Genomic DNA, 53,131 nt, shown 5'->3' with positions numbered 1-53,131 from the left:
AGTACACAAACGTATATATTTGCTGCATACTACTTCACATATTTTAATTCTGTTTTGATTGAATTGGTATATATGTGTAGGAACAATGCGACGCACATCTTAATGAAGAAATATCCTGAAGCATGCGTAATAGAGCATTCTAAAGATGCTGCAACTTTCCACTAGATTCACAGACCTTCGTTACCCTTTTTTTGACAATATCTCGTATTTGTGGCGACTACCTAACCGCAAGAAAATAATTCGGCGCTTATATCTTCAATAAGGCACATTGTGTAGCGATTGTTTATATGTAGGTTTTGTTGGATGTGGGCAACACGCGCAAGTTGAAAAAGTTTACCACCCCTTTATAAGATAAATGAACTGTGAGCACAAGCTTCTTTAGCCAAGGCCGTATAAGCTCTCATCAAACTTATGCATGCATATGAAAATGAGTCTTTCTTGTAGGAAATAGCCCCCGTCTCTATCGAAAACTTCATAGAGATGTGGGGATCGTATCTACCTGTACCTGAAATTTATGTACATGCTTCTGCAACGCATACAACCAGTTTAGATGATACGTTAGGCAAAGCGAAAGCCAACTGATTCCATCACTTGGAATCGATGCATAGAGTGTGTACCCTTGTCTCCCTCTCTCTCTCTCTCTCTCTCTCTCTCTCTCTCTATATATATATATATATATATATATATATATATGTTAATAACAAGATACGCGGCATGAAAGATGCTATGGATAAAAGTCAACTATTTTAGAATACGACATAGCATAAAGAATATTTTCACATGTAATTACTATTTAGTAATCTAGACTCTATAGAGTGTTCACGAACCAACACAGTGACGCAACGGATTTAGCCTCGCTGTTTAAAGGCCATAGATTATCTCTGCCCACCTTAAATAATTGCCTATGATATTGAGTGAATGTTTTGAACACAATATATTTCAGTATCCTGATATTGATCAAACATGCATTGTTTATTTTGCTCTGACTATTATTTAACCATTACGAGTTTTTCTTTGCGTACGTCACTTCACATTGTACGCAGATATTTACCTCAGTCACTCAGTCAGACAGAACTTTCCCCCAGTTTGACTCTCTCGCTGCCAGCATCACTTCAGGTTTCTTCCATTGCTGTTTTGGCATAGCATAAACAGTAAAATGTTTGGGCTACTGAAGGGCGATTAATAGGTAGATGGCTAGTTTTCGATATGAAGATTGACGAACTCTCCTCCTCTATGCCTTATGCCTGCAGCAGGTCGTATAGACACGTAAAAGCAGACAATCAGTAGTGGCCCTCGCCTGTTCTAAGCACGTTGCCTAAACCGATCATGTGCGTTAGAGATGCGTCACCGAAGCGTCGATAGATAACTTTAAAAGATGTTTCGCTGTGAACGATCATATTTATAGGACAGGGAAGGGGTGTACTCGCGTGACGGGCTGCGCAGTAGACCGCTGTGACTAAACAAATGGTAAAGAAAAGTTTAGAACAGAGTATAATAAGTGGAAATATTTATACATCGTGTTCTAAATGTTACGCAACCAAGAATTTATGTTTATTCTTAGTTCGGTAAATGCATATCTCGCTAGGAATATTTACTCGTCAATACAAATGAAGGGAGACAATGTCGAGATATATACTTCAAAGAACATTTAAGATCTGTTTGCAATCGTATCATTTTTTTTTAACAAAAGTTCAACAATCCTATAACATACGTTTTCTGGAGTACGTAGCTTATTTTTTTTTCGAACCAAAATCGTTTTCTTAATGTATATTTATACCGATAACGATAGCCAATTTCCAGATGTAACTTTTTTTTAAAGGCAGCCTGACTGAGCAACTGTGTAGAGCCGAGAGCTTGTCACAGACATTCATCAAATTAAACAAACTTTCACGAGGTCCTCTAGGAGTATACAAAGCGGAGCTAGGCAATGTCAAGCGCAGATAGAGCTAACAACATTTCAACAAAAAAAAACGTGTTCCGTTTTTAGGTTTAAATGTACACATACATACGCTATTTGACGAGTCATGTATTTAAAAAATGGGACTATTACTCAAAAGCTGGTTTTTGAACTATTTCTCTTTTGTTTTCCAGGAAACAACCCAACAGCGTATGTTCACAACGATTAAAATTAAATATAGAAAAACTGTTCCTTAATGATAGTGGTGGCTTTAAATAAAGAGAAAAAGATCGGAAAAATCAATGGCAGTAAGCTTTATCAGTTTCATGTTGAAATCTCAGATCGACATCCAACATTTGCTTGAACTTATGATATTCATCGTCTTTTCCTCCTGTGGAAAACATAGCGCTAAGTTTGGACATTTGGTAAAAGTACGTTTGTGATAAACTGGTTAACATCACAACTTTAGAACTCCTGTCTAGCTCTAATTTAGAGACGCTTTACCTTCCAAGTGCTGGACTCGTGTTACTACTCGAACAGACAGAGAGAACGCACGCGCGTTTAGTAATCCCGCACCATCCAAAGGTGTCAGGAAAAGTAGTCTTCAGTTCAAACAGGTACTTCTAGTGCAAATATCCGGATACCGTAGTATGACTTGATGAACCTAAAGGCAAACCCGACTCCTACCTGACCCAAGTAATTATAAAACGGTAACCTTCAGGTCTATCTACATCGGACTAAAAAGCACTTTTAGACCCGCGTGCCCACTGTAACGTTAGAATAGAGGACCATGCGTACCATTCCATTTTGTTGCTTTGTTCCATCATTAAACAACTGTGATCGGTGCACCAGCGATGGCCCTCTGAAAAGAACCGCATAGATAAAACGTTAAGGGCATTTCCTCAAAGAAATCCTGATACACTTCAGCAGGTTCGTCTTGAGTACCACTGAAGAATAAGAGCTCGGTTCAGTGATTGCATCAGAGATACTTATTCCATTAAATGGACATCAATAGAGTACAATGTCGCAGCGAAGAAGACAATGACGCAGTGCGAATTGGATCAATTTTCTGCCAGTTCCAGGAGGGTGATAACTGGTGACATGGTATAGTATGACGTTTTGCTGTCGGGTTCAGAGGATAAGCGGAGAGGTAACTGTTTCCCGTTGGGGGTGAGGCCAATTCAAAAAAGTGCATCCGACCCAGGCATGCCCGACTGCATTCTGCGCTAGTCGTTTACCACCCCTTCGCTCAGCCGGCAAGACTAATAATTGAAGATCCAGCAGCAGCGATAGGTAGGTGGTCGAAGACATTAACAATAGATCGTTGATGCTTGTTGACGTTGCAGTTTTTCGTAACCGATAGATTTTACTCGCACAAAGTCTGTGAGGTAGGCTTAACATAAAACAAAGAATCGTTAAGTTTTGGCGGTAGTATGTCATCAAAATTGTTAGTAATAGTTAGCCCAACTCCGTAACGATTAGTTGGGCGATATATGCAATTGTGCTGGTGCAGAAGACCCGGAGGTAAGTATCTGATCGAGTCTGGGCATGATCTAACATATATGCCCAAATATATCCTAAATCTGCTGCTTCCCAAAAGCGACAAGCGACACACAACGCAGATATTTAATAATGGAAAGTCAAATACATTGTGATCATATCGATGGCGTTACATTGCATGAAGCTTGTGCGTTTTTGTTTGAATCGTGACTGCGCGCCGCAAAGATTCATCGATTTATTCTAAATAGATTTTTAATACATCAAAGATACTGTTAAAAATTTAATCCTGCTTCGCGCATTTTTTGGTATTTCATTATTAACCACAAAATTTAATATAGAATTTAAGGTAACTTGGATAGTAATTTTTTCCATGTTTTAAAAAAACGAGTGATCAATTGAACTTTTGGAACGTAGATCCGAACTAAAAAATGCCCAGTTGATTGAGAGAACACTGCCCATATTAAGCTCCAGATATATGAAACGATGCAGTCTTAAACACTGATGTTTCCTGTGGTTTGTTGGCCAAAAAATTAAGCAGGCCACCTTGACTATCCGCTGATCGTCTATTGTAAACCGTGTACAGCCTTACCGATTATGAGCTAGGCCAACACAACGCTCTATGAAACGTATTCGATCAATATAGAGTATATATTGAAGTACAATGGCATACTTATACGAGATCTGAAGCATCGAACATATGATGATGGAGTTAATAATAAAATTTAGTAAACATCTCAAAATCACCTTTCGGTTAAAAACTAATCCAAAAAACTATCTCAAGCCATAGATTAGAATTAACCTAGAAATTTCATACATTGTCGAATTTGATCGAGGATAGGTCCGCAACCGAATATAAGTGTTTGCATGGTATTTTCTCTCATATGAAAACCGTCTACCTGTACTTTCTGTTGATACCGAATACGCTAGCATAGGGCAAAAAAGAGGCATCTTTAAACTGTGAAAAATACGTACTGAGCCTACGTATCTGATCCGCCCTTCCTACCGTGGGCTGCGATCACTGCGACAATTCGATTTAACGCGCTCTGAATACGACATCTCCGTCATGTCATGAAGCACTTGGAGCACTGTGTTGCGGAATTGTAAAATGTTCGTGATCTCTCTAACTCTCCGCCTGATATAATGCCACACGTTTTCGATCGGATCCCAGTCGAGTGAATTTCTAGGGCTTGAATGGCAGGACCAATGGCAGCAAAAATGTCAGAGACACGCTTTAGCATACGACACAGTGGCTTGTCATGCACTAACACATAGATCCCATCTGAGAGCCATTTTCGAACCTGGGCAATACTGTATTCTCGCTTTTTCGTAATCCCGTCGCCGAAACGTAGTGTTCCTGCATTAGCGGATGAAAATCACGCCCTACACGACTATTTCATTCGAAGGTTTAAGTTGCTGGATTACGCAAGATTCGTAGGATCTTCTACAGCAACGCCTGTGGACGTGCTGAGCGTGACTAACCAAAACCCTCGAAGACGATTTAGCTGAGAAGTAGACGCGCTCCTACTTTTCAACTGTTTAATCGACGAGGCCGTTTAAACTGTGCGTATTCGTGAGCGAAGACTTCTGTGGCTGTTCTTCGACACAACCTAAGGGTTCCTTGAGGACAAGGTGACTCTGTGCCTTGCCACGTCCTTACGCGATTGAGAAATTGTTATAAATAGGTCTATTTGTAGGGTACTGCGTTGCGCACTTTTTTCGACCTTTGTTTCCGATTTTTGTTGACTATAAAGGCAGCTTGTCGTTCGCCTTCTGGGCTACGTTATCAACTACGAACTTCGATATTCCGACGTAGTTAGAAATTTTTTTTTGAGATTACTTTTCTTGGTTGAGTTTAGGTATTAGGCTTCGCTGCCTGTCCCATGAGGTCTTTTCATAATCCTATATGGACAAAAAATGACGAAGAAATTCACTGTAAAGTAATCGATTAAATAATAGTGACGATAATAAGTACTGTGTTACGTCTCGAATTATACATGTTTCTGCATGAACAGAAGACGATCAAATCGGATACCTGAATTGTGCGCAACGGCTTAAATATTCGTATCTGTCGTAACAAACAGTCGTGTCCCCACATGGCTCAGTAGATGCATTTCCCTTCACAGCAGCTTAAAAGTGCTTCTCTATTGACAATGTCGTGCCACGTACACGTACCTTCAGGAAACGAACGAAGGCAACTTTCTTATAAAAGGACCAAATGTAAATATTTATTTCGCGCTGAAAGATATTTTCAATTAGATTTAAAACTACGTAAAACTTCTGGGTAGCCTTATCTGATGACAGTATATATATATATATATATATATACATATATATAATGGGTCGTTCAGTGTGAAACGTGCCGAGCATAACTATCGTATTTAAAGATGACGCTCTTTTATAGCGGCGTGATATCTCGCATATCTTTTTTTTTTTTTGAATTTGAAATGCTATTATACTATTCGAGATCTGAAGCCCTTCACTCAAGTATTGTTACTCGAGCTTTTAGCGGACAAGCTATTGTAAGGCACGAAAAATCAGAAATGTGAGGTATATCCTAAGAGTATAACAACGTAAACAGCTTGCCGTATAAACCTTATATTTGGTGATGCTTCTACTACTACTGCTACTACAAGCCCTGTAAGCCATTGGTTCAAGAAATTTCGGGAAGGAAATTTTGGGCATGAAAATGGATCTTTTGCAAAACTTTCTGAAAAGGTAAATAAGAAAGAAATGAGAGCTGTTGTGGGAACCAACCCATCTCAAAGCGCACGGGTATCGGCACCCAAATTCGGTGTACGTAAAAGTACCATACTTCCTCGCTTTGGTCAAATGAATGAGGTCAAGAAATGTGGTTTTCATGATGACTTAAACAAGGAAAAAACGGAGATACGTCCGGTTCTATTCGCATGCTTGCTCAATACGTTCTCGCGCCGTATTGTAGTTTGCCATAAAAAAAAAATTACTCCTTTACGAACACCGCGGACAGGTGCATCAACGGTTGAATGCAACAGCAACCAGCGGGCTTTTACCCTGAAACAGACGTACAGCTGCAACGATCCGTGGTTTCTATTCAGCAGTCTAAGACTGTAGGTGCTATACATTGCAGTTTCATGAATCTTGCTTCGTCGATTATGGATGAGGTGTAACGCCAACAATTGCAGCAGAACATAGGAAAGACTCTGCTTTTAACCGGAAAATAAATGACCAGAAGTGGACCATTTTTATTGCACTCGATCTCGCAATGCAAAAACCATGCTGGTCAAAAAAGCAGGAGTTTTAGTGGGTGATGCCCAGGCACTTACAACAGCGGGACAACGTATTATTCAAATGGCGACAGGTCATCGATAATAATCGTGCACGCCTTCGACTGAAAGTAAAAGAACTAAGTCTGTGCGAGAAAGTTGAAAAAGTTATGGTTTGCTATGTCGTACATCATATTGAACGGTCTAATATATAATGACTGTCACTAAATATTGCATTACTTTGCGCTTTTCTATTTTTTATTCCTTCTTGATAATTTTCATTTTTCGCCGTTAACGATAATTATGCATTAAACCGAAATTATTGATCATATCACTTTGTAATTTAGAGTATGTAAATAAGAGTACAAGCCCTATCCTGCCTGAACTGTTTCCATTTTTGCCCGTCCGTATTTTTCTTTCTGTCTATGCATATCACAACGGGCGGCTCACGCTATCTTTCAAACGACCACAGGGCACAATATCACTATGTACGCATTACACCAACCAGGAGTTTGCTGGAGATCCTCTATACAGCCCTCTCTATTATATATACATATTCGCAGTACGATATCTGCTCAACCCTCGTGTCCTTGGCATTGAAGCTAGACAAGCCAGCCTTACTACCATCGATGTCGTCATCTTTAACAACTTGTTAATGACAGATATTGAGCGACATACGGAGACGCAACTCAACGCATTTAAAAGCCAGTCTTTTTTCCTAACATCATTGGCTAATGCGTTTATCATCATATAGTGTTCTTTGAGCGCCAATGAAAGCGGATGAGGGACAACAGCCGAAGATCAATTGAGACACTAGGGACGACAAATGGGCCGTCGTCAGACCGTTAATTCGAAATACGACCTAGCTTAGCGTCCCCTGCACTTTGGCCTGGAGCAAAATGTATCCTCATCAAATGATCTACCGTAGCGCCTGCCACCAAGAAGGCTTTGTACTCGATTTCGATCTACCTTAAATCAACTTCCATCCAGCGAAAGTAGGTCCTATAAAGAGAGATCAGCGACGATGTCCTAGTTTACTTCAGAGAGCTATATCCAATCTCTGCAGATTATTGTAGATGAATAAACATGTAAGACGATTAGTATGTCGAAAATTATATCACTCGCGTATTCCCTTTAAATTTAATAATACGATGCTTGCTATAGTACCTCAAATCATATGGCTGTACAAAGATTTCAGAAAACCTTTGTCTCGCGTACTAGTGTTCTGTGCTGGCATCCTGTCCATATGTGTTTCAAGTGTCGAAGAACTAAGTTAAACCTAACGCGGTAAGTAACATTACTTACAACATGGAGCCATCCTGCGCACTGCATCCTTTCGACGTTCTTTAACAAGACCAAGATCGTTCAAAAATAATCTTAAGCCCTGTTCCAGTTTCACAAATTTCAGCTCATAAATCCAGTTGGTATAAATAATCATCACAGATGAATTCAGTCTCGAACCCAGTACGCACAATCTTAACTCAAATATTCGGCTCTAATCTTTTTGAAGACATACACGCCCATTCTTTTGTGAAACGGGCCTAGCCAGGCGTTTATTAGGAAAGTTGTAAAGATAAGGGCGATTCTGTTGCTGTTTATCATTAGCCGTCATTATTACTTTTACTTGATGTTTCATCGGCTTATTTTGTTCCTGTTTGACTTCGTCCGATCCTCATCACTATCTGTTTAATGCTTCTACACTTCTCGTCATTCGCTGATCCCTTCTTTTCTGACATTCTCATCACCTTCATTAGCAGTAGCAGCACTATTATGATCTCATCTAGCATTAAGATTACTATTGTTATCAGACAAACGAAGTCTCACAAGGCCGCTGCTGTTATTGCCAGAATTTGCCTTTCCACCATTATACATCCGCATGATTCTTCTTAGATCATTGCTCCGGTGCTTTTGCGACATAATCAAATGGCGGTAGACAGGCGGAGAGAGCCAAAAGAAAAACCACAGATTATTTCAAAGAGAACTCTGCGAGTCAAATGTAAAGCATTGAAGAGGTGAGAACAGAACCCGTACGTGTGTGAACGACGTCCGTCTCGGCGCAGGTAATTGTGTGAACAACTCAGAAGGAGAAGGAGGGGAAGGGGGAACAGACCGGGTGGACGAAGGGAAACTCAGACGCTGGAAGGCAAGACATTTTTAAGACCAGGAGTTTAACGGGGGCAGAGAATTTAACTGTGTTGTAAATAACTGGAAATAAAATGAGTTAGGATAGCCATGTCGGTAAAACCGTGGCACCTAAGACGCTAGAATTCCATAGTCCACTTATATGCAGTCATAACAAATCCCAATAAAAGCCAGTATTAGGGAATAAACGGTAATAATAAGAGACACTGATTATGCAGGCACTGTTGCCCTCTCCGGTGCGCAATCAAGCATTTATTTGTCGAATCAGTATTTAACAAAAGTGTTGCATTCCTGTTTTTAATGTTTCAATATGTTTATACTCAGCGACTGTTCACCTCTGAACATCAATTAAAACTCTAATAGCTAATCCAGATCTAAATATGCAGATATCTAAAGATGGAACTGCTATATTTCAATTGCTTTCAAACTGTTAAGTGATCGCGCGTTACGCACATCGTTAAGAGACGACAACAATAGTCCTCGACAGAGAATGCAGGGAAAAGAAGGGGGTGGGTACAAGGAAAAGGTTCCCATGCATTACATCCGGACGTTGACGTCGCAGAAGCGAGCGCGCAGGTGTTTTCGGAACCCTTGTGTTGTGTTTGTGGGAGGTAAGACAAGATCGACCTAACAAACAATAAATAAATATGTAGTCTACTATAAAAAAAAAAGGGATCGTTTTCGGACTTACATATTGTCGTCTTGTATATCTATGTGATAGAGACTATTTTATGCTTATGCTAGCGTGTCAGTTAATGAGTCCTGTAGCAATAGATGAGAGACCGGAGGCAAAAGTTTTCTTAAAAATTTTTATTAAAAAGATGACTACATTTTCTCTAGAGTTACTGCTTGAAGATGCTTATGAAGAACCACATCGTTTTATACGGTTCAGTTGAAATGAGGAGTAGATGTTTTCGAGTATAATATCAGTCACTTTAGCAATGCTCAAGTAATGACGAAGGGTGAATTTTCCCAATTATCTTTAATGGACGTTGGCGTGCTCTTCATACACAGAGATGGCCAACAACTTTACGAGAAAATGCACGCTATTTTTAACAGAAGTGGTTAGGTTGTACTTGTCATAAATGTCTATCTAAAATAAGGACAAGCAACTTTCCCTGGCCGTTTATAGAGGTCGTTGTTTTACAAACTACGTGCGTCTAGATGCGTTTAGAAATTGAGACAGGCTTTTGTCGACATAAACCTTACGTCTGGACGCTGTCGTACAGCTCATAAGCTACTGCGAGTTCATGGCTTAGCCGTCTAGGAGTCACAATAATCGATCAAGATACACGCATCGATCACACGAAATGGCGCTTCTACGTATTGACTCGTTTTGTAACGTCAATTCTCGAAACTACGACAAATAGGACTTATATACTTTAGTCTCTTTTCTATACAGTAGGGTCCACAAAAAAGTACACATTGATATACCATTCGCTGTGCGGAAAAAACTGTGTCAGTTTTTAACCTTCATCAATCTGGCCTAGTTAAAAAAGCGTTTGATTGAGCCATGATTAGAGGTTACCTCGGTGGAGCGTACGAAAAAATGTAACAATGATATTTAAATTAGCTTCGCACAAATTAAGAAACATTTTTTAAAAAAACTAGTCCAGATTTTTCCGTTGGAACGCGATTCGAATTACGATTAAAAATTATGGAATAGAATAATTCAATAATAAAATGACAATCAGTTTCAACTGACGATACAAATCTCAATGGAACACCGTTAATACTCTTGTGAGGTCTTTAAGAGAACCCATGTTATATCAGATAGCAATCTAGGTGTTAATTTTTAAAATGTGAGAAATTTTGAAACTTGAGAAATTTTCTGACGACGTATTAAACTTCTATTGGGACGCATATACTGTAAGTAAATAATATCCTCTTTAGATTGTCCTATTTTTTATCTCGAGAATTTTCTAATTGCCACGATACGTTGTGAACGATTGGGAATCCATATTGGTAGGGTGGAGTTGTCACTGCTTTAGTACCGAAATTCGTCATAAATCTTGCCAAGCCTTAAAGCAAAGCTCATATAAAATCAAACATTACATGGAACTTTAGTTCGATCCTTCTCTGTTATTTTCGATTATTGCACCCCTAATAATACTTCGTATTTGAGGATTTCTAGCTCCTTTCAAATCTTTTTGAGACACTATAATTATCAGGCTTAGCGCGATGACCAATTCTTTGCAATACCCGTTAGTTTTTATGCAATGACGTGTGCAGGAAGATATTGTTGAGGTCGCTGTTTATGCAGCCCGGAAACAAACCAACTACGTTTTTCTATGGTAGCGGAACTGTAAGCTATGGCGGCGTATGTCGACCGTTCCAATCCTACCAGCTTATATCTAAAAATATCTTTGCAGCTTCTAAAATAAGCTTGGCAGCGATAATTATTCGAAAATTACAAATAATGCTTCCACCTTAGAAAGCTACAATATATATTACCTTGCGCCTTGCATCCCTTAGTTAATTTAAATAAAGCATCTCAAAAACGTCTACCTCAATTAGATTGCGATTTCAATTGAAACACAACCGCAGGTGTGATTTTTGAAGCCATACTTGTTTTTAAGACGCAAACGAAACGTGACGCGTATAAAAGGCTACCTTGTGTCCGCGGAATACCTTTATGCGTCTAAGTAGTCGTAGCAACTCGGACTTCTCTCTTGGGGAGTCATAAAAAGGCCCGGTTGCCCATGAATCGTTTAGGGCTGTGTACTAAAAGAAATGCCAATACAGGCCCACCTATGTTTACATAGGCATGGCTGCAATTACCACCTAAGAAGTTACTATCCAGGGCTAGTAATCGATGTAAGTGGCTTCGATGTCTTTATCTCGAACTCCTCCTATTAACGCTGGCTTGCCTCTGAAAAATTAACAATGATATTTTCCAGTTTTACGTCCAGAACCGATGCTAGGGATCGCATCAGGCGGCTGGTCCCCTAATACGGTTTCTGTGCCTTCCCCTGGCTTCTAATGTGCACCTTGGTTGCGTCGAAATGCATACATGTTACCATTGAATTATCACAATGACGCCCCGTTTTTGCTGAGCAGATCCCATAGGTAGTAGATCGACAATGTAACAAACGATAACGTGTTCATAAAAATCTGATATATATGCGTCTTGTGGGATTTGATTTTACGATTGGGTCTGTCAGGTTTCCAAACAACCGCGTTACCTTTTCTGTTATCGCACCGTATTTTTTCGCTATTACCTGTACAACAACTACTACCACCTCTAGCACTGAGTGAGTTTAATGTATTACGAAAATAGATGTAGTATCATAGACATAGAAGTTGTGGTTATACTGCGGCGTGCTATTCCTGTCTATATCGCTTTTCTCGTATTTTTGCGTCACTTACAAACAGGCGTCTTAGCATTTGTTATAAGATAAAATACACAGCTTCTCTCACATAGACCGCCATGCACCTATACCCCTACTTTAAAGTGGCATGGTGTTTTTCCTGAATCGACAGGGTTCACTGTCTAGCGCCGTAGGGCTTTGTTGCTCTCCTAAATGCATTAGCCTATTCTGGCTTCAAGGGAGCCGTTGGTCCTTTCTATAATAGACCAGTACCAAGCAGTACGGCCGTCCCTGCCTTCTATCGACCAGCATAAAGTAAAGGGCCAATTTTAAACCTTGCTACAGCAACGATGCATCCATGAGGCACGTCACCTTGAAAAGATGAAGTGAGGCCCAACGTCGGCAGTCCTAACATTGGTGACGTTTCCGTTTGTAACCTAATAATAAGAGGTAACCCAGGAGTGCTGGTCGTGCTAGGCCATTGTGTGTTGACCTTGCCTGGAATAGGTTAATCTCGCCAGCAAAACCCCCCTTTGGACGCTAGCGGTTTAACTTTTCGGCTCCGTCCGCCCACCAACATAAAGTTAGTAACGCATCCATTATCGGCAAGATCAATAAAAGTTAATTCGGTAACTTAGATTTGTCGAGAGTGTTCTGAGGCTGTTTGTCGAAGGCAACGACGTTAGTTTTATCATTTCCAGGTTACCACTCAATTTCGTTTGTTTTCATGTCAACAACATGATTTCCCAGTTAGCATCATTCTATTTGGATGGTGAACCAACTGTTAACTCGGACAACTGCCATGGCTCCGAAGAACGCTCAGTAGATAAGACGTGCAATAGGGTGTCTATAACTTCCCTCACTTAAAGACTCAGCGGTCTTTAGGCGACGTCCGCAAGACCGGCAACGTCCGACCATTTCTGGTCTTAACAACATAGTAGGAGCAAGAGCAGGTAACTAGCTGCTTCAAAGTGCGACCACAGCCACTCCTTGTCGTGGCACCAAAATAAATGAAAAACAGAACGAAGCACCAGATAGCAGTCTAAAACATAGCTATCTAAAAGCCTTATGTATAAGGCGAGAAGAATGCGAAACTCCTGATATATGTAGCAATGTTCTGGGCAACAAATAATCACACGAAAAATTACGTGTAGCAACTTACTCAGACCTTTTTCATCTTAAATGCAAAAATAATCTTAATCAAATTCACCTCCAAAAATTTCATATGTATACAAGTCAACAGCATAACAACCTAATATCAAAGAGAATATATAAAACGTTTCGACGCATCTCGCGTCGTATAAATTGTACGAGTCTTATTGAGTTTATAAAGCTAATTTAAGAGATTTGGCAGATCTCCTACTAGAGGACAACAAGCAATATTTACTACAGTTCATCCCGCATCTGGATCCTCTATATGTATCGTCAGGTTCGTTGAAACCTGGTTTCCTGCAGAGTCTATGATCGGCAAAGCGAGTCACGATATGTCTATTAAAGCGGTTCGTCTCATTCCACTCCTTGCTTCTCATCGCACCCAAAAAAAATTCCCATCAACCATTGCGAATTTTCGTGCCAAGTTCTTAACGTTGATTTTGAAGCCCTCCGTTAGTTTGAACTCAAAGCAATGATGCAGGTCCTCGGAAAGCATTAAAAAGCCGGCCAGGTGGTACGCGAGCTGATTTCAAGACGTTACGTATACTCCCAGTACCCTGATATAAAGAGAGCCTTTGATGTGATTTAATTGTTCGTGATTGTGCCCTAACTGGTGCGTATTCAATACGTTGTGGTCGGAGCTACCTTGAGATTGAACAAGTTGAAAGAGTTTTCGAAAGATAAGACGTGAGGCAATTTAATCCCTTATGAGGCCAATACTGCCCTCTTGCATCTCCTGATGAGCTGCACATTTAAACTTTTGCCGTTTGCAGCGAAAACAACTTTTAGCAAGTGGATCACATAGGTAAGCGGTGATCTCGCGAGGTACAAAGTGTTCGTGGTCACTGTGCTCATTACCTGTGCCTTTGTCAGGTTTGCGGTCAGTCGAAAATCTGCGATTACCACGTGAAGCTGGCCTAGAGCTTCCTGCACTCGAAACCCGCTCGACCTGTACACCACTAAGTCGTGTGCATACGAGATGGCTTCGACTGACTTTCTTTGCCCTCTTAGTTGATTAAGGCCTTCAGCAAGATGGAGAATAAGAACGAGATTAGGTTGTCTCTCTGAGCCAGACCAATTATCTGTGTTTAAGAGTTCATCATTTCATCAGTCATTCCGTCGTTGGTCATTATTCTGCTCTCCTCTAGAATCACATCGAGAAGGAATTTATAAGGACATTCACTTCACCCAACGTGAGTGTAACCTTGTCCCAAGGCTCCTATTCGAAGAATGGTTTGAAATCAACGAAAGCTGCTGATAGATTGCATCGGCGCTGCAATGCTCTCTTAACGTCGGTCATCACAGTGCTGCGCTCCGTTTCTGAGGTGCGTTTTCTCCCGAATCCACGTTGCTCCGTTGGGTTAACTAATACGCTAAGTAGCTGTCCATAGTCATATAGTCAGTAAGCAGCAGAGTAATTCATAACAAACGTTTTCCCTCACTGTTTCCTACCGAAATGACTGCGTGACTGGACTGCTATTTCTCTTAGGGATCAGCATCCCTCCACTAGACTCCACTATGCAAACATTGATTAGATAGCGCAGTTTAGCGCAACGCAAGAGCGATAACGCCTTCAATGCGCTAGCTGCAGACCCTACTTGAACTGACCGCTTTCTTTTTATACGAGCTCCCAAATCGTCGCATTACATGCAGTATTGTGAAATCTGATTTAAGAATATCCAATGGTATTGAGGTTCTTTTTTCCCACATCGCAGACGAAGGGGGCACCGTCCATAATATCGTGTCCCAAAAAGTGATTTATCAGGGACGAGGAGCTAATCGGACAAACCACCGAACTGCCATAATGTGTTAGCATGTGTCCGAAAAGCGAAGGCTGAAAGGTAGAACTCAGGCTGTACCTCGAATATATGCCTAAAGGCCATTTGGGCCTCTGAGCAAAACTACAAGTATACATATAACTATGGCCTGTATTTTCAGAGGGCACGGAAGTGCTGTGCAGTATACTGGAGGATTTCAACGAAAGACATCGCATAAGTTTTGGCATCCAGCACGTCAGATACGAAGAGGATATCGTGGGCGCGTTTTAGAAGCTCATTCATGTCTAAGCGTTGTGGCGAAGCTTGATAATTGACTGTCCGCGCAGATGCAACTTGGACGGAGAGCCATCGGTATGTAATCACGAATGTTTGTACCTTCTAACAGTAAACGATTTTCACCCTAAGACGTTATACTATAGTAGGTTTCGTTCCTTGTAAAAAAATCGAACCTTCTAGGAATGTAACCTCGACGCCAAGTTTCCTAGGCATCGAGGTGAAATAGATTAATTAGCGACATCGTTGGCCGTAGTACTACTCAAGTTCGGCTAGTCAAAGCGAACACTGAGCTCACCATTAATTACGAGAGGAAAAGCAGAACGAGAACATAGCGCTTCCAAGCCGCTGACGAATTTCTACGCGACACTTAAGTTGATTTCTACGCAAGCGGAGACTAGAGGGAGCGCAAAATGTAATGGGAAGCTACTCGGTCGTTAAGATACGTGTAAATAAATTATCCCGTAATATATAATAATGACAGTTAAAGAGAATAAAGGATCGAATGTAGACTAATCGTGGATAAGTGGTACCGAAACACCAATTCGCCCGTCCATTGTCACCTGTTTACGAGGTAAAGACTAGGTGTTATTTAATGCCCTTCAGCGGTAGTTACTACGAATAAACTAATTTGGATCTGTTTTTGTATGGTAAAAAGAACATTGCTAAATTCGTTGACCCAAAGTTGGCGCCCCGTCAGCAAAATCGATCACGCTTAGTCAACAGAACAAGCATTTACGTAGAGGACTTAATAAGTTTGCGGTAAATAAGTAAATAAGCGACACGGCCTGTTATGAGGAACAAGAAATCAAGACGAGGCTATTTTTTAAACTTACTTTAGAACACCTCGAGCCTCTTTTAATATTTTTATATTTAATATATTAGAGTCTAAATCAACAAATATTATATGTATCGTGTTAATACCGATTATCGAAGATGGATTTCTCGCTGGTTAACGTAAGTCTTGCATATCGACGAATTGGACTCTCTGCACAAATGTAACCTACTAGGTCCGCTATTTCCGATACCCAGGTTACTGGCTTAAGCGTACGAGAATGAGGCAGATCTACAGGACCTTATACAGCTTAACTTACTTTGCTACTTCAGGCCACTGCTAATCGATATTAGCGATGGGATGCTTTTTTTTAGCTACCCTAAACTAAACTATTAGAACTTACTAACTAGGGAAGTCGCCGACGAGCTACGCTAAAGTACGCGCAGCATACTTTAGCTGTCGTATCTCGACCGCGGGGGATAAGGCAAACGGTGATGCTTCGCAAAATATTTTTACGTTTTAATCATTATACTTATTTAAAAATCAGAAAGTTTACACAAAGTGCTAGTCTCCATTGATTTCCTAGGGCGGTATGGAACTTTTCAAATAAGCTGTTATAACGTATGACAATCTGACACTGAGAGCAAGATTCGTGTTTGGTTTTTATTGTCCTTTACATATTGCAATTGTCCTTTTCAAGGATAACAACGGAGATGATAATTAAGGATCGACTTTGAATTTTGTGTACAATTTACCCTTTATTCTATACATCATCGTATGAACCAGTCTAGAAGCATAGGGTCTAACTACTTACATTGAAATGATTCTTTTTGGGATCGGATAGGAAATTGTAAACTATCTGATAGAAACTGCGATAGTTACTCATACTGAACTTCTGTTCGAAGAATTAATGATTTTTCTTTAATAGTTAATCAAACATAAAAATGCACCTTGATAGTCGAAAAATCTTCATTAAACGATAGATGTTATAATAACTGTATATGAATCGATCATTGTAATAAAGGGTACATTTAACTGTGCCCTCTAATATGCTTCATGTTATAGACTGGTACAGTGTCCTTATATATAAGGGTACTTACTATAAGGCTGAATTTATTAAATAGATTTCTTGCCACCTTGACAGGTAGGAAATGCTCTCCGACTGCCAAGAGGCTTTTTTAAAATAATCCTGAGACTTTTAGTCCACAGATACATATATATAGCTAGTCTACTATTTGGGGATCCTTTAATAAGTGGCTAGGAGGACATTTTAACATATGAGGGTGATGAAATTTTTCATGAAAAAGGATAGATTCGCTGGCATAAAAACCGAATCCATGTTCACCCAATAGGTACAGTTCTAATAATTACGATTACTCGATTGGTTGACGGTCGGTTAAATTTAGAACGTTTTATAACTAATCGGTGAAAATGCGATTTCTTATGAATAGAGTTATTTTATTTGCGCTCCTCGCAAAACCAACCGCGACCCTCAATAATCAATTTCCGGTAAAGCTTACCATGAAATTATTTATATTTCCATCTATTGCCTAATCTTTATTATTGTTTAGTATGCCCGCACGTGCACTTCGTTTGTGATGAAAATTACAGGATCCAATACATCCCAATCGTTACCGAAAGCTCTGGAGAAAATCTTTTTTTCTTCTATCACATAAAAAAAATCTTCTATATCATAAATGCGAGGTAGAGCTACATGCGTAGAAATAAGAGTAGCTGAAATAAAGTGAGCAACATTAAGCCAAGTGATTTAAAGCTTCAGAGAGCAACTATTCTAAGCCTAAGGGATCATACTCAGCCATTTCTATCTACCAAAGCTCTTAAAGCTTCTTTATCAGAGTGCACGTGACCGGTTAATCGGTGTTGTACACTCTGTTTTCCTTTGTGTAAACTGTATCTCTTTACTAGATTCTGCTAGAAGTCTGCATCCATTGAACGGCTTCTTTGTCAGACCCAAAAACGATTTTTTCGAGTGGTCGAATTGGCTCGCTAGGGGGTTCATCCTGGGAAGGTCTCTCCGAATATGCGATCGGTCGACCAAGCACTTATTTACTTAGCGGCCAAAATATAGTTTTGCCATATAGCGTATCATGGTAAACGAGCCTTTTCTCACTTTTCATGTTCGCTGTATTGCCGTTTGCAACGAGCAGCATCATTGAACATTGTCCTCAACTTGCACTGAATGATCAACAATGCTTGAGAAACTATTAGGTTATAGCGATTAGTTATTCAACCTCTATACATGTATAATAAAATGCGCTTGATAGCAAAACAGGCGCGGCTCGAAGTATGCAGAAAACGTTCTAGTCAGAATTGTGCCTTCGGCACTAGCGTTAAGCATAGATTCATACGTTACCTCCATTATTACCATTACGACTGCTAAATGCTTCGAATTTTACATCGGGAACCGCTTGTGCTACGATCAGCCTTTTGCAGCTGCCGCAGCTGGCCATGCGACGCCGACCGCTGCAGTAACAGCAGGAGCAAGCGTGTGCAATGCACGCGCTTCTTCTTTGCCTCTCTGGTGCCCTACAGAGCGCGTGCGCACAACGGCGGTAATGCTCTGGGTGGTCTCGCAGAGCCCGTAAGCATTGAGTCGTACCAATTCAGAGACTAGCTGGTTGAACATATGGGCACACGAGAATGCCGCTCCCTATTAGTCTGCCACTCTGGCGGGCTCAGCCAGACTCCACGCACGCTCGCTCCCTACGCCGCTTGGAGCTATGACACCAACCTGGCCTTGGCCTCCTCCTCTTTTCTTGTTAAGACAACTGCCCTCAACCTACACTTGTAAATGCTCCCTGGTACATGCGATCTTTCATAGCGTTTGCAGCCTTCGTTACGTTGCCTTCCTCGCTGTGCTCTTCCTGCCTTTTGTTGTTGTTGTTGTTGTTGTTGTTATCATACGTTTGAGCAGATCCGAGCGCGACTGCCGATCCAGGTATCGGTGATGGTAATACGTCAATTTTCTTGTTGATGACGAGATGTGTGTCAGGATATGTTCGCTGCTATTAGTTGATTGTATCCGTTTGACGGTGCTCACAGGACCACATCCATCACTAACACAACCACTAAACAACACTGGCTAGGTGACATCTATATTACTATTTAGTCTCACTGCTTCCTGGAAGTGTTGTTGATGTTGTTACAAGGTGAAGTTTGTATAAAAGTAGCACTTTGACAACGACGATGATGCACTGATGCCAAATACGGCACGAGGTAAAGGCCGGGTAAACGGCATAAACGGCGAAGTGCATTTTGCCGGCCCCGGTGATGAATCGCCGGAGTTGCCAGCCAATTTGCCTCTAAAACGCCAGCCTGTACGACAAGTCTCCTGTTGCACTCGGCTGCGTGGAGGAGGGCTGCGAAGGGCAAGTGTTAGAACTTGGCTTGTGGTGAGGGAGAGGTAGTCGTATGCAACTACGAGGAGGAGAGGCGCTTTTTACGAGGACACAAGGACAGACTCATAGGACAGAGCGACTCGAGCAAATCGAGGTGATACCCTGTGTATGGGAGGTGGCGTTTTATTACGGGTTAGGAATGAGAAAGGGTTTGTTGGGACATAAGGTTTCGGAAGCTCTTCGTAACTATATGAGCTGCATCTAGGTCACGACCAGTAGCCATGAACACGAGGTTAATATCCCTCTTTTGCCCACTACTTACTACACGTTAGCTAATGACGGTCAACGCTACTAGCAGCGCTACCTTCTAAAAGGGTTTGAGGAGTCCCCTGAACCCTGCACCGCCTCCCTGGCGTTTTTCACTTTACGAATCCATTCGAACAGGAATTGGCAGATTTTCTCTGGACGTCAGGCCGGCTTTGAGGAACATGTCGAATGAGGTAACAGCGCGAAATGGCAGCGCTCGCATCGAAGATGGAACGAATGACGATAGGTAGCAGGCAGAAAACGATGCAACGTTTGGCAAACAACAGGACTCGGTAACTAGAAACGAAAATACAGGCAAGAACAAGCGCTTTCGATGACTTGCGGGGAGAGCACAGCTATCACACTTTTTTGTCTGCATTTCATTGATAAGGGACAGATGATCGCGCCGCTAAATAATCGCATGTTCCTCAGTCGATGCGTAGCGGTGGGTGAAAGGGCCAAACGAAAGTTAAAGCAGGACAAAGTTATGCTGTTTCTATCAGGCAGTGACGGTTGGACGCGTAGGCAACGTAAGTAGACGTTAATAGGATCAGTACTGTTTTAGCTGTACGCTAAAATGTGATGTTAGCAGGTGTGCCGCCATTCGTCTTCATTATGGAAGCGGATAATGGTAAGGTACGTGGCCCGGTTGAGCAAATACCCGCATAATCCAATGCCCTAAAGAGGGAAATTGTCGTACGTCCTTATATCTACGTCCCAGTGTCGGACAGAGCATCGAAGAAAAAATCGTCTGTCAAAAGTTGAACGCGGTTAATGTATGCATGCATACTATACGACCTTTGAATAGCAATCGCAACGTTGCGGGCAATCGACAATGCCTATATTTACCTTCTTACCATAGTAGGTTCATCTATATGCTGGGCATCCTTTTACGAGCAAGGCCAATCCATGAAAATTGCTGCCTCCAGGGCGATTTGTGAGGGTGTTTTTATCCACTATTGACAATTATAATGATGTAAGAGGTATCTTGGGCCATCTTCTTATTCTATTATCTTACAGTAGTTCAACTGCGCATATAATGGATGGTCTTAGCCATCCAAATATTAGAACGTCTCTTTGTATCCAATGTTTGTCTAAGTAGAATCATTAGCATTATAGTTAAATTAACATTCCTATAAACAGATCCTAAGTACACTTATTTGAATCCCGTCTTCACGAAATCAGTGTAGACAACAGGGTGTTATTATGTCACAGTTGGGTCGAATTTTCGCAAAACGTTTGAGATATTTACAAGCACATGTAGAGATGTCGCATTGCTAAATGTGTACACAGCCCCTATGGATTAAAAATAAAACACATTTTTGCATGCGGAAAAGATGCTCCTACAAAATTAAGGTAACCAGGTGTGTATTTGATTGGTCACACACAATATGAACAAAACTTTAACTCATTTCTGTGACTTTGCATGGCATCGCAGGCTAAGACCTGTTTGTCTCGGATAGTACCTCAATCCTTGGGATGTAGTTTAGCGTCTTTTTAATCAAGAGACCTTATTTCAAAAAAATACATTAAATCGTTGTATTCGAAGAACCCGCAGTAAGCACGTGTTTTTGTGTAAAGCTACGCTGCACTACGTATCAGGTCTTAGTTAGACACCTCTTCCGCTACATTCCACGCGCATGAGAAATAAACTCTCTACTGCCAGGATTTTTCGCGAAGCTGCGGGTATGCGCAGCGCACGCGTGCACGTGGCGGTTTTACCTGATTCAAACACGATTATAACAAGGTAGAGCACTATGGCCTGCAGCGAACATACCCTGTTTAATATATTTGACATTTTCTATATCTTAACTGCGTGTTGCATAAAAAAGTGTTAGGAAAAAACTACCTACCGAAACACAAACCATCAATAACCAGGAGCACAATGTAAGATAACGTTCGTTTTCATAAAACGCATTATGGTTATTTATTATATTATTGTTTATCTTATAAATTATTATATTTGCATCCAATAGTGTAATATTCTTTTTTTTAGCTACAGTGTCGTGATGATTTTTTTAGTGTCGAAATAACCGGGACTATGTTATCAAACTCAGCAATTTTCTAGATATAAACGGCTTAGAAGTGTGGTGCAACTCGCGTTATTGACCGCATTTAAAAGCTCGAGTATTTTTTTCCGCAATTTATTAAACTTTTTTTTTTTAGACTTGGATAAATAATCAAAGTACCTTGCTCTTTTTTCTACCCTAATTTTGTAAGTCCCAAAGCCGCAATTTGAGCCACAAACTGAGAGCAAGTAATGTCTTTTGAATGTCGTCACATTGAGTTCACAATCGCTTTCTATCCTTCGAGTTTTACGTCCGGTATCGCTGTTAGGCATCTTGTCCGACGGCTGGCTGGCTGGCCCCTGTCAGCACGAAACAAACCGTGTATCTATGCCCGAGCTTGAACCTAGATCACAACGTACCCCTACGATTGTCTTATGACCGCGCTGGGAGCCATGTGGGACACTGCATTTCGTGCATATATCGAACCGGATGCTGTCGCCGCTAACTTTACGAAGAAATCGAAAATACCAATGAGCCTCAGAGAACAACTCGGTTTACTGTATATATACATACATAAAGTAGGACATTATATTTTCGCTCTCTCGTAACCGTTTTCAGCAGTGTGTTGCATCTAGTTGGTTTTGAAAGACATTTTAACAGCTTCATTGGCGTAATGCATTGTTAGGATAAACAATGATAATATTCATGTACACCATACTGCGAGTGACCATGACCATGGCCATGGATCAGAATTATTCCGCATTACGTATAACTACGATATTTATATAGGCTTCAGGTTTTAGGAAACCATATCTACCTTCATTTTCTTTTGTTAAATCAATTATAATTTGTGGCTGTACCATTAGTTGAGCGATAAAAAGCCTGCTTTACACTAAACGGACGAACTCGCACGATGTAGATATAAAATAGACAAATTTTTGGCTTGTCTAGTTTGGCAGTAAAGAATTATAATTAATTGATCTCCATAGTCATAATGACAGCCCTTTTCGGCAAAAAAAAATCTTTTTTTTTTTTTTTTTTAACTTTTTTTCATAACTGGATTGTTTATAAAAAATGTCGGAGAGCCATATGGTCCGACTTTCGCCTCCTCATAAAACTCTGCCTTATAAGGCTGTGTAAGCTAACAATATACATATCTTTAATCGATACTTTGTTCAAAATTAATGAGTTCATTTATATAGTATGCTAAAAAAAATTTTTCGCGAATGTACTGGTATTACTTTTTGCCTACAGTGACACCGATTATTCGAAATTTTAGTCTCTCTACCTACTAAAAACAAGAAAAAAATTCACATACATCATCACTTATGTGAAGTTTCTTAAAATCTGGTAGCGGAACTACACGGAAAACTTTTTTGTCCTATCTAAAGGTCCCTTATATACCATGAGCGATGGACCCCGTACACAATAAGCGACCGACGTCAATCACAACTCGAGTAGATTTTTTTTATTTACTTGTTCACTGCATGTGCAGAGTAGTGGTTGTGCTATATAGATGTATGTAAAATTTATGGACGACTATTTAAGCAGAATTACGCAAATGATCTACCAGCTCAACTATTGGATTTTTATCATATCGTAATTTAAGAGATTATAGTATATATGAGATTAAATGGCTAAACAAGGGCATAAATATTATGCTATGCTTTGCCGGACAGAAAAGTCCTGTGGAAGGCGGTTAAGAGAAAGCATGTTGCCGTAGGGCACCGGTAAATGTGAGACTTTACCCATACGTTGCAAGCACAAAATCCTTTTTCAAGGAACGTACCGCTTGTTCACCAGTGGAGATGCTGTGTGACATGCCGCATTTGGTTATTAGACCGCCACTCGAATGTCGCGGACATTTTTCAGTCAACGAAGGAGTCAACGATTGAATAGCTTTCAACTCAAGACCTTTTATCTACGAGGCTTAATTGTTTCGTGAAATGTTGAAGTGATTGCTAACCTTAAGTAGTTCTATTCTGAGCGTTACAGCAAATTCTTCCTGACGATTCGCAGATTGGAATAAAGACGATGCAGAAGCGGTATATTTGATTTTCGACCATATTCAAATTTATTTTTATCTATTTTTTGACAGCGAAATTTTATAAAACATGGCGGAAGATCCGTGCTAATACGTGAAGTAAAGAATAGCTCTTGTAATAAATATCTTCTCTGCCGGTCGTCCTATCTGGTTTAAAAACACATTCTGGTTTATTTTAGGCTTTAACAAGATAAGCGAAATGGAAATTATTTGCACGTTACACGCGTAGAAGCGAGTTCTTTGGTCTTCTTTTTGATTTTGATACGATTATACCAAGTGCTGAACACGTAAAAGTTTGACTTTGTTAGGCTTCTAGCCATAACTGTATTTGTTGCCCGCAGTCAATACCCTGTTTATCCCTTCCTAAAACAACTACCATATCGGGCAATGGTTTATTTTTGCGCCTACCATTTATGTTCAGTCGTACACGCACACATACTCATAGTAGGAAGTGCGGAAACAAAAAGCAGGACTTCTTCCGTTTTCGCCCTTACTACCGTCTTATTTATGATATAGCCATAAAGTATTACCCGCAGGTGAGAATCGCTTGTTCGAGTACTAGTGACACAAATCACTTGGTGCCAGTGTAAGGGCATAAGGGTCGACGACCACTGGCATTTCTGCCAGTGGTTCAACCAACGTCACAGCCACAGCAATCTATGCCTGGGCAGTATCGTAGCGGATTACTCTACACCGGTGTATATGTACCTCTTTTCTCTACGTTCTACAATCGTCTCGAACGTTAGAGTGGAACAGAATAGAAGAAACCAAACGAAGCTCACATGCAAAAAAACCCTGTGACGTATGGTGTGCTTGTAAAATATATGGTACATGTGAAAAATGCAGTTACAGACGGTAAGTCGAAGTTCCTATGACACGCCATCCAACGCTAATTTTAATGACGCTGTTTAGATGCAATAAACACTTCGGATGCTTCTTTCCGCGTCGGCTAGTATTGTTCGATCAGCTCAGTCGGCAGTTGGCTTTTGCTCCAGCTGTTTTGTTGTTGCTGTTGCCGTCACCAAAAAGACGACGTAAGTTCAAACCTAGGCATGTTACTAGGGCCATGCAGGTCGCAGTTCTTTTTTTATCTCTCTCTGCCTGGTCCCTCGGTGGATGTTTTTGGCAAAGCATATGCAACTATATTCAAGAAGGTAATGTAAAAAGAAGATAACTGGGTGACATGAGGTAAAGAGCTAAAATATACCTAAATCTTTATGGAAGACTGATGTTAACAAAATTATCAAGAGTCAGTGTCAACCCATCGAGTCTCGGCAAAGCCATTCAAAAGAACCGATAAATTTGTGTTATACTGAATCAAAATTCCGCCTAGTTGCAATAAAGTGTAAGGACTAGATACACGTTTGTCTAGAAAGGATGCCCTTTGATGAACTGAGTGCGGCTCCAGTACGACTTCAAGGTCTTTTTAAAAGACCTGAAGAGAGAGCGCCATCTCATAAAGACAAACGTGTAAAAGGAAAGTACCTCTAAGAATGTTCTAGCCCAGCCGTTCTAGCTCAACTAGTCCAAAAGTCATTCAGCTTCAAAGTCTGCCGTATTCGCCGGTGGCAGGTTATTCTCTGGATCGAGCTGTACAAGCGTTTGGTACAAAGCACCTTGTTTCGTGGCAATAGAAAGTGTTGTAGGTGGAAGAATAGAGTCAAATCGGTCGAAAACGATACGGCTTCTCATTCACCTTCATCCCCATGAGCATCATTACTAGAGCACTCCTCTGCTTGCAGTTCCGCAGCTATTTATTAGTCACTGTTCCAGCAAAGAATGACGGCATACCTTTGTTTGATTTTTATTATTTCGCTGTACAACATAGCGATAAAAAAAAAGAAGAAGCATCTTATGGCGCTATGATCCATCTCCCCGGACAGACAAGAATAGGCGTTCAAGACTGTTGGTCTACGACGATGCATACAAGGGGAAACCGCAACGCATGCACGTACGTGCAATAAATGTATCTGCCTAGTGTATACTTTGCCGGAAACTGTTTCTGCGAAGCTGGTCACTTCGATTAAAGGACAGATACGTTCAAGCGCACATGCATGTAAGCTCTTAGTGTAAATGGACGGAGGCTTGATTTTTTCTGGCATGACAAAGCTACTCTAGTAAGGGTATATTGGCTTGATTATCGGCGCAAAATTATAAGATTGCTAAACACTACACTGAAGCCTATTTTTTGCAAGTGTCGCCCGCTCTTGCTCGTTATCTTCATTGCTGAAGAACTAGGATTCGTAAAAAAAAAAAGTAATAAATTTATCCACAAATCCCTCATTGTAATAAATCCTCGTGCCGGTCTCACCAAAGGATTATACCGCGTTTGGTTTTACTTTGTTTGTTAAGGATATATAGCGGGACAAAAAGAATTGTTCATAAAAAAAAAAAGCAAGTTGCGTTAGTCACATACGTTTATTTCAATGTGTCTGCAAAAATATTGTATTGTGTACCCATAGGCCAAACTATTCGCATGAATAAAGTACGCACGTATAGTACAACTTATGAGTTGCACGGGAAAAGCAGTAGTCTGCACTCAAAGAGTGTTTACAATAAGTGATTGCTTTTACGATGTTAGCTTATCCTTTTTTTAAGTCTGGCATACAATAATAGCAGATGATTAAGTAATGCAGTTCATCCGTTAAAAGGGAGCAGTCTTGGCTGCGACAGGATGCGTTTCAGGATACAAGTTTGGCTTTCGGGTGCGTTCGCGGAAACACCTATCGACATCATAGATTACCGGCAGAAGAGTCCTCTACAGTTGGTATCCGTCTGAGCTGAGGAGAAAACTCGTTACAGCATTATAAACGCGTATACCTATCCAAGTTTATTAACTCAAGATCTCGGAGGATGTGTTGTGAATCATCTGTTTCGAGTTTACGCGAAGTCCAAAAATTTAGCCGTCCTTGATCGGTGGTCCACCTGGCTTTCTATGCGCGAGACATGGAAGTAGCGCGGTGACAACAAACAGCATGTTTAAGGCATTTTGAAACCTAAAAGCGGCCACAGTTCCAGTAAAAACAGAAAATATGGATAATGAAATTATGATTCAAAACGCCCTAATGTCCCTTATGATCGTATATTACTTTTATCACGTAACATTTTTTCTTATATCTTGACTCCGATATAATAGAATTGCAATTATGAGACGGTTTCATATACCTTTACTTACAAACGAAGCTACAAACAACTATGATCAAAACAGGACTTCTGTATAAGGTCTCCTTCTCATTACCGTCCTTTACAAAATTGAAGGACGTCTTATATAAAAGCGAATCTTCAATGGCTACCTAACTTATCATCTGCAAACTCAGCTATACCTGGAAAAAAAAGTAATTCTTAGCCCCTATATTTACAGCACTTTGTTCTCTGTTTTTCTTTCTGCTCGGCCTCCGCCGCCCTAAGTAGGCCATGTTTAGTGAAGCGCGCTCGTCCAAATCACCCTGAGCCATTTTGACCACGAAATTGCAGCCCATACTCCCATGCTTTCCTGTTTTCCGCTTTGCAACTGAATAGGTCGTTCTCCAAAAGCCTGTCGTCGTCGTATTTGTTGCTGTTGTTAGTGCTTCTGGTTTGTCGAACTACTTGCTCGCTTTATTAGACTAGATACAGATAGCGCTCGGTGACAGTACGCTCCACAGAAATGAACTTTTAATATAAACGTTTTGTTTTGCCATCCAAGCAACAACACTACAATGATAAGTACGCTGCTATCTCGTATGCTTCGTAAACGCAGCAGACCAGATCAATGTCAACAGGCTCCCAAAGGTTGTCAAGGTTCGGGCCTTTGTTTTGTTTTACATAACGCCAGTACCTAGACCCGCATGACCTCACGTTACAGTGACAAGCTCCGAAAGCTATTCCTGTTTGATGTAGGCGTATTCAATAGCTCAATAAAGAGGGTGATAAGAAGAAAGGCTCTTGAAGACATTTCTAAGTACGCGTTTGCAATCGTACTCATCACTCAACATAAATCTCGATAGGTGCGAGGCATATCATGCCTTAAAATGTGGTTTGCACGATCACACCCGAGATAAAAAGAGGCGTATTATCTGTAAAGTAAGATGGCTTTAGGTATCGTAGGTAAGAGTTTACATTGTGAAAGATACTCCACCGAATCAAAATGTGAAATAAATTACATTTATGCATACACGTGTGCAATATTTAGGGCGGTAATTTTCTGTTAGACGTAGTCGAAGCCTGCTTCAGCATCGTCCTGCGATAACGCTAAATTCGCCTAAATTTAACAGAGTATTAATAGATGCCGCTCACATTGGGACGATCACCAGCGATTACAGTACTTTATAACGAGGTAAAACGTTAAGCGCTTTTTTCTGTGGTAGAGTAGTGGCACTTACTTTCGTTCGCTTGGTGGGGTTGGAATCAACAATCCTGAAGCTGCTAAGACCTATTACGGACTTACAAAACGAACTAAACTGCTTTAGGATAACGTGCCAAATTAGCACGTCCGTTACGATAGCTTAAGTTTCAACTAGATCGTAAATTCCGTCTTAATGTTAAGGCTCCTCCTGATACGTCCGTTGGGTTGGCATTCATTCATTCACATTAGCTGAAGCAAAGCTAGGAACACCTCGAACGCGAATACGACGCGATTCTGAGTACGCGGTTCTAATTAATAGAAAATCGTTACATATTTTGACTGACTTATCTCGCGGATTAGAAAAAAAACTTTAGATTCAGGCGCAATTTCGCTTACATTAATACAGCCCTCTATATTACGCGCGTCCCTATGAGCAGAAGGGGATTATCGATTTATTCAGCAAACAGAGACGGATTATGGATAATTACGCATCACTACATACGTCAAGCGGTTAGGCTGATGCCAGAAGTATTTTTCGCTTGCCGAAATTAATCTTATTCGTCCAAAGGTATGATAATGAACCATCGTTAAACCACTCACCACACATTTTACAGCATCAATGTATAATACGTTGCTGATTATTTGTCTTAATTGATTAAGGCAGTTATTCGTTTCTTTATGAATACTGGATAGCCAAAAAAACGTCGTATAACGTAGTATAACGAAATGCCACGTTTTAAAAAAAACTACCTTGTACTCTATGTAGTTGTAGTAAACATTTTCCCTCCTTTATAACGTGTATAATAGTTCGGTTTTTGGAACGAACGTGATCATCTTTTACGTTAAGGTTCACGTTTCATTTGTATATACGTATTTATCTTACATAAGTTGAAGTGTTCGCACCCATAACACGGTGTCGCATAGGGAAAGTGTGTCGCTTCTTTAATAGCACTCATAGCTTTTCCTACATAGACTTACACCTCATGCCTTACGAAAGAATTATAAGATTTTTAGGCAAAACAGTGCGCTCGTTATCGATTCAATAGGAAATTGTTTGAAGCACGTATTATGAATTCATAACGAAAACATTAAAGAATTAAAAATGAAGCACTGCGCAGGAGAGGGAGAGTAGGTAAGAAAATGGCCTCTAACATGAAAGAAACCGACTTCGGTGGGATGCCCGATAAATTCGGGCGTAAACTTTTATTTATTTGTTATTATTATTATATATATTATATATATATATTATAAAAAAAAATTAAAAAATTAAACTGGATATCTGGGCTACTTTTAAAATATAGACACTATCTTAATATAGTGTCCAACAAGGAATCGGTGAGTGCCGCCAGGTATCTTGACTTCCTGAAGAACCTCATGAATGTGTACCCGGCAACCTAACGTGCAGTGTGTGATCGTTTGATAACAACGCACGGCCTGACTGCCAAGCTTAAATCACGACTTTAATTCGACAAAAGAGTCGACGCCATGGCTTCAGTTCCCTTCAGTTCTTCAGAAAGGAATCCGCGTCACTTCCATTTTGCCTCGACAAAGGTTGTCGTAAAATACAGCGTTGCTTATCCCAAACCAGCCATCGTCAAGGAGATCGGGTATGGTAATGCTAGGCTAAGTACACAGCGCAATGGGGTAACTTGGCAAACTGCGCCAAAAACAATCAGTCCGCTTGAAACTATCTTCCAAAATCAGCTGATCTCGACGCACGAGGGTGACATCGAGTAGTCGCCCGGTTTTCTTACTCCTATCGAGTAACAAGGGATACGTTCTAAAAATTAACACCAAAAACAATGCAGTACTGTATAGATTAAGCGATTTGTGAAATTAGCACTGAATAATATGGGCCTTTCCGAAAATCAGGCGACGTATTTTTGAGTCGCGTATTTGAACAGTCCTTACAATGCGGAAAGAGCCTGGACAAGATAACGAAGAAGGGGTTTTGTAGCTGCTTGTTACTCAGTTGCACTTGATACATGATCCACACGTTAGATAATCGCATAAAGTTGTTTTATATATATTGATATAAAGCAATTCATCTAAGGTTGGCCAGCACCCATATTGAAAAAATGCTTGTGAATCACTGCCATGAAAACGATACAAATCCATTCTAGTAAACATTTTATCAAAAGCTGGAAACCCTGTGTGTGAATCAATGTGTCGAGATATTAGCTTGAAACCTGTTATTTAATTATGAAGTTCTCTGAGCGCCTTCGAAATTTAAGCATAGATTCGATGCGATGTCGGAGCAAATGTTAAGAAGAACTATAAAGAATAATTGATTTAGAATAATTAGACTAGACGCAATATATTTTCTCTTCTCGATAATAGGACAATATTATTCTTCCTACATATTCAACACAATCTGTTTTAACAGATGGTCTTTGCTGGTATTACAGGAATACAAGTCTTAGCAACAAGGTATAAGTTATAGATATCGGATAAGTCTAACTTGGATTATTTGAGCTCACTTAAGGATGGGCCGCAAATCTCGCGAACTTTCTGTTTACTTCACACGTGCTTATAGTAGGATTTATATAGCGAACACTAGAGGAACCAAGGTCGATCAAACAACCAATCATAAGGAATAGGCATTATCCCGTTACTAGCCCCCATTCCGAGCTATTGGCTTGCTTACTTCTCTCTTGTTCTAACTTGAGTATGAAGGCCTTTAATCTAATGACCTGATGGTGAAAGCCCAGAAAATACCAATGTCAGCATATAAAATGCTAATTTCTGCTTGTAGAGTTTACAATTAGGGTAACTCTATTTGTCCACATCCGCACTGCAGGTTAGTTCGTCAAAAGTATTTTCATGATATTATGATTTATTATTACAACAAACGAGTGAAGGCCTGATTTCCGGAACCGAGTAACACCATTAGAATGAACCATGGTGTCAATCTTAAGAAGCGAACACATCATTCATTGCTCTTCGGAACATTTTACAGAAAGCAACGCACGTGCGCATATGCAAATTATATCCTGTTCATTCATGTCCGAAAAGCCCAGAAATATTTTAGCAAAGTCAGAGAGGAGTTTTGGGATTGGGACACTCGATTTGCCAAAAAGACGACGCTGCATTTTCGAAATAATGGCAACAATCCTTTCTTTTTGTGCTTGTCCGTCGCCCAAGTAAGGTCCATTTTCGCCTAAAATGGGCCTTACCTTTTCTGCGGAATTCAGACATCACCTTCTGTGTAAATGGTTTTAAAATTGGCTAGAGGTCGAATTCTGCCTACTGCGCAAGGTTTAAACGTCGACTAGATCTATTGGACTCATCACGAAAGCGAAGGCACAGCTATCGGATATGCAGATGACAAGCATGTCAACAACGGCGTTCGAGCGTGTTTACTTCATAGCGACCAGTAAGAAGCAAACTATAATAAATCTACTGGAGGTTCTTCTATAGATAAATCACGAATATTTTAACTAAAAATCATTGCTCGCTTAACTGATTGTCATTTAAGATGTGCGTTTTTTTAGCTACAAACAACAATTGCTTAAACAATTACTTAAAACCGCCGCCATTAACAGCCGATACCGTGTTCCGTATACTCAGATGTTTTCGCAATGCCGTTGGCTATTAATGCTCGTAGCACTTGCACAACTCAATGGGTTAGAACCTATAGGAACCCAGTGCGCTGGATGACACATCGAAAAAAACGATAAATCAGTGATAACTCAATAATATTAGCGACACAAAGCTATTGCTTCCGTTGATTTTCATAATACAGAGTAAACTAATTGACTAAAAGGAATCATAAAGATCCATATTACTTGTTCATACGAAAACAACGGGATTTGAGCGGGAATAATTTTGAGGAGTATCAACAGATCCAAAAGCAAGCGTTCCGCCTTTTACTTGAGTTTCATTCAATACGATTCCAACAATAAGCTGACAAGAATATTTAGGTGACATCGCTTTTATCTGGATGATCTATGAAGTTATGATAAGGAGGCTCGCTTTTTTACGAAGGCTTTAGATCAAATTACACAGATGGACGAAAAAAAACGCTCTCAACTATACATAGAAGCACAGGACCATGATCACTGACAACTATGCAACCAGACGCTTAAGATGCCTGTGTGCCTTATTTCTGGTGGTTTAAAAGTAGCCTGACCCTACAAAAGAACAAAGCAGTAGCAGTGCATATAAAATAACGATATCAAGCGGCTTCTAAAACATCTTAACTAAGTTGTCCATAAATGCAGTATAGTAATAGATTATGCAGCGTTTAACCGAAGTACCGGACCTAGAATTCAGAATATTCAGAAGTAGATTATCATTATACTAGTGCCTTTCCAAGTACATGTATGATGTGCATCCTAAATGAAATCTCGGGAGGGATTAGTTATCATTCGAACAGCTAAGCGACAAGTCTATCTGTAACTCAATGCACGCTTTTGTTTTTCTTTTGCACCTTGTAGACAAAATGCACCGCAAGGGAACTATTCAACAGCCCCGACTTCGTTCAGATGTGTAGTCATCGTTCGCTCCCTTTGACTATTTTGTATAAAAATCTGAAAATGTTTATACTCCCTGGAGTTTTTTATACGGCAATGATCGCAAACGTAATCGATCAATGTTTGTCACAGTCCTTGACATTTTCCGAATAGCACCCGCATCGAGCTGCCTGCTTAGCCCGTTCATCCAATATCCTACTGATGTACGAGGCTCACCTTTCTAATTGTGTATTCAGTTATATTTTCTGGTTATTTATGCAATAAATAAAAGTAAAATATTACGTAGCAGACCTTCAGTGCTGCCGTAACAAAGACGAGTGTTTTTTTCACTTTGTACCTCACTTGTACCGTATATCTCGCATTTCTCTAAAGATAAGAGCCTTGCTATCATCATTGATAATCCTTAAGCACGTACACGAATATACACATAAGCATCCACGTAAGAGGGATACAATATTTCAGTTTAGTTTCATCGATCACAACAAGAAAGGAGTATATAATAGAATTATCAAATGTCCAATTGTTTCGTGAGGTTCATTCGGGTCGAACGCGTGGACCAGAGAGGGTCCCTATTATGTGTTATATAATTTTAACGCAATTAGCAATATTAAGTAACACAAAATAGTAACTAACAAAATGCTAGATGCTATACTAGAGCAATGAAATCCTAGCTGATCTTGGTTTTCATAAACGAGTAACTAATAGTAATATGTATAGTGACAAAAGATTTAAAATGAGAAAATCATTATTTGTAACATAAAAGATATAGTTTCCTAAGCTCGGTCGAGGTCCACTAACAAATATTTGTTTTTTTTTTCAAATTGTGGCGAAAACGGTTCATAGACACGATCAGTATATTTGTTGTAATAGTTAAAACAAGCACGTTTTTAGTAACATTATAGGCCGTAAAATATCGTAAAACTGAATCCACTTACATTTCATTCGAAAGCACGAAATTGGATAATGGACATCGCAGCAGCTACTACCTCCGAGTCTGAAGTCCGCTGATCTAGCGGCGACTCAATATGGCGACAAAGCGATATTTTGTATATATATATATATATATATAGCTATTATATCTAGTAGAATAGTTTTTCAACACTTAGATAAAATTATTTAAGGGATACATTCTCACTAATAAATAATTTCCGCTCTCAGAATTTAATATTTAGATGTCTGACAAAAACATCTACAAACTTTATGCATTTCGTCGTTATGAGGCAAGCGACGACGGTTCATGAGTTGGACGTCATGTAGATGAGAGTAACGATTTAAAATGAGCTAATACTTTGCTTTGTGTCCTCAAAGAGGCTAGCATCGTAAAATATCAATAACAATGGTGATGATTGTCGTAATCAAGATCAACAGATTTAACGAATTTTCATAATTTTATACAGCTCTTACATAATATCACGTATTTTTATTAAGGCTGGTGTTGTCAGCTTGACTTTCCGGCTTTTCTTTGGACGTTATCCACTTACGGTTGTGCATTTGGTTATGTTTCCAGCGTAATATTGTAAGCGCATTATGACTACAATGAAACTGATGGGAGGCCACAGGGAACCAAGGTCGTTTTGTAGAGGGTGAAGGACGTGTGACATGACGAAGCCGTGTTTAGCCCGCATGTTCTAATTTGGGTTTATGGGTTTAATTGAATTGGTTTTACTTAGCTCAATTTATGGGTTACTTTTTAAAACAGCGGCAGTGGCCAAAAAGGTATTCGTTTTAGTGGACCTGTTTCAATGAATAACACGTACTGCCTAAATATAGCGTTGCATTTTCGCGAAGCAAATCGACTTTTCCCATATGATTATAACTACCATCCGCGTTCTAGACGCATCCATATTTCAGAAATAATACGTTTAGCTTACAAACATTTCAGATGCGGGAGAACTATGGCCAGGGCCGAAAAACCAAATGATATATAAAAAAAAAAACACATAGTAGTGTGCGATTTTGCTGACTGGTGCTACTAATGAGAGTTTTTCTATGTTTTTGTGTACATGTAACCTGCTTTTTAATCGATTGAAGAAATGTTGACTTGATTTAAAATTGTATCGGCCCTGTTTAGCGTTTAAAATTTCTCGCCCGGCGTAGGAAACCATGGCGATGTTTACAGGATGAAAACGAAATATTATCGTTCATAATTTGAAATTTCAGGTAAAAAAAAATCCGCACAGGGCATAGGCTGTTGACCGACTGCAGTGTTACTTGAAGACTCGCTTAGATGACGAAAAGTGCCAGCTTCATCTTTAGATAGAAAACTCGCGTTACCAATGTTTGCATTAAAGAGTTGCTTGCGATGTTTAGGTAGATAAATATTTCACCAACTGATTTACTAAGTGGCCGAAATGTCAGATCGCTTGCGGTGACTGGAGCCTGGTAAATTCTAAACCTATTTTCATGAGGACTAGGAGACCGCCTCAAAGCAGCGCAAAATCACACTTTTGCCACCTGATGTACAATATAATTACCTTGATTATAAGTGCATCTAAATGACTTGATTAACTTAAACGTTGCTTGCCTAAGGGCAAACATTGTTGAAACTGTTGCATGAAGACTTTCAATTCCTGATATCATGTTCGTTCTTTGTAGCTTGACCCCACCGAAGTGAACGGGCCCAATTTGCGACAGAAGCATCAACATGAATTCCCAAAATTCGATTTACCCATAGATTTCCGATTCCATAGATTGCCATAGAAAGAATTCAAATCTTTCTTGAGAATAGAGTGGAAATAAATCAGAATTCCAAATCATACCGGATCTACTTGTCATTGATTTTCTGGGGGTGCTGCTGCTGTTCCCGGTACGATTTCTGTCTAGCCGGTTTGATACAATATACTCCTGAGAACACGGCGCCAGTTGCCTGCAAACGGTGTTCCGTTGTACTGACTGACTGATATTTCTGTACATCTGCATTGTAGTTAACAACAGGTAAATAGAAAATGTTTGAAAAAACGGCATACAGAATTTTCCTAGTCAGCGTTACAAGGGCATTCAATACCCCTTTGAGCCCTCGGTGCGCGGTGTTTGTCAGTTTTAAGGTTGCATTCAACCTTACGTCCGGAGGTTAGGTCCTACGTTAGCTAGTATACATAGGTTTCCCGTCAATCGTGCTAGCTTTACTGGCTGCGTCTAGAAGAACACAAAATAGGTACTGACGAACGGGCGCTACCCTCCTCCTATTTCCAAACAACGGGCCTGACCCAAAGTCACTATCTTGGTCCTTTCTTTGTTTCACGTATTCAAATCGTATTGTTCAATATCTACTTGTCAAAGACGAATAAACGAAAGGATAATATCTAAGGGCCAGGAGGCCCTGTCAACTACCGCGCGCTAGATAGCAACTTAATTAACATTACTAGAACGCGTACTTGTAGTTCGATTCTCCGATAAATCAATGTCTTTTTTTACAACACTGATTCAATGTGATTTTCGGCTGATAAATTTCAGAATTTGAAATCGCTTTGAGACAATTTACATGTTAAATAGTGATTTATTTATTATGGGATTATTGGCAAGTCTAAAAGCTACTTGTTAGCCTTGTATTAACGTAAAAAGGGTCCGTACATTTGATGCTGATCTCAGCTTTCTGGTTCGTCTGCTCTAACGTATGTCGTCGACCGAATGTCTGGTAAAAGTGAAAAGTGTGCGCTGAGTTTTTCCCTTCATAAAGTTCCGGAGACATCAACTATTGTTTCTCTATACATAGCCTTATGCTTCATGGATGCAAGGCGTATACATAGAATGCTATATGGCTAAATAAGATTTTTCTGCAAAGCAACTAGACGGTCCGTGAAACAGTGTAAGTCATAATAAACTCGTAATTTACTAGGACCGTTTGAGTGACGCTCAGTCCTATGGAGCAGAAGGCTAAGTCGAAAATCAAATCTGGCTTTAAGCCATTATTAATTACGGATGTGTATTAGCAGTGGTTTCTTAAATGATTAAATAAGACGTATCGCTCGGGGACTAAGTGACAAACACTGGTGGTGGGAGACTGTAATGAGGATTAATTTAGTTTAGTTGGCCTGATCAGGTTTGCCTTGTTCGATAGATATTTTGATTGTTGCCCCTGAAGGCAGCCTGTGCTAAATAGTTTACGTGGCATAACCTTGATCGGCGGTGGTTCAGGATATATATATGCTATCCTGTATACATGTGCTATCAAAAGAAGCCAGACGCGTTCTGCGTACATTGAAAAGCTGCCAAAGGGGCTTTACCGAACTTTTACCGACACTTTAGCATGTCTGAGACCTGAATGAAGGATTAAAGGATCATCGAAGATAATGTTCAGCCTCTAATTAAACAGACAACAACTTCAATGCAAGCGTTTCAATTTGCCCAAACAAGACTAATCTCCTTTAAGAGCTAGAAAAAAACGTTTACACTTAGCATTGTACACGCATCCTAGTTTGTTATAATCTTTGTTATTTGATTATATTATAGGCTTATCGTTAACACAAGTTTCATCATTTTCGTGTAGGAACTTTCGGGCAGACTAACTGATTGGGATAATTAATTTGCGTGCCTCCAAGCCAAACATCGACCAAAGAAAACGTACATAAGCAGGGGCATATTGAATAGGTAGAAGGACGCCGGATATATATAGCTAATCTCGTCTATGATACAGCAGTTCCGCATGAGTCAGTATGGTGAATACATTTACCTACCAATTGCTAAATAAAAACAATGTGAAAAATACCAGATACGCCGTTTATGTCTATCCTTATTTCGTAGCTTACCTCTTATACTTTTGCAAGTAATAAACCAGAGTGACCAGAGTAAGGTTCCACGCTGGACAAATAAACTCTCTTGATTTTTTTTTTTTGCAAACTGGACCGTCCTTCAGTGTCTAATTGAAGAGCCAAAGAGCACACAAACCCTGCTGTCGAAGGGATGATAGTGTTTTCCGTTCTATAAGCATTTCTAATGTGAACATCCGATAGAGCACCCAAGTACAATTACGCTACTCGATCTTTAGTGTCGCCTCGCTCCCTCTTTTAGAAATGTCCGGGTCGAAACAGCAGCTTCCACTGCCTAACCTCTCTGGATTGTTTTTTGTAAGTTCTCAGTGACTGCTTTTGCATCGATTTCTCAAATCGTCAATCGATCGCGCGGCGAACAGATGTATTTTACGCATTGCCTGACTTTCTCATATTTTTCCTCATTCTATCCCTGCCAGTACACAAACCGCATCGATGAACGATAGTAGCTAGAACTGAGACTCCATATATGTAATAGGTACATTGCTAGACAAAAGCAAGCATTGTAACATGTCAGAACAAGAAAAATATATAAAACTGTCGCCTATCGCAAAGACGGTACCCTAGGTTCGTCCTATTATTAACATGCCACTGCTTCATCGAAGGTCTTAATGAAGGACGATGAAGCAATCTCGATTCCAGTTAGCTTTATACATGTGCTTAGTCTAGATAGGACGTAACAGTGTTATATAGGTTCAACCGGTGTCCCAAAAATAATTTGAAGTTTAGGTATTCACATACAGCTAATAATTAAATTGCACTCTACATAAAATTTAGAACTTTTCCTTTTACCGCACGATGGTAATGCACAAGTGGTTTAAAATGGAACTTCACTATTTTCACCGAGGTCATTCCATATACATAGTAAAACGAATCGTTGATATAACTTCAAGCAGTCAAACATAATGGTTTAAGATTTAATCGATGCAAAAACAGTCACCGAGAATCTTTGGTTCGGAAAGCCGCATCCAACAATTGTCGTCTTTTGGCCTGATATTTAGATTTACAGTTATCAGTACGCGTACTCCGGAAACGGTACATCCACGTTTTTCCAATTACCATTCGCAGAACTGACCCAGATCACCTTCGTTAATAGCACATTCAGTTACTGGAATATCATTTTCCCATTGACAAAGTCTTAAAATGAAATGGCCCCTTCATTTGACATTTTTGATTGTCACACAAATTTTCCATACAGTTCTCTATAATTTGCCAGAACTCATATTTTTGACCTCCTAAGACGTTGTCTGTCAACATCCTGAACAGTTCTATCCGTTTCAAAGAAATTCGAAACGATATTATCTTCGTACTTCCGCTAAATTTTCATAACCTCAATAACATTTTCAGATAAATTTTCCTTGTTCAAAAACCAATCTTGGTCCACCCGTTATTTTCATTTAATTCCACTATGGATAAAATAACTGTCACGTAGCTCATTATTTAGGACACCCCACATATATAGTCCAAGGATTATGACATACACTGGACGGATAAAAGGATAAACTCAAATGCACAAATACAAGCCCCTTAAAATGAAAAAGGTATTGAAGTTACAATACAAGAAGAAAAACAGATCATGCTAAGGCTGGAAAACTATTGCCACAATCTCCGATTCATCCAACCAAATGCATTTCATTCAGATCGATAATCAGGAAGGACTTGACTGCCAATTTTTTCCATGAATAAATGACATTCTCCATAGAATTACGGAAGAGGATTAGCTAACATAAAAAAAAATTAGAAAATCATGGGTGTTGGCCCATTAGATACAATCGAGATCACCAGCTTAATTGTTATTATAAGCTAGTTTATTTTTGCGGTCTCCTAGGACACCTTTTGCTGGATTCGAATGTATATATATATATATATATATATTCTTTTTTTGATAAGCTTTCCTCTGTATTCAATGGAAGGTCGTTATCGGTTTTTTTATTTTACTAACAAAAACAATCCTGGTGAATTCTAACCCGGCTTACAAAATTTCCTTCGCAGAGGGCTGACACCAGTGCTTTGCGTTGACTCATTCAGCAGGTATCACACACACTCAGACACATTTAGATAAAGTGATTCGTTGCTACATAATATTAGCTTATGGCTTTGCAAGCGGTTTGTTTACGGTACGACTCTACGGAGAATAAATGCTTAGAGTTTTTGCAATGAGTACTGCTCTTAAGCACTGCTTAAGGCGGGTGGCTCTTAGAACGGGACGAAGTGTGATTACGCTCGGAGTTAAATCTAAACCGTTTGTGTACCTTATTTTAGTGGGCAAATCCGTTGCTACTGTAGACACCATCACGAAAACAAAAAACGCTATAACCTGCATCTATGTTGTCCAAAAATCCTATTGCTTATAAGTACCACTGACGAAATTTCATCCCACGTATAATCAGACTGTCATTAGGAAATTCGCCGAATTGAATATTTCGATAGTAAAAAAGTACCTATGATTAAAACGCTCGTAGAATAAATCATAGCAGTGTAACTACGATTTATGTTTACCTTGAAATATAGTCTTAGTTAGCCATGCTCCTGAATTGGCGCCTGCCTTTGAACTCTCAGGCTATTGAAGGTCAGGTAGACGGAACCTGATCTTGTGGGACCTTACGACGACCCGTTCACTGATCTGATCAAGTATTTAGAAGCTATAAAATATTCCCACAATGAGATAACCAGCGTTTCCATAGGGCTCTTGTTGCGTGCATCTAAACCCGCCTTCTCGTTGGCATTCCCTCATTAAATCGCTTTTTGAGAAGTAAAGTCTATAAATTTACTACTATTCTCTACTGTCTATTACTACCATTCTATTAAAGTATACAATTTGCTACTATTCTCTGAAGACCATACGTAGCTCTAGTTACAGCCTACGGGATGTACGATAACAAAGCAACTTTTGTAAGACCCAGTTTGAGATCAACTCTTACGCGACTTTTTTCGTATTTTAGACTTTCCTTATAAGCAAAATGAATTTTTACCCGATATGGCGTCGCTGATTCTGATACGCGTATTAGTTCTAGAAGGTGTTTGCTTGAAATGAAAAAGCTGACTTCTTTCCGTTTTTGCATATTTGTATATAGCCGTACATTTCTTTGGTGTTTCGGTATCGGTCAAAGTGCTCCTCTGCGACAGTCATATGGGTTACATTTTTATGTTCATTACAGCTACTGTGTATACATTACATATGCACGCATCTTCTTGTATGCATAAGGGAAAACATACAGTGAGCAGTGTATGGTAACTTGAATGTCCATTTGATAGGTATTTGAATTTGCGTGAAAACATCGTATAACTTGAAATGAAAATATTTGAAAATTACCCACTGGTTAGGTGTGCTGGGCTCCTTGCATAAGCACGGGATACAAAATATCTAACGCAGATCCAAAACCATTTGCAGTGATACTTCAAAATAAAGTTCACTATGTAGCAGCTACGCTTTTAAACTCAGACCACAATGTGTCCCTAAAATTAGCAGGCACTGATGGCGATAGCAGACGTAGAACCGGAAACATAGAGGCTTCAAAACCAAATAGAGTTTAGGTAATAAACTCAATGACAACTTAGGCAATTATTTTACGGCCTGCAAGATTTTTTCCTCGTAGCAATCTTACAGGTGTTCGCTTATCGTCCTAGATCATTGGGTTACTCATTGCGTCAACGATGTCTGATCCTCAACGCACTAAAATTTTCAGACGTTTATTTACTCTAATCAAGAAAGGTGGATATGTATGAGGCGTCACTACCTAACAAACACCTCATTTTAGCATCACGCATAAGACTTGAGATATGAATATAGGAAACTAGAGCCAAGTTTAAAGCTAGGGCACGTGATAAAAATTGTTCCCATATATAGTCAATAGACGTGTGCTAAAATAGAGGATCGTCAATCCTTTTCGATCGGGTAGTTAAAAGGATTGCACTTCTAACTGTTCCAAGGCTCGATGCGATTAACAGAACTGACATAATATTTATATAATATTATTGTTTTACGTATTTGCCCAGCTACCAAGTTGAAAACCGCTACCGAAATACTTGTTTTTGGTTTAGTTATGGACTTTTAGTTATTTGTAAGTTTTGACATACAGTTTACTCAGCGGTACGTCTGGTTGCCTATATCACTACTGTCGTAGTAGATACAATATGCTTTAAAAATGAAGTGGTACTTCCGTACGCTATGAAGTCCGTGCACTATCCTCACACGAGAAACAAGTGTTGACAAAACAGATATCGTTTCCACTTCGTGATGCAGCTTGATTTCGAAACGACAAAAGGCGCGTTACTGCAGTCGACTGTGATATACATTAAAACACATAGTAAATTAAAAAAATATATCTAGACATAGTATAATAGCGCTAACCGTAACATTTAGTTTCAGGCTAAGGTCTTTGGACAGTTCGAAAATCTGTCTAAGAATAACGTTACAATACTATGCAGCAGCAGCAGCAGCAGCAGCAGCAGCAGCAGCAGCAGCAGCAGCAGCAGCAGCAGCAGCAGCAGCAGCAGCAGCAGCAGCAGCAGCAGCAGCAGCAGCAGCAGCAGCAGCAGCAGCAGCAGCAGCAGCAGCAGCAGCAGCAGCAGCAGCAGCAGCAGCAGCAGCAGCAGCAGCAGCAGCAGCAGCAGCAGCAGCAGCAGCAGCAGCAGCAGCAGCAGCAGCAGCAGCAGCAGCAGCAGCAGCAGCAGCAGCAGCAGCAGCAGCAGCAGCAGCAGCAGCAGCAGCAGCAGCAGCAGCAGCAGCAGCAGCAGCAGCAGCAGCAGCAGCAGCAGCAGCAGCAGCAGCAGCAGCAGCAGCAGGAACAATAGAAATTTGTTAAACAGTATTGTGCTAGGGTAGTACAAACTCACCATAGATTTCAACATGCATCTAATGATAGCATTATACCAACCCCACCTGTTACTCGTATGTCAAGACAGCTGAAGACCAGAGCGGAAGTAATAAGTAGGCCATTTTTTAGTTGTTCCCTAGTGTAATATTTTAATCCTAGATTTGATACAAGAAATAGCCGACGATCGTGACGTTGATCAGCAATAACAACGGTGACTAACTACCAAAAAATAATAGACAAAGGAGAACTGATAGAATACGGTCTACGGCATTGTAGAACATATTGCCACTTTGTATATAACTGTAGTATTTGCGCAAAGTATTTTTTATCCTCTAACGAAAGGATCACATTTTTTTCGTGCTGCATAATTTTCAAATGGGTTTAGGCAACTTCAGGGTTAATTTAACTATAAATGTAGGCCACAAAGCCAAAGGCCTCTTACTATTATTATTACTGCCACTGGCTATTGCCAACCAGCGTACGTGTTGACCAAGCAGATGAGTTGATACTGGGATTTATGGGACAGGGGCTTTTTGTATAAAATAAAGCCGATTCTTCCCAGACGTCTCGCTTTTAACATAGTGCTCTCTCGTTGAGGCGAGCTTGCATATAGATAATTATGTATATTGTTGGAATTGTTTTTATCGATCGGCACATTTGTATACATTGATACAAATCTACTCCTCTTCAAAGTATAGAATTGTTATTTAATCATCCATAAAATTAATGATTTCCACAGAAGTACACTTTATATGGGCTCATGTAGTTGCATACATACCCACAGAGGTGTGCTGCTCCTGTGTAAGTTCTAACTTTGAGCTGTCTTCCGTATAATTTTCAACTGGTTTTTTCCTTCTAGATTGAGAAGCCTGGCATGCGATTGATTTCGTAGGCAACATCGCCAATTTAGACATATGCAACGAGAATAAGTAGCCATATCCAGTAGACAGAAAGATAGATCCAGCATCAGTAAAGGCGACAGTGATGTTATCTCAACGGAATCTGTCTGACACGCTATTCGTTTGCGTTGCTGTTCCTGCTGCCACTGCTGTACAATATAGAACGGGACACGCTCTTGTGAAGTTTTTATGGGACTTTTCATCAGTTTCATTTGCGTATTTTCTCGTCAAGCCAAATCTGTTATATCTGGATCAATCGATTTTTTAGGAGCAGAAAGCTAATCGACTGGCTTTTATCGTATCTCTAGCGGCGTTAATGGTAATGCCAGCAGAACTTATAAGATTCTATAGGGCTGCTGTACGTGATCGTAATGAAAACGAGCTTTAGACTAAAAACGAGAAAGAAGAGAGCTGATGCTTACCTTAACCAGATACACTCTCATCGGTAAGACTGGTAGCTGAATTAAAGATACCTTCTTTGGACCACGCATGCCCTGCGCCATCAAAATAATCCGTACTGCAAGGGTAGCAGCGCAATGGTCGGTGAGGGCACTTTGGTACCGAGACACACAAAGATACAGTCAGTGGGTTCGCCCACATTGAATGCCCATTACCTGGGCAGTGTGACTGGACATTTACGGACAAGTGAAACTAAATATAACATCATAGTCCGAAAAATTATGCCTCCATTTGAACGTGAGAGAATTTTCCAACAGATAAGATACGAAATGAGATTACTGTCTGTATAAACGGAGGAAGGGGGCACCGTTTGCGGTAGGCACGCGCACACGTCGACTAATACGTATTGATGAATACATCTTATCAAAATGGGAGCGAAAAAAGTGGTAGCTGATGCATGGGCTTACTATAAATTATAACCTACCTAAATTCGCACAGTTGTACACATGTCCCGCTCTTATAATTACCACAATAGGGGTCTTTACAACATTTGGTTACTGATGAAATTTTGCAATTAACGTTTCAACATATTACATTGCTCCATCTGCAGTTGAGATTGTGAGAGCTCAGTTTGATGTAGCGCACCCGTAATATACGCTCGTAGACGTTACACTTAAATATAGTCGCGACCATTAATGACTAGAAAATGACCGACGATTACGGAAGCACTGCATATATATATGTTATTGTAGGTAACATGATGCTAAGCGCAATGAAGAATGAATGATTCTTGACGGAATTCCGCATTGCATATCATAGCCATTAAACAAAACGACCATTTCATGTACATACTACGTAAATTACAATCAAAATAATGCAACGATCAACGTTAGCAAAAGTATTTAGTTGACTTTATTTAATCGAGACAGACAGACAGACAGACAAGGACAAAGTCGTAGGTGTTTACCCAACTTCACCTTGACACCTTAAGCGCAATGAGGATACAGGGGCCTGATAAGTATTTCATAAAATTAGATAGATGCACCGGGGCATACAGCGACATGATTCGGCTCGTTCTCCTAGTGCTCCATGTTTTTACTATCCTATTCACAATGGACTGCACTGCATTAATTTAAGGGATTTTCTGACCAAGAACCAAATACGCTCGGATCAGAGTTCAGCTAGAAATTATGTTGGCTATTGAAGAAACGCGTAATGGTAATCGTGAAAACAATTAGATGCCCTCTAGCTACGAACCATTATTGAACCTGTTTGAAGTCAAGTCGAAAATAAACATTACGGACCCCAATCGACTGAGATATTCAGTACAATATGAATTATTGGTCATCAACGTGTGGATAAAATTGGACAAATTTCTCCTAAGGTATATATGACCAAATATACATGACAACCACGCTCGTGGCGTTAGACCTGATGTAACACCTCAACTGTTTGATGTAAACCGTCTATAAATCCAGGATCATCCACAGCAGTCTACGCTGCTTCCTGTAATGATGCCGTTATACAACTGTCTCTTGAATGGGGGGCGTATGCGCATCAAAGCCACATAGGTAGATATAAACGAGTGAGTGTATAGAAACCGAAGTTAGACGACAGGTCAGTGTTTTAGATATATCCTGAAGTTTTTCATGTCAGTATTAGGTTCTAAGTGCTTTTTCTATCAGTTTGACATTATTATCGTGCAACGATACGAATTTAGTTGAGACATTTTTGCCTACCTAACTCTGCTGGATTTAATCTCAAGGATCGACTCAACGTACGTATCTTCGCAGACGTGAACTTATTGTCTTTCTGAGTATAACCTTCATGTAATCCTTCGTGTTATGTAATCGTCTATTAATCTTACCGCGAGTCTACCGCGTCTATGATGGTAGAGTAATATCGGTATTTGTTCTGTCTCCGTAGACGTTGAACGTCAAGTGGGGTATCTGCTGCCTTAGAGCGTCTTGACTCAGTAACTGATTGAGTGGACGAAAGTATATCGTCTTTATGACATTTGCTTCAACCCCTCCTGTATTTGTCTGCCCGAATCTTACGTTCAATACAGAACGAGCCCACCACAGATAGGATGCGCGGATAGAGGTTATGGATGCATTGACGTCTTTATGTTAGACGACATACGACATCTGTAAACAATTAATTTTTATTTTGAACAGTTCATAATGGCTTTCTCTTTCGCCATTGCATTCGGCAAAACGAGTGGGGCACACGTTCGTTAATCTCGCCATAGTCTGTGAGTGCTTTACTTATAAACTTCGCTTTACGCGTATGCTCATTTTCGAATGAGTGCATGTCCTAAACAAATTACTTGTACTGATCAGGCTTCCGACAATAATGATAGAAACACAATAGTATCGTTTGGGACAGAAGCACTGGGTTAAATAAGCTGAAATCATCCATAGAACAATCATTCTCTCTTGTGGACACGTCGCAAAAAATCCTCGATGTGGTTTGGCAACCTTTCGGAATGGTAACCGCGCCTGGCTCATGCCAACCCACATCTCACCGATAAGCCTAGGTTAGGAGTAAACAAAACCGTGAAATAATTGCTTTGTGGGGCCATAAGATTCGGATTTATTTCTACACTTAACCTTCAAATTTCGCTGTCTACTGACGTGTTATTAGCGTTTACCGGTGCAAAAATCAACTATACGCAGAGTTTTGGTGCGCGCTTTTGTATGCAGCTGCTTGTAACTATGTGCCTTTTATTATAGATTGGGCAAGATTGGCCTTTTTCAAACAATCGCTGTCCTGATGCAAATGTCGAGTCTTGTCAAATAGGATATCGAGATTGGTCTTCGTGCATATAAAGCGACGCTTCGTTGGCTTAAGCTTGCCTATCTAGCCTATACGCTTCATCTAATACCTGAAACCTAATTAGTCCTGCTGCGCATTAATCCTATGAGGATGAGCGTCGTCACAGTGCGAGATCCGTTAAAATCCGCTCCTTTAGCCCAGATGATTAGCGTCGTTCGGTTTGGAAATACTATATATATATATATAATGCTATGAATAAAAGAAAATAGTAATCATGATAGGAGACGTGAAAAATTCAAACATGGACCAACGAGGAATGTTCTCATAAAGTTACTAGGACCACAAGCACGATAAGGCATCCACAACCTAAGCCGTAATGTATATAGGGAATATGCTCTAATCGATGACTAGAATCAGGAAGCACGTTTATATTACCAGATTTAGCGTATGGGGTGATTGATATAACCAAATGAATATTATAATAGTTTCTCCTTAAAATATCATCACCGTGACCATTTTCTCTTCCAGCTATAAAGATACTATAGTCCGTTTCAGAAAACGTGTTCTATTGAATATTATTTTAAAACCGAAATATCAGTTTCTGCGGCCAGAACAATCGAGCAAAGGCGAAACAAAATAAATGCAGACACGGGCACAATACCGCTGCATAAAAACTGGTGAAAATAGAAACGTAAAGCCTACTTGGTAAAATGTGAGTTGTGGGTTTCATGTGGCCAGCGGTACAGATAGGTTAATGAGGCCAGGCTGTAAGTGCTCAAGCAGCGGCAAGATTTATGTACGATGGGGCTAAAAAAATGGGAATGCATCACGTTTTGAAATAGGCCAATAAATTAGCTGTGAGACAACCTAAGGGATTTTACAAGCTTTATAAGAAGCTCTTTTTTTCATACGTGAAAATTAGCTGTTCAATTAACGAATAAAGGCACCATTGATCATTCTGGAAAGTAGCAAAATAACTCTGTTCGTTCAGTGACCCCTTGTTTTTTTCAACTAGAGACCTGGCTATCCAAGCTACTCCTTAACGAAACTGGTAACTATTCGACATGGAGAAAAATCTTTAACATGCGGCTAACATGGCGTTTCAGTTGATGGACTTAGACTGCAACACGACAAGACTGTTTTGACAAATTCAACACGTTTACGACCCACTATCGATCTAATTTAATTTAATCGACGTAAACGTATAAAAATGCTCCCGCTTCGCGTGGGTGTTTGATGGGCTGGTGGCAGCTCACGAGCTATTTCTGCAGAAAACCAACTGCAGATATAAACGTACTATAGTAGAATTTGGTTTGCCATTTAATATTATGCCTTATTTCAAAAAGTTTGCCTCTTTCGCCATATAACTCACCCAGCCATGTCTGATAAGATAGTAAATACAACTTAATGTTTGTAGACCTTCTTCTCAGTGTCGAATACGCTTTATTTGCTTGGCCAATGCGCAATTTCGTTCCTCAGCTGAAACCCTCCTCATCCGCCCCGCGCTGCATCACCCCTTTGCGATCGTTTCGCTTGATATAGTTATCGATAGAAGCGATATGAAAAATTTCAGATGAGACACGCTTAAATAAATTTTTGGTTAATAAAATGGGACGCAGATAATATCCTTACGTAAATATACGATACATTTAAGGGTCAACGTTACTTATGTATGTAACGAACTTGCCCGAGATGCATTAAGTGCAGAAAAGTAAGGTAAATGCTAATATTACTATTTATCTTTAATCCCAACGATTATATGGCCTATATAGGAACAGTGCTATATCTGTTCATGGAACTCCGAGGAAATATTCATTCATTTGATATATACGCACCTTATTCACTATCTAGCAGCCCGCCACTCGGCGTGGTGGCATCTGCAAGAAAAAATAGCACTAATCACATATATCATTCATAGAGTACTGCTTCAGCATGAAAGCTCATAGCAACCAACGGAAAGATCCATATCTTTCAAAGTATACCAGTGACATCAGTAACATTTATGATAGCAAGGACGCCCATTAACACATTTACGAGCCTGCTGGCAAACGTATGCCGTTCAAGTTGTACGTGTCCTTCAAGCAACTCATCTTTTTGCTGTGGTGCGCCGCAATACGTCACCGATGGTTAACTTTGGACAAAAATCTAATCACGGGCAGGCCAGGACGTCAGATAGTACTGAGATTATCAAAGACGCCGCTTAGAAGACTCGGTCGAGTGTCAAGATGCATAACGTAATCAGTGTTAAAATAACAAGCAAACGCTATATTCGCTATTAAAACCACCACTTACGAAGCATGTAAAGGTAACTAAGGAGAAAATCCCGGTTCGTTCGCACCTCCCGGCAACGAGTCACTTCGTAGCCATGCGGACGCTCAAGAAGAGACCTTTCAAAATCAACCGTTCGCGTTCACGTTCGCGCATTTCGCCCGTACACGCTCAGCCTATGAAATGTTTCGTCGAATAGCGAACAGAAGCTATATAGCCTACATTTTCCGATATTTTTGCTTACAAACAGCGGCAATTGTTGGTTTGCCTTCAAGTGAACACTCCACTGAGAACTCAAGGCAAAACGTTATGCATAAAAACTGGTGAAAATAGGAACGTAAAGCCTACTTGGTAAAATGTGCTCAGTGATTACGGTCAACTGCCGTTAACCCATGATCGCAAGCACACTTCCTTTAGAAGGATTGTATGCGCGTGTCAGCTACAGCCTTGCCATCGTGTCAACCAGGATATTGTCCCGCGCCGTGTTTATTTATATAACGCCTACAATATGCACTAGTAAATTGATTTTCTAGTAAAATTCTGGTTTGTTTGGATTCGACTTTTCATGCGTATATGCCATGCTCCTTCTAGTTAGCTACAGTGCAATATACTTTCGATATATTCAATCATTTGCAATTCTTCTTCGGATTACGGTTTTCTACATCTGTCATATCCTAATACCCAGTTAGTACCCAACTGCTTAACTTTATTCGACAGAAAATTATAATACTGTTGAAAGCATTTCGCCCCCCCAAAGACTCTCAATGGCGATTCTTTATTGTTACCTGGCTGTTACCAGCCGAGGGCATGGTCTCAAAGCATATGTCGTAGAGACTCAAGTGGTCGACTTAAGGTGATCTCTCTAAGAAGTGAATGTACAAAGATTGTCCTATTTCACCATCCAGTTAGATTCTTGTTAAGTTTGAACCACATGTAGGACATACACACCCTATGTGTATACACATACATAGTGGGTACGGTAGTACTACTTTCGTAGTGGAATGTTTAGAGCAGCGATCTCATGTTTTTGTTCGGACCATTAGGTTATTGATTGGCTTCCTGGCCACCTATGGACAATATGACGATATAATATATGCTAAGGCACATCACGCTGCACGGACCTCTTTCTTCTTTTTCTTTCTGACGATTGACAATGTGCAATGACATCGGCCTGCAGCGGCGGAGCTAACACTAGTATCACAGTAGCGGCAGCAGTAAGAGCCCATGGATGTGTCGTGTGTGTGAGGGGGGCAAACTGGGGAAATGGGCTTTGCTACTAGATTGGGGCCATGTAATAGAAGAATATACAGCAGCAGCAGCAGCTGCTGCTACTACTCTTCGTTGGTGAAAAGCCATCGTCTAGCCAATGATACCACCATTATGTCTATGAGTCTAGTTGACCCGTTCCTTCTAGACTTTTGTACGATGAAATGAGTTAACTCCCATGCCTACAACGACAACAAATAATAAAAGCCTTCTATTGGAAAGACATATTACAATTAACAAAATAGGAGCAACACTGGCGGCGAGATCATTGGCGTTAGGTGGTTTGTACAACAGCAGGGCAAGCTTCTATGGGAACGTGAAGGGTGCCTGCCGCAAAATCAAGAAGCCAAACACAAAGGGGATTCGATGCAGTAATAGTTAGAGTTACCCGATCGATCTGCGAGTAACAGTCGTTCTACAGTAAAACATATAGTCATCAGCGATCGGGACCAGCAACAGTACTGCTTTTCATTCCATTGCATTTGTTGGTGTCCCAGTCATTGATTTGGTCAGTTATAGCAATTATGCGCAATGTCTTAAAAGATTGTATGAATATCATACGTTTACGGACTCCGTGCGCTCGCAAATGATCACAATGGTCGTATGATAACGAATTTACGTATACAATTAGTAAGTATTATAAGAGTGCACAGTGGTTGATTAGAATTGTTCGTGCCTCGTTTTAGTAATTCTGGCTATTGCCGCTAGTGTTTTGACGGGTCCGACGGGTTTTTCCATCACAACAATCAGCTGTTTATAAATGCATATGGAAGCCGAATGCATGTTAGTTACTTTCGGAAAAAGGTTGTGATCTCTTTTACTTGAGGGGCAAAGATATTCGTACATATATAGATATAATCTATGTGCATGGTACATCGCTCACCTCTAACTTGCTCTAATCGATCAGAAGAATAAAAGAAGAGGGAAAGTTCTAACTGTTCGCTTAAGGAAGAATAAATAGGCTCCTACTACTTCATTCGATGCCAGCTGCGATCCCCGAAGCACCTTTCCATCTACATATGTGTCACAAAGGTGGTTCTCACATAATCAGATGGCTAACTAGTACATCACATGAGACGAGCCATGTTATGCACGGATAACAACGCTTCTATCCAACTTCACAGGAACAAAGCGATCATTTTTAAACACCAACGAACCAATTGATTGACGACGATTGTACTAATCATCACGACTCCATAGGTCCGGGATGGTCACCTTTCTTCGTGGCGGAACCTCTTTGTTACACTCTAGCTATCTTAGAAGTTGCTTACATTGATTTTTCTTACTGCGAGTAATATCAATAGCGCGCATCTGTGGGCCAACCGCTTCAAAAAACCCGCAGACGTTGAAACGTTGAAAAAAAGGTACATCGTCTATCGTGTGGGGGCAGCAGTGGCGGCGGTAGTTCTAGTTTATCCACTGGCAAATCCATCGATCAGTGTGGCGCACAGCAGTGAAGACACAACAACAAAGGTTTTTTCTCGTTGTACTGTTGCCACCGGCCTTTGGAGTTGCTATAAGAGTAGCACTAGTTTTACTTGAAGTTATGGAGAAAATTGTCCGTGTCGGCGCTACTGCTGCAATCGCAGTGTAGGGCAGCGCAGCGTGTCGATAGGTTCACGACTGCGGATCCGTTGGTTTTCACTTAAGCTCTGCTCAGATGCTCCAGCCGCAATCGGAGCAGCAACTTGGTTTTTCTGATCGTGTGATAGGATCAACTATTGCGGTTACCACCATCAGCCCCAGCTTATCACAGTGCACAACGGTGGCTGCGTACCCAACGCGTACCCAACACAACCAGCTACTGCTGCTTCTTCTATAGCTAGCGTTTCTTTTACTATTACAACGTCAAGCTCACCGCATAAAGTTGCTTCGAAACTCAGCAGCAATAAAAATACTAATAGCAATTAACCCACAGATCAATGTTGCTGCCGTCTGAGCAAAGGTATAATCGTGCTAGTGGTAGAAATCGGTAATCCACCTATGGTCCGTCCTGGCGTTTGTGTGTTTGTTCGTTTGTCAGTTCGCAGTAGCGGGGCCGCCCTGTCATCACAACCAGCGGCGCTGTCGTGCAAATCATTGCTTATTCGCAGCATGGGGCAATCTATTACCATCACAGCAGCAGCACCGACTGGCCGCTGCTGCTGGCCGTGGTGTCGATGGACGAACACCGAATCGAGCCACCGCCGATTATTTCTTCTCTTTTCTCCATGGCGAGAAAGGGTGTCACGCACTAGCCGCGCGCGGACAAACATCACGGGACGGAACGGAACAACACGTCGCTGCTGCGACAACAGCAGCAGCAACAAGAACTGCATTAACAGGAAAGGAGAAAGGACGGCCGAGTAGAATATTTACTACTGCCGCCGGCAGTACGCTAACGTCGATGGGTACCGGTCTCCTGCTGTACACTTCTTTTGTCTGGCCACATGTCTGGCTGGCCGATGAAGTCAAACGTGCTGTACAGCTGTAGATAAATGTATGTGTACATTTATCTGCAGCCGTGCATGTGTCTTCGTACGATTTGGCCGATAGAAATCTCCGCTCTGTCGAATTTCCCTGCGTGTATGCCTGTTCTACATTTATGATTTACGGTATTTTTGTTTGGGAACGATTGGTGCAAGACCAATAAATTGACCGTTACACCGCACTGTTCACGTTGGTGCTATCAGCGCAACAACAATCATCTTTGGCTCGCTTACACCGTTTGCTTTTGAAAACGGTGCACCCATCTACCAACAAAGGGGGGCAACAAACTCTAGGGTCGATCCCTAGGTTCGCGAAAAGAAGTAATCACTGCAGCGCGCCAACGTCAAATTAACAATATAATAATGGCAGTGTTTTAGCTAAGCTGCGAAACGAGATTAACTTCCGCGCCACTTCAAAGTGTCGCGTGGTCCGTAACGCCTCTATACCGTCCCATTTGTGCGTTCAGTTAGAAAAAAACAAGTCTAAAGATAAGCATTTCTTTTAAGTTGAACATTTAGTTTAAATAAATAATTCGCACATAATAATTGAAATAGTAATGGTAATAGTAAGTTGGTTAATTTTACTTGAGCACAGTATTTAAACCGGGAGAGGATGTGCAGTAAACAGCGAAAGCCCAGTCAAAAGCAACAACGGTACGCTTCTTTGTGGTCGAAATCGGTTTACCATCATCATTTGATGTAAGTCATACAGTTGTGTGGGCTCCAGTCAATCTCCGGTTGTTGTTGATCGACATGACACACCTCTAAAACTTTATCCAGGACATTTTCGCCGCCATCATATAAGATCACCCTCCGTTCGACACTATTCGACTACTTTGACGCCTGAACATGCGTGGAAAACTCTACATTCTTACGCTAATGT

At 40.4% G+C, this 53,131-nt stretch overlaps 1 protein-coding gene and 1 long non-coding RNA gene across 2 annotated transcripts in view; both read right to left on the bottom strand.

Annotated features, from left to right (window-relative positions):
- Ac13E (Adenylyl cyclase 13E) overlaps positions 1 to 19,887 on the bottom strand; it is a 50,048-nt gene extending 30,161 nt beyond the window's left edge. Inside the window, exons 1-2 of the mRNA XM_086978144.1 lie at positions 19,794 to 19,887; positions 2,696 to 2,759 (exon numbers count right to left, since the gene is read on the bottom strand). Coding sequence (XP_086834270.1) covers positions 2,696 to 2,698 — 3 coding nt within the window. The 5' untranslated portion in view covers positions 2,699 to 2,759; positions 19,794 to 19,887. The remainder of the gene's footprint in view (positions 1 to 2,695; positions 2,760 to 19,793) is intronic.
- Positions 19,888 to 26,187: 6,300 nt separating this feature from the next.
- LOC147758467 (uncharacterized) lies at positions 26,188 to 52,441 on the bottom strand. The gene is made up of 2 exons (XR_015319575.1): positions 50,664 to 52,441; positions 26,188 to 26,784 (listed from the first exon to the last, which is right to left on the bottom strand). It is a non-coding gene; the product is annotated as an uncharacterized LOC147758467 (long non-coding RNA).
- Positions 52,442 to 53,131: the final 690 nt, after the last annotated feature.

This window comes from Varroa destructor, unplaced genomic scaffold (assembly GCF_002443255.2).
Source record: "Varroa destructor unplaced genomic scaffold, Vdes_3.0 BEIS01000001.1, whole genome shotgun sequence".
In the NCBI taxonomy this organism is placed as follows: Eukaryota; Metazoa; Arthropoda; class Arachnida; order Mesostigmata; family Varroidae; genus Varroa; species Varroa destructor.
The sequence above is the reverse complement of the archived record's forward strand: the minus strand, read 5'-3'. Positions and strand labels throughout refer to the sequence as shown.